At 54.3% G+C, this 58,933-nt stretch overlaps 2 protein-coding genes across 2 annotated transcripts; one reads left to right on the forward strand and one right to left on the reverse strand.

Moving 5' to 3' along the window:
• The first annotated feature begins 11,577 nt into the window (after positions 1-11,577).
• On the forward strand, positions 11,578-46,724 carry ADGRA2 (adhesion G protein-coupled receptor A2). Its single transcript, XM_049631408.1, has 19 exons — positions 11,578-12,029; positions 24,248-24,319; positions 34,569-34,640; positions 34,897-34,968; positions 35,124-35,195; positions 35,482-35,645; positions 36,071-36,284; positions 36,795-36,959; positions 37,565-37,763; positions 38,272-38,421; positions 38,547-38,708; positions 39,490-39,714; positions 39,911-40,127; positions 41,029-41,237; positions 41,920-42,047; positions 42,359-42,482; positions 42,943-43,088; positions 43,602-43,691; positions 43,922-46,724. The coding sequence occupies exons 1-19, from the start codon at positions 11,767-11,769 to the stop codon at positions 45,186-45,188; spliced, it is 4,011 nt and encodes a 1,336-aa protein (XP_049487365.1). The 5' UTR covers positions 11,578-11,766; the 3' UTR covers positions 45,189-46,724.
• Positions 46,660-51,739, reverse strand: BRF2 (BRF2 RNA polymerase III transcription initiation factor subunit). The gene is made up of 4 exons (XM_049631412.1): positions 50,834-51,739; positions 49,835-49,894; positions 49,056-49,377; positions 46,660-48,133 (listed from the first exon to the last, which is right to left on the reverse strand). Exons 1-4 carry the CDS (start codon positions 50,985-50,987, stop codon positions 47,404-47,406), a joined length of 1,266 nt encoding a protein of 421 aa, XP_049487369.1. The 5' UTR covers positions 50,988-51,739; the 3' UTR covers positions 46,660-47,403.
• Between the last annotated feature and the right edge of the window lie 7,194 nt (positions 51,740-58,933).

Here is a 58,933-nt window from a genome sequence, read left to right on the forward strand (position 1 = left end):
CACCAGTCAAATTCCCTTCGGCCAAAGACTTAACCTCCTTGGTGACTCAGTTTCCTCATCTGTAAATAGCGGTGATATTAAACTTTTTTGAGAGAGAGAGAGAGCACTTAAGGTGGGGAGGGGGGGAGGCCTCGATCTCATGACTGTGAGATGATGACCTGAACCAAAATCAAGAGTTGGCCACTTACCCAGGTGCCCCAAGGTGATAGGAAGAATGACTGCCTCCTGGTGTTGTTGTGAAGTTTAAATGTGATTAAGGCATCAACGCAATCTTAGGGTCGTCAGTTCAAGCCCCACGTTGGGTGTAGAGACTAGCTAAACATAAAAAAATCAAGGACACGTATTTTTTAATGCGATCCAGCGTGTAAAACGCTGTATACAGAACCTGGCACATAGTAAAATCTCAGTAGACATTAGTGTCCCTGTGCTGGACCCAGCCGCTTGGGCTTTGCGGTCTGCCTGAATCTCCATGGAAAACCGGGGTGGAGTCCTGATGGACCCAGCAGATAAGGGCTGTCGGGAAAACTGTTGCCTTCCTTCATAAATGAAACATGATCCTCTAAGGCTGAGGAGGAAGGGAGACCGTCCAAGAGGCAACTAACTCCTGAGCGCCCGCAACCAGCTGCCCTCATGGGCATCTCAGTGAGTACATAAGGAAGCTGGACACAGGGAGGTTAAGAGGCCCCACTTCCCCTTAACAGGCTGCCCAATCCGGACACCCAAGCCTTCGCTTCCCTTCCCCATAGCTTTAAACCAAAGACCCAGCTAGGGACTGGGGCAGAAAAACAGCCAAATCAGCCCCGAGTGAAACCAAAACTAGATACTCTGGCTCACACACCCGGGGCACTGAGACTCCAGTGACACACCCAAACTCCCTGAGCGCAGTCCCCAGGAGGGAGGCCCAGGGAGGGGGCTCCTCCTTCGATGTCTCTCCCAACCTCCCCCTCCATGGCCACAGGCCTGCCAGGGCCCCAAGGCAGCCTGACAGGTCTTAGGGAATAGAGCCTCATCTCCTGCACGGAAGTCTGACCTTGACTGTCCAGGGGGGTGGGGTGGGGGAGAGGTTTAGGGTGCACAAAGTGGACAGGAAAGGAAAGGAGGAAGAAATGACACAGAGAGGGAAAGAAGCAGAGGGAGATAAGAGAGACAAAGGCCAAAGGGCCAGCCCAGAAATCCCCCATGGCCAGCAAGGCACCAAGAGGACAGCTGCTTCAGGGAATTGGGGTCCCATGCAGATTACAAACCCAACCTGCCAGGCTGAGGCTCAGCCATAGATGTGTGTTAATGAGGCTCCCCGCGACTGGAGGGGCTTCCCACACACTCCAAGTGGGCCAGAGGGACCTGCGGGGACAGGCCATGGTGCTGGGAGAGGGTAACAGTGACCCAGAGAACCAGGTTTGAAAATCTATGGAGAGCCACCAGCCTGAAGGCAGCTCCATCCGGTGGAGAGCTGTTGGGGGCGCTCCTGAAAGCTGAACCTGCAAAGCCACCCTCAGCCAGAGGAACGCCCCCCCCCCCCCCTCCCAGGGGACTAAAAACCTCCCTCAGTGGCTTCATCAACAAAGAGCATAGAACTAAAAGCAAACCGGGTGAAAGCCGCCTCCGGGGAGCTGGTTTGGGAGGGGACTGTTCCTTTTCATTACAAGCGCTTCCATGAGATTTCATATTTTAACCATCTGTGTGCATTACTTTGATAAAAATAATTTTTATAAATAGCGGTGAGGGCTGGAAGCAAGCTTAGCTCTAGACAAAGTCTGAGGTTTGCCTCAACCTTGGGCCCCCTGCCACATGCCTTGCAAAGGGAGAGCCCAGTCCTCAGCCTCACCAGCCCCCAGCTGGCCCTGTCCCCCTGCATGGGGGGACCCGAAATACCCCAGGCTTATCTGGATCTCTCCTCCCACCAGGAATAGCACATGCCAGCTTTCTCCACCAAGTAGCTTTTTGCGCCTCTTCAGTCTTCTTCAGTGCTGCGTGGGCTGAGAGGGACGCTGATGTGTGAGCCTGGGCCCTGGGTTGGGGAGGCCCTCACCCACCATGAGTGGGGGGGGGGGGATTGGGAGAGCCCGACTTCCCTCCCCGACCAGCTGCTCCACTGAGGGACTCTGTCATAGCACAGAAAGGAGTGAGGCCAAATGAGCCCTCTCCAGCCCCAACACGCAGCTGTCCTCACATGCACGCGTGCCCACACACGCATGTCGCTTAACCGCCGTTAAGTTGGTTAAGAGCAGTTCCAACGTCCTCATCTCTGAGACAATATAGTAGCCCCATAGGGGGCGACACTGAGGATTAAATGAAATACAGTTGACCCTTGCATAACATGGCGGTTGGGGGCACTGACCGCCCTGCACAGTCGAAAATCTGAATACAACTTTGGATTCCCCAAACACCTAACTACTAATAGCCTACAGTTGACCAGGTACCTTACTGGTAATATAAACAGTCAGTGAACACATGCTGTGCATGCTATACGTGCTATAGACTGTATTCTTACAATAAAGTATGCTAGAAGAAACAAAAGTTATTAAGAAAATCATAAGAAAGAGAAATGCATTTACAGTACTGTACTGTAAAAAAATCCACAGGGGCGTCTGAGTGGCCCAGTCGGTCAAGCCTCTGACTTCGGCTCAGGTCATGATCTCATGGTTCGTGGGACCGAGCCCTGCATTGGGTTCTGCTCTCACAGTGCAGATCCTGCTTGGGATTCTCTCGCTCCCTCTCTCTCTGCCCCTCCCCTGTTCTCTCTCTCTCTCAAAATAAATAAATAAACTGGGGCGCCTGGGTGGCTCAGCCGGTTAGGCGTCCGACTTCGGCTCAGGTCACCATCTCGTGGTTTGTGAGTTCAAGCCCCGCGTTGGGCTCTGTGCTGACAGCTCGGATTCTGCATCTCCCTCCTTCTCTCCGTCCCTCCTTAACTTATGCTCTGTCTCTCTCTCTCTCTTTCAAAAATAAATAAACATGAAAAAAAATTTAATAAATAAATAAGCTTAAAAAAAAAAAACACTTAACGAAAAGAAACAAAAAACAAAAACAAGAACCCACCCAGAAGTGTACCTACACAGTTCAAATCCACGTTGTTCAAGGATCAGCTGTAGCACACACGATGTGCTCAGCACCTTAGTGCCTCAGTAAATGTCACTCTTGTTCTCCTCTATGCTTGTTTTCCTACAACCTTGAAGCCTCACGTCCACACACCTTTGGAAAAATGCTGGCCCCATGCCACCTTCTCTCTCCCCTGCACGGCCACCTCCGCCCATCCCACCCCTACCCACACACACTCACACACTCTCCTTCTGGCCAGTGTTGCTTGCCTGCCTTCTGGCACCTGAATAGTCTGACCCCCACAGGGCTCAGGAAGAGGGGCGTCAGCCTGTGTCTGGCTTCATCCTCTCCACTGCCTCTGGGGAAAAAAAGGCGATGGGTGGAGCAGGTCCTCCAAGGGGGCCTAGAAGAAATGGGTCACAGACCCCAAGGAGCCATGAAACCATAGCTCCTGATGGGCTGGGCTGCCTCAGTCCACCAGAAAAAGCCCTCCCCCTCTGTGACCTGAGAAGGCTGTGAATCGAGAGCCTTCCTGAATCCTGATGCATCTGTAAGACCAGAGCTCTGAGGAGCCTGGAGCCTTCAGACGTGCCTCAGGGCTGGCCAGGGAGAGGAAGGAGGGAGGAGAGCCCTCGCCCCTCCATCACCGGCCCCCCATCACTCCCTCTAGCAACATGGGTCTGTCCTCGAGGGCACCAAGCTTTTTCCTGCCCGGGGTTAGGGAAGCTCCTGGCCTCCCTCTTTGCCTGGCTGATGCCTGTTTATTCTTCCGGGTCACCTTAGCCACTACTTCCTCAGCGAGGCCTTTCCTGGCCCCCAGTGGAAACTAAGGGCTCTCTGTCCCTCATCATTCTATCTAGCGGCCCCCTTCCTTTCACAGCCCATCACAATTCCTGATTATAGAGCCATTTGTGCCCTTATTTATTCAATCACAGCCTCTCCTACTAGGCTATCAACTCCATGGGGGCAGCAAGCACAGCTTTTTTTTTTTTTTTTTTTTTTTTTTTTTTTTTTTTTTTAACATTGTATCCCCAGCACCCAACACAGTGATGGGCCAAACTCTTGATTTTCTCCCCAGACTTTATCCTTCCTGATTCTTCTCCAGCTTAGTAAATGGTGGCTCCATTCTTCTCACAGCTCAACCCGAACGCCTAGGAGGTCAATCTTTTTCTTTTCTTTTAATTGAAGTGTAGTTGACGCACCATGTTATGTTACTCTCGGGTATGCACCACAGTGATCTGACGGTTTTACACATTACACGGGGCCCACCATGCTAAGTGTGGTCACCCCCTGCTAGGGGGCATTCCTGACAAATTTTCTCACACCCCACTTCCAGTGTGTCAGGGAATCCGGCTGGACTCGCTTTCCCCACATCCAGGATCCAACCTCTTTCTGCCTCCTTCACCGCCCACTTGGCCCAACGTGCCACAGCGTCTCCACCGGACAGGCCTCCTACCTAACTGGTCCCCTGCATCCCTGATTTGTCATCCCCCATGTGCCAGACAGACAGATTTAAAAGTCTAACTCAGGGGCACCTGGGTGGTTCAGTCAGTTAAGCATCTGACTTTTTTCAGCTCAAGTCACGATCGCATGCTTCGTGGGATCGAGCCCCGCGTCAGGCCCTGCACTGACAGCACGGACCCTGCTTGGGATTCTCCCTCTCCCTCTCCCTCTGCCCCTCCCCAACCCCACACGCTCTGTCTCAAAATAAATCAATAAACCAATAAATAAACAAACATTAAAAAAATAAAAGTCTGGGGCGCCTGGGTGGCTCAGTCGGTTAAGCAGCCGACTTCGGCTCAGGTCATGATTTCGTGGTCCATGAGTTCAAGCCCCACGTCGGGCTCTGTGCTGACCGCTCAGAGCCTGGAGCCTGTTTCAGATTCTGTGTCTCCCTCTCTCTCTGACCCTCCCCCGTTCATGCTCTGTCTCTCTCTGTCTCAAAAATAAATAAATGTTAAAATAAATAAATAAATAAATAAATAAATGTCTAATTCAGATGAGGTAACTCTCTTTTGTGAACTTTCTAGGCTTTTCTTCTCACTCAGAATAGAATTCAAAGTCTTTCCCAGGGTCTTCAATACCCTGGGTGAGGGGGACATGAGCTCAAAGGGCACTGTGACCACACCTCTTATTTCTCTTCCTCTGGCTTAGGCTGCTTCAAACACACTGGTCCCCAACTCTTCCGTGACTGAGCACGGGGAGTGCCCTCCCACCTTGCTGCCACTTGCTGTTCCCTGTGCATGGAACGCTCTGTCCCCCCAAATCCACGCGACCTGTTCCCCTGTTCCTTCTGAACTCTGCTCAGGGGTCACCTTGTCGGAGGGGTCTTCCTCATCATTCCTGATTGCCTTATGCTGCCTCATCTGACCCCCATCTATCAGGTTACACCTATTTACTTGTTATTTACATGTTATCTGTCCCCTCTGCTATGACGTTAGTGTCACCAGGCCACAGACTGTCTTTGGGTTTGCTGCTGTATTTTCAGTGCCAGAAACAATATCTGGCATACAGTAGCCACTCCATACGTGTTGCTTAAATAAATGACTAAGACTTCTGTCACGCTTTGTCGAACGAATGAAATAAATGTCTCTTCTGTCTGTTGGGCACGAAAACAGGCTGGAAATCCTAGAAATGAAAGAATTCCCTCTGCTGGGGCCCTCCATTCTAATGGAAGAGTCAAATATGTAAACGGTGAACTGTAAGAGAGGACAGAACTGAGTAGGTACCGTTTAGAAATGCAATTCAACTGAATAAATGTGTTCAATGACTCATGAACAGGGCAGCGCCCCATCCAGCAAGCAGACTGGGGCTCCTCAAAGCTGCACAAAATTGAAGGGGCTTATCGGCAGAAGGGAGTGGGAAAAGGAAGTTTCTAGCGAAGCCTGGAGGTCTCCTTCCTTTGGGAAAAAGCTGGGGTCTTTCACACAGGTTACCTCACTAGCGCTGACAAGGTTATGCCAGATTGACTGGTCAAAGGTCAGATTCCTGAGAGGCCTGAAACAGAAATCAGGCTGGGTATTAAGTCTTGGTTTGCTGATGTGGGGCTTAGCACAAGTGACTCCATCGTGGCTCTGGTGTTTCTTTTTCAACACGACCAGTTAGGAAAACAGCAGGAAGCCCCAGGGAAGGAGGATAGCTAACATTTACTGAGCACTTGGGGGTGCCAGGCTGGGTGTTCTCTGACATCCATCGACTCTCCCGTCGCAGAAACAGTGCAAACCCCACAGGGTGAGGGCTCAGTCTCCCCACTTCAGATGTCAGTTGGGAGTCTTGGGCTGCCCATACTTCCGACTGACTGGCTGTAAATCGGAGCTTCCCATGACCTCTTGTTCAGTTTCGGTAACTTGCTGGGATGGCTCACAGGACTCGGGGAGACACTTTACTTACCTTTGCTGGCTTATTTTTAAGGATGCAACTCGGGAACAGCCAAATGGAAGAGATGCATAGGACAAGGTACGGGGAGAGGAGGCGAAGTTCCCTTGTCCTCCCCAGATGTGTGGCCCTCCCAGCACCTTGCTGTGTTCACCAATCTGGAAGCATGAATCTCATTGTTGGCGGTTTTTTTTTAAGTTTATTTATTTATTTTGAGACAGAGAGAGAGTGCCAGTGGGAAAAGGATGGAGGGAGAGAAAGAGACAGAGAATCCCAAGCAGGCTCTGGGCCACCAGCACAGAGCCTGATGTGGGGCTTGAACTCATGAACCGTGAGATCATGACCTGAGCTGAGGTCAGACCCCTTAACTGACTGAGCCACCCAGACGCCCCTCATTGTTGAAGTCTTTATAGACCTCAATCTCCAGCACCCCTACCCCTTTCCCAGAGGCAGAGGCCGGTGGCACTGAAATTTCCAACCCTCTAACCACTAGTTCTCTCCGGTGACAGGCCCCATCTCCCATCAGGAGGCTACCTCAGATTTCCACCTTCAGTCAGCATTAGCAGAAACTCAGGTGTGATCCAAGAGGCTCCTTATGAATAAGGAAAGACACTCCTATCCCTGAGGAAATGCCGAGGGTTTCAGGGGCTCTGGGTCAGAAGCCAGGACGAAGTATATTTTTGGATTATACCACACGGGCATCATTTATACACAACTGACATCATCATTACAATGATGAGGGGGACACTATTTTTTATCCCCCATTTCGCAGATGGGAAAACTGAGGCCTAGGTAAATTAAGTGATTTGCCCAAAGTCACATGAGCCATAAAACAGAGAGCCAGGATTTGAATCCAGCTGCAGAGTCCATGATCTTAGCCACTGTTCTCAAAATGCAGGAGCCAGTCCATCATCTGAGAGAAGGCAAGTAGATTTTACTTTAAAGGGTGAGTCCAATCTGAATAGAGACAGAGATCATGACCACTTCCTGCGGGAGTACCCAAATCATACACAGGTCCCTAACGTGCGGTAACATCTGATCACCAATGGGAAGCCCTTGCAGGCCCAAGTATTTATCTGGGTGGCTTCTCCCAAGTCTTATCCATTCCTTCTGGTTGGGGCACGAGCATTTCCGTCTCACAAATACTCAGTGTGAATGTTCCATCAGGACAGGCAGCTCAGCCCAGTCCCCAGAGGAAGGTACAGGACAGGGAAGAGGGACAGAGAGCCCAGAGGACTGCCTGGCACAGCCCTCCTGGGAGGGAGGTGGGAGAATGGGGGTGTCACGGGCTCTGTGCCTTCATTGCATCTGTCTAAGCTGGTGGAGCCCTGGAGAAACGTGACATATAGACCCAATTATGGGCCATTATCTCATGTACTGTCGTCCTGGGTCTGTGTTGGGATCCTGCCGCTGAAAGGCCACAAGGCACAGAGGGAGTTAGAAAACCTAAGAATTCAAAGGTGAACATCCAGGAGGGGGTCCCCACACAATAGAGGTGAGGACAGAGTAGCACATGGAGCTGGGAACCCTAGCTCCTGCCGGCTCAGAGTCTACACGTGTTACGGTCTTTATTCACCTGTAACTCTCTTCTAGCTGAGCAGGGAGACCGCTTTGGACAGTTTCTGCCTTCCCTGACTCTGTCAGAATAGGAGTCCTGGGTCCACTACCAGCTATGGTGTGGGAGTGGACATCTACAGAGGTTCAGCTCTGAAAGGGCCAGGGAATCAAAACAAGAAAACCTCTTGATGATAAATTTCATATTAAAAAAAAAAAAAGAAAAGAAAGCAGAATTGAAAAAAAATGAGAAAAACTCACGGGAAGTAAAATGTGGGGGGAACTATTGAGAGCCCTTCTCCTCTCCAAAAATTATAGATCATGGTGGTTTAAAATTTGGACTCTGGAGCCCAGAGTGCCTGGGTTCAAACCCTATTTCTATCACTTACTAGCTTGTATCCTTTGGACTATTAAGGTGCCTCTTCACGCCTCAGTTCTCTGCTAAAACATCCTCACCGTGTTGGGAGGCCTAAAGGAGCTAATTCTTGTAAAATGTAGTCAACAAGCAGGGCACCTGGGTGGCTCAGTCAGTTAAGCGTCTGACTGCGGCTCAGGTCACGATCTCACAGCTTGTGAGTTCGAGTCCCACATTGGGCTCTGTGCTGACAGCTCAGAGACTGGAGCCTACTTTGGATTCTGTGTCCCCCCTCTCACTCTCTCTGCCCTCCCCTGCTCACACTGTTTCTGTCTCTCTTTCTCTCAAAAAATAAATAAACATTAAAGAAAAAAATTTTTAAATGTAGTCAACAAGTGCCTGGCACATAATAAGCACTCAGGAGATGTTAGGTGTCCTTTGTGCAGGTCCCCCTGTGGTGGCTCTGGTCTGCTCCAGTCTCTGATGGAGGGGACACTGACCGTCACCCCATCTTCCACTCACTGCTGCTCCAAATGGAGGGGCTGGTCTCCCGTGGGGTGACCCATGTCAAGAGGCCCCAGCTATCCCTTGACAAGGAGGACTGGATCAGCATCGAAGCTGGGGGCACAGAGAGGTTGGCTAGCAGCTAGAACCTAGCAAAGGCAAACTTCTTTTGAGAGCGACAGAGGAGATGTGAGCCCCAGACCCTTAGGGAATAATTATGGTTTAGTAGAGTCAGGTGGAGTCAGTCTCCCCTAAATGGGACTAAAACTTTTGGTAAGCTCCCTCTCTCTCTTGCTTCGGTAGGATCAATTCAGCCTCCTCTCTATTATCATGGTACCTTATCCCTATCCCATTGAAGAGTTCATCACACCATCCGGGTGTATTGAATTGGCCAAACTCCCTAGCCAGACTTCTGGAGATTGGGACTAAGTGTGAGTTCTCCCTCTGTCCCAAACAAACTTTGAAACAAAAAGATTTTCATGTAGGCCACTCATTCATCCCACCCTGCACCTCTGAGAACAGCTAAACCAGGAAGCATCCTGTGGGAAAAGCTTTGAGCGGTTCAGAGGAAAGAGCACCTGAAAAGCAGTCAGAGGGTAACTTCCCAGGCCTGGCCGTTTACTGCTCGTGACTCAGTTTCCTCATCCACACTTGTAAAATGGGAAAGTGACTCCTGCCCCCATTCACCTCCTCTGGGCGGGTATGGAAGTCAAACGTGATGCCAAGCAGGACAGGACAGCATTTTATAAATGTCCCCGTGAGGCACCTTGGTCCCACCTGTGGGGAAGCTCTGCCTCATTAAATGTCATGTGGCCTCTATACAGCCTCAGAGAGTTCATGTCACAGCGCAACTCCCGTCCAGACTTCTGTCTTCGTTTAGCAAAAGGAATTGACAAAAGAAGCTGTGTGACCCAGGCCAGAGCCCTCTCCTCCTCCTCTCTGAGAAGTTTTCCTTGCCTGGGAGCAGGAGAGTTGAATGGCAGACCGTGCCTGTGGCCGTGGCTCTATCTCGACCCTTCCAAAGGAATGCGGTCTCAGCCTGCCTGCCGCCCCGCGGAGGGCTCCTGCTGGGGAGTCGGTGCCCCTTCTCTCTTACTCCATTTGCAATCACTATTTATTTATCTTTGGAAGTTGAAGGAACCAGAGCCTGCGGCCTGGAGAGACTGGTGGAGCCAGAGAGGGAAAGTGAAGAAGCCAGTGTCTGGGCCCAGTGTCTGCCACTGGGGGCCAGGAAGAGAAGGCGCTTCCCCGCAGAGAGAGGTGGGAGACTGGATGAAAGGCCACAGTGCTGGAAAAGGTGCCACACACACCAACAAGGCCAAGAGCACAGAAGGAAGGCGGCAGATGGCGACCTTCTTAGGTGACACAGTAAAAGATGAGGAACAGGACTCCTGCCCATGGATCCCCCAACCCAGGCAGCCTGCTCCTCAGCAGCAAAGGGTCTATTAAGTGGCAGGTACGGCCACTTTGTGGAGAAACTGAGGGAGCAGACACACTGGACCGCACTTCCCTTTTCCTCTGATCCCAGCCCCATTCCCAGCTTGCATTACAGCGCATCTAAGACCCTTGGTCAAACTTTCATTTCCATCCCCAGTTGTCAAGGTCAGACGCTACCCAAAGCCCCCAGCCCTCTGCCTATGGAAACTGAGTGCCCCTCTCTCACTCACTCATTCAAATGCCACAGCTGACATTCATAAACTAGGGGGCAGGCAGAGCCCCATTTTGACCCCAGAGACTAGAGATACTCCAGGATATTAGAGGCTGTGTTCAAAGTCAAATAGAGCTGTCTAGAATGAGGCTCTCCTGACTCACAGTGCAGTGCTCTTTCCACACCCTGGTAGGTTCCCTGCTGTTTCTCTTCCCATTTCCCTCATTCCCACTGCCTCCCAAACACACACGCGTGCCCCCACCCCACACGCACACGCACACACACATAAGAGGCCAGATCTAGCCTGTTGCCTTGGCCTTTGACCCCTCCTTGGCTGAGTGACAAGCACCCCCCGCTGCGTGAGGTCACCGGCGTCAGAGGAGGGTCTGAGACTCCTAGGTCTGTGGGAGGGAGAGCCGGCTTCCAGACTAGCCCATCAGGTCAGGAGCCAAGCGAAGCTGAGTCTCAGCGACCCCAGGACGGTGAACGAAGTTCAATCACAATCCCAAACAGGCAGCACCAGGTATCTCCGGCCAAACCCGCAGGGCAATGAAAGACCCAGAACACGGGGGCGCGGGCTGGATGAGCTTGAGCCAGGGAGGGTTTTGTGGAAAGTGATGGTGGTTGACTCTGAGGTCCGAGATGGGGTGTGGAGAGGAAGAGTCCCGGCCCGGAGAAGAGGGGCGGGACGGAGAAAGTCTAGGTTCAGGGCGGGCTCGCGGGACAAACGGGGCCTCAAGCCGCCCGGCCCGCTCTCGCTCCCAGGAGGGCAGCGGCCTGGCTGCGTGTCGGGAGGCACTAGGGCCTCGCGGACGGGCGAGCCGGCGAGGGGAGGGCGCCCTCCGCGGAGGGCGGGCGGGGGCCGGCGGCGGCGGGAGCGGCGCCGCGCAGGAGCTGCCTCCATCCATGGCACGGAGAGGCGGCGGCGGCGGCGGCAGCAGGAGCCCGGCGCGATCCGCTAGGTCCCGGCCCGGCAAGAAGGGAGCAGGCGTCGCGGAGCGGTCCGGCCTCAGCCGGCCCGGGAGCACGGCGCAGAGCCTCGGGCCGCGCCGCCGGGGGCCGCCTGCGCCGCGCTGACAGCCGCGCCCGCGTCCTCCCCGCCGGGGCGCTCGCCGGACATGCCCCCGGGGCGCGGCGGCGGGGACCCCGGGGCTTGCCTCCGCCCAGGGCCCCCCGCCCCGCCCTCGGACGCCCCGGGCCCCCGCTGAGCACGCCTCCCGCAAGCCCGGGTCCCTGTGGCCGGCGCGCAGACGGGCCCCAGCGCTGTGGGTCCCCGCGGGGCGATGGGCTGATGGGCGCCGCGGGACGCAGGATGCGGGGGGCGCCAGCGCGCCTGCTGCTGCCACTGCTGCCGTGGCTACTGCTCCTGGCGCCCGAGACCCGGGGCGCGCCCGGCTGCCCCGTGCCCATCCGCAGCTGCAAATGCTCGGGGGAGCGGCCCAAGGGGCTAAGCGGCGGCGCCCCCAACCCGGCGCGTAGGAGGGTGGTGTGCGGCGGCGGGGACCTCCCGGAGCCTCCGGAGCCCGGCCTTCTGCCTAACGGCACCGTTACCCTGTGAGTACCCTACTCGGCCGGCCCGAGCGCCGACGAGGGCGAGAAGGAAGACAGGACGGGAGGGGCGGGAAGAGGGGGACGGGACGTTGCCGCCGCTTCAGAGACTTTAGGACAGGCCTGCGTCCAGGCTCCGTGAAGGGAGGCTTGGAGAAGTACGGGAAGGATTAGGGCTCCGGGGTGTGGAAGGAGGAGGGGACTTCGGGGGCGTCTGCGCCCCAGAGAGAGGGACAGCGGGCGCCCACTCACCTGCACAGGTGAGGGGAATGCGCCCTGGCGGGATGCCCACGCCCCTCGACTTTCCAGTCTGGGCTGGTGTTGCAGACTTCGGGGACCTGAGGTGGGTGGGCTGGGGGAAGAAGGCTCAGGAAAGATCGACCCGCGGCCCAAAAGGTGGCTGTGGTCGTCACCTCGGAGGACGCGTCCTCGGCCGGGCTGGAGGAATCTCCCGGGTTCACCCCGCGGGCCTGGCTCCTCCAGTGGGGGGCGCCCCACCCGCCCCACGAGCCTGCCAGCCCCGCTTCCAGACTGTCTCCGCGGGACAGGCGGGAGGGAGGGCTCGGCAAATCTGTCCTTGGGATTGCGGCGCTTCTGGCCTGGATGAGACCCCGGCGTCCCGGTCGCCCTCTGGCCCCTCTCCCTCCGCGCGCGTCGGTGAAGTGAGCTGTGCGCCGGGTGCTGCATCCCGCCCTCTCCTTTACCTCCCCTGGGTACAACACGACCTTTGGCCGTTAATCGATTGACTTCTTCGCTCCAAGACTGCGAAGAAAGAAACCTGGCTGAGGGGGAGGCGGCTGCCTCCCAGCCTCCTTCCGTCATCCTGTTTCCTTTCTCAGCCAGGGCCCTCCCGAGCTCTCACTTTGCTGGCTACGAGCGCGGCTCGAACCACCACCCGCCCCCAAGCCTCCTTGATGGGGGCCTGAAGCCCCCACAACCGCAGGAGAATTAGCGACCCCGACCCGCGGCAGCGATTTCCTGCCCTGACCACGTGCTCCCAGCTCCACGCACGCCGTGGAGTGGAGGGTCCGGCCCTAGCCGCGGCCCATGCCTTTCCTGTCCCGGACCTAACCTGCATGCGCTTCCCCTTTCCTGGCTTCCTGACCCCAGTGGCAACCGTCCCCCGCCGCCCCTTGCCCAGAGTTGGGGCTGGCTCACAGTCTATCCTGATTGTGTCCAGAACAATACAGTAATGCCTCTGGTTGGGTGAGTTCAGAGGCTGCCGGCTTCCTGACAGGACACGACTGGTCAGCCTCTGACGTTGGCCGCCTGGCCTGCATTTTCCCCAGCTGGGGTGTGTGTGTGTGTGTGTGTGTGCGCGCGCGCGCGCGCGCGCGTGCGCGGGCGTGTATGTGTGTGCATTGGGGGGAGTGGAGGCAATGTGTCCGCCGGCTCCCACGTCTCAGCAGCAGCCCTGGGATGTGGCCGTGGCCTGGGAAGGCAGCTGTGGCTGCTCTTTCCTGGTCTCTTTGATTGTCCAGTGGTGTTGAAGGGTCCAGACAGGCCTGGGCATTCCCTGGCCCACTCAGTTCTGGAGGAGAAAAATGCTTGCTGTGTGGAATGGTTGGGCGGGAGTCTGTGTGAGTCCCCGCTGAGCAATGATAACTCAGTTCAAGAGAGGACTCTGTGTGTCTGTGCATCTGTGCACTGGCTCTTGTGGCTGTGCTCACACACATATGGGGGACACCGTCGCTCTGTATGTCTGCTTGTTGGGATTAGGGAATCCTAACATACTGAAGGCAGAAAAAAGGGGGGGAAACATTAAAAGGTGGTTTTGCAGTACATCTTAGAATGATTTGGTAACTAATGCTTTCCAGCCATAGCTAATTCCCACCGACGCCACTGCAAGGAGTGAGTGAGTGGGCACAGACAACTCTTGGTGAGAATATATTGTGACAGGGCAGCAGCAAACGTGACTGCTAGCTCACCTTCCCATCGCAAACCATTCCCAGAGGAAGGGCCTCTTCTTTGTCCCAGGCCACTGACCTGGCTGGCTTAAGATACCTTCCATAGGAACAGCCCCTGAGCCTGGCTGGACATCCCCACAGTGATGGCAGGGCAGGCCCTAGAAGCCCCTGAGAGCCCACTGGCCCATCAGCCTAGAGTGCGACTGAATCCCAGCCATGGACATATTTCTTAGGCTCTCCCTCCAGGCCCCACATAATCCTGATCCTGGTTGCTGGGCAGGGATTCTCTTCTCAGGGTTCAGCCATACCCATCCCTTCCCAGCATGCCTCTTGAGGGAAGAAGAGAGACAGGGCTGGGAAGGGGCTTCAGCCTGGCAGCAAAGCATGATGCTAAGAGCTTGGAAAACTTCTCCACACCCTCCCGAACTCCTCCTCCTTACTTTTTTTGTTTCCTTTCACCTTTTTGCCTGTCACCTGGTACAAACAATAGGACTTAGGCTGATGTTTGTTGTTTTTTGGTTTTGGTTTTGTTTTTTTTTTAATGCATCATGGCTTTACCTCCCTCCTCCCCTGTTTCCCTCCAGAATGGGCCACCAGGTTCCAGTCCCCCTCACACCCCACCCTGCTCAAGGGGACCCGGGACTCCCCCTTGGGAAACCTGGTAGACACCAGTGCTGGGATTACTCAGGCAAAGAAAGCGCTAGATCAGGTGCCTGTGTGCAAGGAGCCTCCCGTCTCTGCTCAGAGAGAGCTTGTAGGCAGTTCTGAGGCAATTCCATGAACAGCCCTATTTACCTCACTGAAAACCCTTCCACCTCCACCCCTATTATCTTAACTTCTGCCTTCTGTTTTTCTAGACCGTGTGCCCCCTCTCCCCACCCTTTGCTCTTTTCCCTTCTAATGGATTTTCATGCACAGTTTTCCAGGAAAGCAGAACTCTTGGCTCCCTTCCTGATCCATCGGTCCCACCCCTCAGCTCAGTCCACAGGACAGCCATGGGCACCGAGGCTCCTGTCCGGAGCAGGAGCCTTTATGGCTCTCCCCCAAGGGGGAAGGTCTCATGGGGGGTGTGGTGGGTGACTTGTTTTGGGGAGAGCCTGGGAGAGAGATGAGGAGCCCTGTGAACCCCCCACCCATTCCTGGGCAGCAGCTGATGGGCCTGCCCTCTGCTTGGCAGCTCTGGGAGTGAGAGGGAGGGGGAAGGGGTAATAAGGAATTCTAGGAAAGGACTGATAACAGATAACTCCAGAAGGAAATCTCCTGCGAGGACCTTGCAGGACATCGGAGCAGCCCCTCAGAGGATTCCAGCCACCACATAAATTCCTAGACCGTCTGCACTGAAAAGGCCCTTGCAGATCAGCAAATCCAGCCCTGCATCTCCCATCTTACAGGCTGAGCAAACTGAGGCCAGGATTAGCTGGTTGGGCTGCTTTCCATTCCTCTCAGGTGAGGGACTCAGTGCTCACCTGGCTGGATTTGGGACCCAGCGGACACAAAAGCTGCTTTCAAAAACCCAGTTCCTTCCCAGCAGAACCTTGGCCCTTTTGACCTGGGAACATTCCAAGGCTGGGTGCGGAGGGGGCAGGTGCGGTACTGGTCACTCCGGACTCTCCCAGAACCCACACACCCCCTCCGCACCGCCAGCCGAGCCTCGCCTCCCGTTTCTGGGGCAGGGGGCGGCCCACCACGTCAAAAACCCGCATGGAAGAGAAGGGGCATTTGCCATTCAGACGCACCTAATGGTGGCTGGGTCCTTTTGCTGTGGGTTTGGTGGTCTTTAGGAGCAGCATGGGGGAAGGGGAGGCCCCTTCACAGCCCTTGCGCTTGCTCCAGTCTCAGGAAAGTGGTTCTCGAACACAGATCTCCCTCTGAAGCCCCAGCTCTGGACGGGGCCCTCCCCCCAGTGCCCCTCACCCCAGCCACCAAGATCCAGTTGGGGGAGTTTGGGGCAAAGTGTGCCAACGGCCAGTGCGCAGAGCCTGAGGGGAGTGGAAAGATGTTGGCTGGAGGGGCGGGCCCTCGCCAGCTTCCCCACCCCCTTCTCTTCCACCCTCTTTCCCCCATATGGTTCTCATAAGGTCTGGGCTCAGAGACAGCAGCCAGAGGAAGTGGCTGTGTACAGAGAGCTTTTGTGAGGGAGAGGAGGGGGAGGGGGAGAGAGCAGAGAGAAAGAAGGAAAGAAAAGAGGGAAGAGGCTGGGGGCCGAAGGTGGGAGGAGGCTACAAGACTCCCAACACACTACCTTCCCCTCCTGATGCAGGGTCTCAGCTGCACCAAGCCCGTGTGGGCTTCTGACCCCGCCTGTGTGAAATCAGGGGCCCAGAAGAAATCCAAGTTGCCCCCTGACTTTCCAACTACCTGCCCGGAGAAGCTGGAGGCAGCTAGCCCCTCCCTGGAGATCTTGGGGACTCTTGCTCTTAGGGCTCTTAGGGCTCTTGCTCTTAGGGTCCCTGCTCACATCTCAGGGCAAGCACTGGGCAGAGACCAGAGCCCTCTGGGGTTTACTGGTTGAGTCCTCATTGCGCCAATGAGACTGGAGAGGCCACCGCACTGAGCTCCAAAGACAACCCCTATAATTCAGCATCCCAGTGGTTCCAGGACCCAGAATGGGTAATTTGGCCTGAACTACTCAGAACATGTGCATGAACCCAGCTACTCCTGATCCCCAAGGAGGTCCCTTCCTGCTGACTACCATGGATCATCCTTCTGTGCTGGGGGATGGGGTGGTGGGCAATCCCCAGTCCTGGGGGTGAGTCTGAGAATTTCCCCCAAGGGCACAGGCAAACCAGTGTAATTTGAACCTGACCATAAATTGACCCTGAAATTGGGGGTCATGTTTTTAAAGGGAGAGAGTTTCCAAGTTTATGCCACATGAGAATCACTGGGATAAGAACCCTTTCTTGAGGGAGAAAAAGTTCCAGCCACCTCTGAGCTGATCCTTCCATTTAGTGGGCTCTCCTCACCGAAGCCCAGAGAGGGGAGGTGAGTTCCCCAAAGCCACACAGCCTGAACCAGTACGCCTCACTCCCTCTAAGGTATAGACCCCCCCCCCCCCCCCCCCCGCCCCACTACTCCCTGGGATCAGACAGAGAGCAGGGGAGAAGAGGGGAGGGAAATGGCCCTGGGCTGAGGAACTAGAAGGCAAGTCCGGTAACTGCTAGGAAGGGGCTGCTTGGAGGGGCTGTTTATTTTCATTCCCCCAGCCCAGCCGCTCTGTTCTATTTAGAGCTCAGATACTGACAGGACAAAGCTGCCTCCTCCCCTTCCTCCCTCCTCTGGCGGGCCCCCATCCTTCCCAAACTCCAGAACATTCCTTTGCTTTTAGGACTGGTGATGGGGGTGGGGGGAGCAGAGAAACTGTGGAGTGTAGCAAAGTCAGGCAACCTCCCAGGACCCAGCTTCTCCAGCCCTTTGAGTGGGGAGAGGCGGGATGGAGGAGCAAAGGGGTGTGCAAGATGGATGGGGCCAGGTGAGGGGCAGGGGAACCAATCTGTCACAGAGGAGCAGGGAACGGGGTGGAGAGAAGACTGAGGAGGGAGTTACAGCCTGACCATGAGGGGCCAGACATCTCCCAGCTGGAAAGAGAAGGAAGGTCCGAGAGCTGCACCCCCACCCACCCACCCAGGGCTCTTTGCCTGCTGGGAACCGTGTGGTGAGGCAGAAACTTCAGACTTCAGGCTCTAGGAGACACAGTATTCAGGATGGGAAAAACCATCAAATATAATGAGTGGGAGTCTTCTGTCCAAACCCTTCTTTTACTGAGAAGAAACCCCCAGAGAGGGGCTGACCTGCCCAAGATGACACAGCTCGGAGCCAGACCCAGGGTTCCTGCTCTCAGCCTCTTCCCATAGTGACAAATCAGAGACCGCATACCCCCCGGGGACAGGGCAGAGGAGATAATACTAATCCACTTCCTCCAAACGGACACATGAGCCAGGGTTAAGGGGTAGATAATAGCCTAGCAAATACCTGTGTGCTTAGGGGACCTCTGTACAGAATCACTGCAGAGTATTTGAAATCAGATGGACCCAGGGAAAGTGGTGTCTAAAGCATGCTTCCTGGTGTTTCTCTCCCTCGCTTGCACCACGCACAGCTTCAGGACGATGCCACCCCTGTGGGGGTGGGTGATGTCTCAGGAGGGCTATACTGTGGAGCCAGCTTAGCTTGGAGAGGGATGGGAGCTGTCTCCAAGCTGTCAGGAGTGAGCTCTGCCCAGACGGAGCGGTAGGGGGCGGGGCGGGGCGGGGGTGGGGGAGGGGAGTGGAGGAAGGAGGAAACCGGGGTTCAGTGTGAACTCTGTCCATCCACCACCCCCACATTCCCTGGAGCTCTGCCTCTCCGGATACCCATCCATTCATTCAGCCACCGCCTGCTGTTGACCAGCCCGGCGCCCGTGCCAGGAGGCGAGAGACCCGGTCTCTGACCTCAGGGGCCTTACAGTCTCATCATGGAGACTGGATACCGGCTCACAAAAGCAGGACAGGATTGGGGCCTCAGGGCTCCCAAGGAAAACTTCAGGGGTAGAAAGATTAAAGGACAAATTTGTACTTGGGTAAAAATGACTGATTTCAGATTGATCCTTTCAGGTTTATTTGTCTTTGAAAAGCATTTGAAAAGAAATCCATTTTCTTCACCCAAAACCATGCCCCCTCCCACCCCTACCCCAGGCTGAGATTTTAGGCCGTTTGAAGAAGCACTTAAGGTGGACTGGGAGTAACTTCCCAGTTTCTTCAAATCCAGGGACACACACACACAAACATTGCATCCTGTCTGACACATGGCCCTCCACCTTTCGTGAATGGAGGATTGTAGACGCAGTGTCTCATTGATGTTTGTAGTGCTATTGTGTTACACGGGGCTGAGCCCACAATGGGCGTTAGTGTAGATTTGAAGAATAAATGAATGAATGCCTAGGTGTGAATGATTATAGCAGACTCGATTCCATGGGCTCAAGCTAGGGTGTTGGGGCCCCCAGACCCCCATCAAGGCACACGGACCACCCAACCACAAAGACCTGTAGCACTTCTTCTCCAGTCAGTCCTCCCCATCTCAGCCCCAATTTCTTGGTCGTGCCTGCTCCCCACCAGGATAGGGTGCCCTTGTACAGAGGGTAGGTTAGAGAAAAGGAGACTAGAAGGCCCCACACATAGGAGCCATTCCAAGACTATCTTCTTTCCCAGCCTTGACCTCAGGCCCTTGCCTGGACAGTTCAGCTTCAAGGCTGAGATCAGAGACCATATCCAGACACAACCCCCTACAGCCCGAGGAAGCAATTCCTACCTAGGTCTCCTTCCAGTCAGGCCTCCAGCCAAGGGAGGGGATGGCAGGGAATTTCAGGAGCACTGTATGTCTCCTCCAACATGTAAGTCCCCTGCAATCAGGCTGCATGGACATGAAGGGCAGCCCTGAAGAGAAGGGAAAGGAGGGGAAGCCACAGGAGGGCAGCCTTTCGTCTGAGGGTATGTGTCAAGGCAGGGCCTGTGGACCAGAGACAGTGTCACTTTTAGAGACCCTATTGTCATATCAGGCATACTGAAATGCACCCACGGCCTGCGAGGAACATAACAATCACTGCTAATCGACATAGTAGGACATTCGGTTGTTATTTAGTTAAGGGTTTGTTAATGTCAATTTTGCTTTTTATAGCATTTATATTTCAGAGGCAGTGATTATTTTTTCGTTTTCAGACATCTTTGTGGGCCCTGGAAGTGCTCAGAGGCCTTGGGCACTGTGCCCGCAGAAGGAGCTGGGAGTCTGGTTCCACTTGACCGTTCAGAGTGGCTGTGGGCCTGAGATCCCTCACTGACGGCGTCCCTAAGACACTGCCAAGATGCCAGCAACAGATGTTGGAGACAGGTCCTCCTGAGCCCTGAGGGCCTTGAGGATGGTCTGAATTACAGGCTCAGACTCCCTGGAGGGCACAGATTCCCCAAGTGTCCAGACGTGTGGTCCTCACACGGTGGAGGAGGGGGGTATGACATGTATGACTCTTCCTGCATCTGAGAGAACAATTTGGTTCAGGCATGTGTTGGCCCCATGTCCCACGGAGTGGTGCCCACATGACCCCTACGGGGTCATCTCTGATGTTGGGCTGGGATCTGGTGAGTTCCTGTGGCTGCCCAAAGGCCACAGGGCCTCTCTGTAGACGCCAGCCACTCGCTCCCTTGGCCTCCAGCCTCGTTAGCGGTAACTCTGCTTGCTCCTCTTCCCTAAAATAGGACCCTGGCTGGGAGAGAGTTCTGGAATAGACTCAGTATGCCCCCTCTCCTTGGCCAGATTTCAGACCCTAGGGTAAGAGAACAGGGGACTCCAGGGACCGGCCCCCCTTCCTGGGACTATGTGACGATGTCGGAGTGGTAGACGGGGAGGGAGGGAAGAAAAGCTGGAGAGGCCGGGTTGGGTGAGCCAGAGGTCCATGCAGCGGGGCAAGCGTGGTTGGGAAGGAGATCCACCTGGCAGGCTCCCTGTGCTGTTGCAGGGCGAGGGGTTGGGGCAGGCTGAGGAAGTATCTGTCCCAGTAGGGGTGGCAGGGTGGTTAAGATGGGCCCAAGCTGGCACTGTGTCTGTGAGGCTGGATGGAACCATGGACCAAGGCTCCCGATCCTTCCCTGCCTGATTGCCGGGGCCGCCTGGCCTGTTTTTGTCCCCTTGAGACAGCCTAGCGTGGTGGGAACATTCTTCTTCCCGTTGGAAGAGGCTGTGCATGTCTTCTTCAACCCCTACTAACTGCCAGCTTCCTACTTGCCCAAGACAACACTAGACCCAAGCACTTTCTGTCCCAAATCACTGCCCTCTCCACCCCACCAGACTCACAAAGGGCACCTCCTGAGAACTGAACCAACAAGCACAGCCGAAGCCATTTTCTGGATAATCTGGATCCAAAGCAAAATTTCCTCAGCCCCATCTAGGTTGTAAAGACCAAAAGATCCAATTCTGGGTATTTGGGGACTTGGATCATACAGATATCTGCCTGAAGTTTGTCCAAGAACTAGAAATATGGCAAGAAGGAGACCCATGCGAGGAGAAGGGTGAACCACTGTTTGCCTGGTGTCCCTGCTTTCATGAATGGCTTATAGAGAGTGGGTATGGGGGAGATCAGGGACATGTTCTCTGCTACAAGAAAAGTATCTCATTTCAAGACAGCATTTGCACCGGGCTAGTCAAACCGGAAGCGTGGGCTGCAGCTGACCCCCCCCCGCCCCCGCACCTCCCCAGCACAACAGGGGCTGTCTCAGAGAGAGGGGGCCCTGCCAGAGAGGGATAGGACACCAAGAGATGAGTTGGTCCTTTTCTGGGCCATAGGCTCATCCTCACCTGACTCTGGGCTGGTCCCCAATCCTTTGCTCTGCCCCCCCCCCCCCCCCCCCCGCCCCCCACACAATTTCCTCAGTATCTCTCAAGCAACCCAGACTTCCTCCTGGGGAGGTGCTGGCCACAAGGAAACTGGATAAGGGTTAAGCCACTAGCCACATGTGGTTCCTGAGCACCTGTAAGGTGGCTGGTCTGAATTGAGATATGCTGGAACAGTAGAATACTCGCAGATTCCAAAGTCTGAGTACCAAAAACAGAAAAAAGGAAAACGTCTCATTACTAATTTTGTATATCGATCGCATGTTGAAATGCTAACATTTTAATACTTTGAGTTAAATAATATATTATTAGAATTAATTTTTAAACTTAAAAAAAATGTGGCTACTAGAACATTTGAAATTACGTATGCAGCTCACACTATACTTCTATTGACCAGCTCTGGGTTAAAGAATTTGGGGTATGCAAAAGGTGTTCAAAGGTTAAAGGCTGAAGAGTCTGAAGAATGTGGGGTGCACCCCAACGCCACCTTTAGACCTGTCTAGACAGGATTCTCAAATTAGGATCCCAGGTCTTAATCTCAGGGGATTGGGAGTTGGAAGACTTTTTTTTTTTTAATTTTCTGTTCAATGATATTTAAACAAAATTCTTTTGCAGATAATTTTGAGATAATTATTAGAAGGTATTTTCATAGTGTAAGATTTTCATTTCCAAAGTCAATATTTCTCAAACTAGAATCCTCAGACATATTCTCAGGAAAGAAGATATTTTTTCCTCCCTTTACCAGGTCTCTGCTCAAGTTTGAGAAATAATGTTCTCGGGCTTCCCCCTTCATGAACAGGCTTGTGATAATTCAGGAGCCCTGTTTCTCTCTCCTACCATACCCTCTCCCTCCTCCTCCCCCTCCCCTGTACCCTCAGCCTTATCAGCATCCCATTCCCCACAAACCCAAGGAGGGGGCAGTCCCTGGGGGACACCCTTGGGGTTGGGGGGGGGAGGTTGAAACCTATGCCCTTTCTCCACTATTCTTCCTGACACTTCTAAAAACACCGAGGGGTCCTCTCTCACCTTCTCTGACATTTAATGCAACCTCTAAACCTCAAACTCTGAGCATACGAAGGGAATGAACAAGAGATGAGGCGAGATGGGCTTTGATTTAAAAGTCACACCGTCAAGAGCCCGTCACCATGGAGGGAGCCCCTGCAGCCCCACCAGGGCCTAAATGAGACCATTAGAGACCCTAAGAACTGACAAGATTATTTATGATTTATAACCACCATGTGTAATGCGATTTAAAATAATCCTAATCAATCAGGGGCACCTGGGTGGCTCAGTTGGTTAAGTGTCTGACTCTTGGTTTCAGCTCTGGTCATGATCTCTTGGTTTCTGCGTTCAAGCCCCACATCAGGCTCTATGCTGACAGTGCGGAGCCTGCTTGGGATTCTCTCTCTCCCTCTCTCTCTGCCCCTCCCCTGCTCACTCTCTCTCTCTCTCAAAATAAATAAGTAAACTTTTTAAAGTTTTAAAATCATCCTAATCCATAAAATGAGAATAAAGGGGTCAATGTGAGTTCTAATTATTCATATAATGACAACTGTGATGTACTTTTTGAAATGTCAAGGGTGTGTGTGTGTGTGTGTGTGTGTGTGTGAGCCCTTTGGAAACCCAGCATCCCCTCCCCCGCAACGCTTTCACACAGTCACTATTCAGGCCCTGCTAGGAAGTGTCACTGTTGAAAGGACCCTTAGTTGGGGACCAGAAGGGTGGGAGGGGTCTATCTGGAGAGCAGGGAAGGGAGGGAGCCCCCTTCCACTCTAGCCTCCATCTTGGCAGTTGTCTGTCCTCCATGAGCCTCTTGAAGGTGGAGTATTGGAATGTCAGCTGTCTGGGGCCATCTCACACTTGTCTTGATATATTCACCTACCCACTTCCAGTAAGCTTGTGGGCAGAACTCTTGACAGCTGCTAGCATGCCTTGTCCCCACCCCCGTCCCCCAAGATCTCTTTTACTGTCCATCCCAGAGGCTGCCCACTCGAGAGAAGATTCCAGACCTACAACTCTGGCCTTTCCATGTCCACCAATAGGAGCAAAGAAGTGAAACCCTTTGTTTCAGCCCAGAGCAGGCAAGAGTTTGGGCTGAGAGGCTCATTAAAGCGTTTTAATAAGCAATTAACTCAAAGGATGAGCCCTTTGGCTGGTCTGGAACTTCCTCCTCCCAGGGAGGGAGTCTGGCAGAGAAAGGCTAAGTGGGTGGGCAGAGTGGGTTTAGTCAGTAGCTTGGGGCCCCTCTCCTCCCCCTCTAAATACAAATAAATAAACAGAACTCAGAGTGGGCAGAGGCAAAGGCCAAGGCCCGGGCTTCCACCAGGCACAGGGCTCTATCGGTTTTCTGTCGAGGCCGAAGCCAGGCTTAGGGAGGCAAGGGTACGCAGTCCCTCTGAACTGGGGGCCTTCGAGGGCTGGGAACAGTCCCCTCCTGTGAAGTCCTCGGCTCACAGAGTGTTGCCCAATGATGGGCAGCTCCTCCCACCTGCCTCCATACCTACTGGACCTCCTGTTCCACCTGCCAGAGCCCTGACCCAATTCAGACCATTCCCCTTACCACTCTCCTCGGGGTATGGGGCTGAAGACCTGAGAAAGAGCCCTGGAGGGCAGGAGGAGGGCGCTGCGGCTTGGGCAGTGGTTCTAAGGTGTAAAGGGGCCATCGCAACTCGACACCTGTTCAGCCCACTTACATAGAGTCCTGAGTCAGATGCAGGCCATGGCAGGGAACCCAGGGCAGGTGAATATCTAATTTGGGGCTCAGTGGGCTAACCAATCTGCTTGAACCATTCACTGGCTCTTTCCTAGAGGGGGTGGGGCTACTGTCTTGCACCATTTACAAGAAAGGGGGCACCATTTACACAGAAAGCAACATGGTTGTAGTGGTGAAACCGCATCCCCGCTCCAGCCACACTTTCTGGCTTGTAACAGCACGTTCTCCTGTCTGTGTTCTCTCTGTTCCTTCAGGCTCTTGAGCAACAACAAGATTACTGGGCTGCGGAATGGATCCTTCCTGGGACTGTCCCTGCTGGAGAAGCTGTAAGTGTTGGGGCAAAGTGGGGCGGAGGTGGGGGATAACAGTCATGGGCAAAAAGTCAGTCCAGGCAGGAGGGGGAACACTGGGTGCTGAGGGACTTCTCAACCCTAGGACCTGCTGGCTAAGCAGGGCCCAGAGTCAGACCCGCGAGACTTGACCACTAGGTGAAGGGTATAGAGAGAGACCGGCTCCTTCAACCAGTGACGGCAGCGAGAAGTAGGGAAGCCTCGCTGGTTTAGGCAAGGATGGGGCTAAGGGAAGTTCATTAACGCTCTTTAATGAGCAATTAGCTGTGAGGGCTGAGCCCCTTAGCTGGCCAGATGCCATCTCCCCCATCCAGCTGGGGGCCCAGCATAAAGGGCTGAGGAGGATTTAGTGTGACTGGGGCCTCTTTCCTTGTCTCCCCCCAGCCAAACAAACCAACAGACAAAGCCCCAAGGGGCTAGTGCCTGGGCCGAGGGTGGGAAAGTGGATTACATCCAGAAGGCCCCCACCCGCACTGCCCCGGTCTGGAGCTGCGTCCTGCCCTATAGGCCCAGGCAGGCTGGCCTTGGACTCAGGACTGCAAGGACCCCACTGGCCAGGAAGAACTTTTTTAACAGAGTTGGGGACCTGACTCAGTCGAGGGCAAGCCACTTAACCTGCCAAACGAGCCCCTCTGTCAACTCCCTGTTCAGCTGACCAGCTCCAGGAACCATAGCCTGTACGACAGCTTTAGGTCCTGCCTCCCACAGGACATCTGGGCCCCCGTCCCTCCTGGAGCCCTATCCTTGCTTCTTTCTGCCCCTTCGGCACCCTCTCTCCTACCTCTGCTCCTACCCTGCTGGGCATTCCTAAATCCTTCAACAGGGCCCCTGCCCCTCTAGTACCATTTCACCCGACAGGCTTGGATCAGTGTGATGGGGGATACAGAAGAATCAGGGGGAAGCCTGCTCTCAAAGAGCCAGAGATTACAGTCTAGTGGAGACTATGACAATGCCACGTGTGTTAGAATTAAGGAGGTTGGGGTTTCCCTAATGCCCAAAGGAGGAACCTCACTGATCTGTGAGGGCTGGAAAATTCAAGGGCAATTGGGATGCAGTATCTACATGACATGGAGTTTAGATCGTTAACCATGACCATGATCTTATGAGATCATCTCTATTACCACCCACTTCACAGGGGAAGGGAAAGCCTCTCCTCCAAAGTCCCCAGGGCCATAAGGAAAGCTCAGAGGCCTGGCTGGGCTAGTAGGGGTGGAAGGAGCAAGCCCACGTTCCGGGTGGAAAGGCAGAGGACGTTCTCTCTGATCTGAGGCATGCTCGGGTGGGAGGGGGTCTCAGGATGTTGACTGTGCAAGCACACAGCTCCGTGACCAGGTCCCTCTACCATCTGCTCTGCAGCTCACAGGCAGGGTGGTCCAGACAAGGTAGAAAGGACTGCCACCAAGCTGCTATTAAAAAGTCTCCTTGGGTACGAACAAATAGGGAAAACTTTTACCTCCCACACGCAATTAAGCGTGCGGATGCTCGGATTCCTGCACTCAGCCCAGGCTTGGTCTTAGAGGGCTGGGGGGCCGGAAACCTCGTGCTCCTTCCAGGGATCTTTTGGAGGATGACAAACTAGAGCTGCCTCCAGCCCTTTGCCCTGCCCCCACCAGAGCTGACCACCGCCCAGAGCTGCTCTCCCTTCTTAGCTCCAGCGAGAGCTGCTCTGAGCCTCCCGTGGCCCCACTAAAGTCTTCCCATCTTTACCCTCTCACTTTATCAAAGACCCACAGGGGTCTCCCTGCTTCTCATCCTTCAGTCTCATGAGAGTAAATGTTCTGATAAAGAAAAAAGACAGTCCTTTCCTTCCCACCCATGCCACCACACTGAACCCCCCCCCCCCCCCCCCCCCAGCACCACGGACTCAGGTCACTGCACAGCAGGTGCTTTCAAAGCATGGGAAGCCATCAGAGAAAGAGAAAGATGAGAGTAGTCAAAGAATAATGACTGACTGCCACATCATGTGGTGTGGCAGGCGCACAGGGCAGGAGACAGATGAGAAGTCAGAATCCTGAGTGTGAGCCCTGCTTGGAGGTTAGGAATCATCCAAGGTCTTCATTCTAGAGCCCTGTTTGTGTGCTGAGCTCTGTTCTAGGCACTGGGAGTGAACACAGCAAACCAAGTGCCTGCCCTCATGGAACTTACCCTCAACTGATGGGACCCGGAAAACAGCAAATAAATGTACAAAGATATCAGGAAATGATAAGTACTACAAAGAAACCCAACGCAGGGTGAAGGGGGGAGAAAGCAATGGCAGAGGGGAAGCCTGCTACTTTATGTATCGAGGTCAAGGAGGGACTTGCTGACAAGGTGACTGAGCCCAAGACCTAAGGAAGGGAAGAATCTGGAGGGGAAGGCCCTACATCCACAGTATGCCTAGTGGGTCTGAGAAGCAGAAGAAGGACATGTTGGGGCTCCTGGGTGGCTCAGTCAGTTGAGCGCCAGACTTCAGCTCAGGTCATGATTTCAGTTTGTGAGTTTGAGCCCCACATTGGGCTCTGCTCTCAGTGCAAAGCTGGCTTCAAATCCTCTGTCTCCCTCTGTCTCGCTCTGTCTTGCTCTCTCTCTGCCCCTCCCCCACTCATCATTTTTTTCTCTCTCTCTCAAAAATAAACATAAAAAAAAGAAGAAGGACATGTTAATGGGGGGTAGTAGGAAATGAAGTCAGAGCGATGCAGGCGTGGGTGCCAGGTCTGGGACCTCAGTTTCCTCATCTGTAACAAAAGGGGGGACAGGGTGATTTGTAAGGCACATTATGGATTTTAAACTCTATGATCTTGGGGTGTGTGTGTGTGATACCCACAGGTGCTGCTTGAGAAAGAAAAAAAATCAAAGCGCCCAATGATGCAGCCAGGCTTTCCAGAAGAGGGGAGGCCTCTGGGCAGAGGGGTGTGCTGTGTTCAGTAGGTGCTCATGCTTCTCAAGGATAGAAGGCAGTGCAGGGGCCAGAGGAGCCCAGGATCTCCAGGCCAGCTGATCACTGCATCAGTCAGGTTCTCCAGAGAAATAGAACCAATAGGAGATGTGTGTGTGTGTGTGTGTGTGTGTGTGTGTGTGTGTGTGTATCTGTATAAAGAAATTATTTTAGGGGCGCCTGGGTGGCTCAGTCAGTTAAGCGTCTGACTTCAGCTCAGGTCACTATCTCTCGGTCCGTGAGTTCGAGCCCCACGTCGGGCTCTGGGCTGAGGGCTCAGAGCCTGGAGCCTGCTTCCGGATTCTGTGTCTCCCTCTCTCTCTGCCCCTCCCCCGTTCATGCTCTCTCTCTGTCTCAAGAATAAATAAACGTTAAAAAAATTTTAAAAAAATAAAAAAAGAAATTATTTTATTTTAGTTCTTTATAGAGAGATTTAATTTAAGGAAATGGTCTGTGTGATTGTGGTAACTGGCAAATCCAGAATCTGTAGGGCAGGCCAGCAGGCTGGAAAGTCAGGCAGGAGTTGATGCTTTAGTCTCGAGATGGAATTTCTTCTCCAGGAAACTTTTTTGCTAATCTTAAGCCCTTCAACTGATTGGATGAGGCCCACCCATATTGCCAAAAGTAATCTCCTTTAAAGTCAATTGATTTGTAGACTTTAGCCACATCTACAAAATACCTTCACAGCAACACCTCCATTCATGTTTGAGTAAGTTACAAGGTGCCATAGCCTGGCCACGTGAACACATAAAACTTAGTCTTCAAAAACCACTGTCCCACTATCCCAGGGATGGGGAGAGATCCTTGCCCCACTCCCAGAGATGCTAATGAATCAGGTTGGAAGGGGGCTGGGAATTTTTTACAAGGTATGCAGACGATTCTCATGCTCATCCGAGGTTGGGAACCAGTGGACCAGATGACCCCTAGACTGTGGGCCTATTCATCACAAATGAGATGCTGTGGCCTGGCGTGCAGTTGGTGCCAGGAAACACTGATCTCTCTGTGCTGGCAAGCTCAGACGTCCAGGCTTGGGCAGCTGAGTCCATGGCAGCCTAACATCCCAGAGCCTGTGAGCAGCAAGTCCCGTGGGAGGGTTGGGGCCTGGCCTAATAATGGAAATGGCAGGTCGAGGCTGCAAAAAATGCCATCATTGCCTCCTTGTGCTGAGCGCCCCTCTGGCCTTTGAAAATTGGTTAAGTATAAGCGTATGGGGGGAGTAGGCCTGGTTAATGCATAGCAGGACCTTGAGGCTGGGAGGAGTACAGAGAGAGCGCCGAGTGGGAACGTGCCTGAGATGATCTCAGGGGAGGACAGGTGCTCAAGAGAGCACCTGGGGTGAGAGGAGAGATGGAGGACACCCTTTGTGGGGCTCTGTCAGCCAAGAAAACCTGAAACAGAGTCCAGCAGAGCAGTTCATGGCCAAGGAGTGTACAGAGTCATCCAGATGGGTGTGAGAAACCTGTCTCTGAGCCCTCCCCTCTGTGTCCCAGCTCCCCTCGGCATGGACAAGCCTGTCCTTTGCAGAGGAAAGACTTCTGGGGTGGGGAGGTCTTGAAGGGCATAGAACTCCACTCTGGAGTAAGCGAGGTCTGGGATTGGATCCTGCCTCTACCATTTACTTTCCGGGTGTCTGTCCAAGCCTCGGGTTTCTCCCCTGGAAAAGGGCGGTGTGGGACTCCTGGACAGGCTGTTGTGGGGACAGCAAGGGCTGTCAGTAAATGGCCATTCTGTTCCCTTCTCGGAAGAGTGTGAAATTGCAAGATGTTATGTCGGCAGCCCCTCGTTGCATAGGATCTGCCCAGAGCGCCCCAGCCTTGGGTGGACAGTCAGGTAGCTGAAACGTGGGCGCCAGAAATACTCACGGATGGCCCGTTCCTCTGGTCCCTCGCATCTCTGCCCACATCCCCCACCACACGCATTCAACAGAGAGCAGGCCACCAGAAGACCTTTCAGGGCTCCGAGGGTGCCACGGTCACAGTGAGAAGCCCCCCAAACGGGGACCAAGTGGGCTACAGGACAGGCAGCCCCCAGAAGAGGCCAAGGGAGAGAGCCTGGGCATGCAGGCGAGTCAGTGGCTGTGTGTGGACACAAGCCCGTAGAGGCTTGTGCATGCCTGGAGGAGAGGGCCTGGTGAGGGGAGCCTGGTCAGCCCCAGGATGATTTGTCATTGCCTAATGAGATTAATGAGCCCCGGGGGCTGGTATGCAGCAGTGCCGGGCACTCATTAGAAGCAGATGCTCATGGGAACGATGGCAAGGAATGGGGGGTGGGGGGGATCTGGGGGTGGAGCGCTGCTCACCCGCCAGGTGGTTTCCATTAATCTGTGGGCGGGGCCAAGAGCAAGGCTGCCTGGCCCCGCCTTCTTCCCCTTCCCATCCCCACTCACACTGGGGAGGAATGCAGAAGAGAAGCTGCCGACTTGGGAGCCGCTGAGGGCTGGGAAGGGAGGCTTACGGGTTCGGGGACAGCCCTCTTGCTTGCTGTTGTAGCACCGATGCCTGGCATAGTGTACATGTTCGGTAAATACCTGTTGGATGACCCCAGAGACAAGAAGAGCCCCAGACCATCTAGGTTTCCCCAGCTGGATCCTCTCCCTGCCCTCCCCTAGACAGCCCCCATACCTGCGGGGCGGAGCGCGGGGGGAGGCCAGCCCCCACTTTCCAATGAACCCTGGAAGTCCTGGAGGGCCCGGGGAAAGCTGCTCTGCGGCCTCCGAACCTATAATTTGGTTTCTAAACCCACAGGCAGGGAGGTCTGTGGGGGCCAGAGGGAGCCAACTTGGGGCCGCCCCAACCCTGTCCAAACGCGGTACGCGCTCCCGCGCACACGTGCACGCTCTGTCGTGCACACCGGCTCTTTAACAGCTTTAGGGAGGTGTAATTAACATGCCGTGAAGTCCACCCACTGCAAGTGTGCGATCCGATGCTTTGTAGCATATTTACACAGTCGTGCAGTCACCACGACCTCACTTTAGAGCATTTTCATCGTCTCCAAAAAGCAACCTTGAATCATGAGCAGCCACTCCCCATTCCTCCTGCTATTTCCTAGCCCGAAGTAACCGCTCGTCTGCTTTCTGCCTCTATAGATGTGCCTATTCTGGACATTCCCTATCAATGGATTCATGTCATGTGTAATCCCTTATAGCTGGCTTCTTCCACTTAGCCTAACGTTTTCAGGGTTTATCCATATTATAGCATATATCAGCAGTTCATTCCTTTTTATGGCCTAATATTCTGTTGCGTGAATGTAGCACGAATGCCTTATCAGTTGATGGACACTTGGGATGTTCCCACTTTGGGCCGTCTTATGAATAATGCTGCTGCGACCATTTGCGTTCAGGTTTCTGTGAACTTCTCTTGGATATGCACCTGGGTTCTGTAGTTCCTCTGCCAAACTGGTTTTCACAGCGGCTTGCACCATTTTACACTGCCACCAATAATGCATAAGGGTTCTAGTCTTTCCACACCCTCATCAACACTTGCTGTTGCCTGTTTTTTGTATTATAGCCATCTCAGTGCATGTGAGGTGAGAGCTCATCATGGTTTTTCTTTGCATTTCCCTAATGACTAATGGTGCTGACCATCTTTCCATGCATTATTTAGTCATTTCTGTCTCCTCCTTGGAGAAATGTCTATGCAAATCCTTTGCCCATTTTTTTTCCCAGCAGGTTTGTCGTTTCATTATTGAGTTGGAAGAGTCCTTTATATATTTTATTTTTTTTTATTTTTTTTTAATTTTCTTAACATTTTTTATTATTTATTTTTGAGACAGAGAGAGACAGAGCATGAACAGGGGAGGGTCAGAGAGAGAGGGAGACACAGAATCTGAAACAGGCTCCAGGCTCTGAGCTGTCAGCACAGAGCCCGACGCGGGGCTCGAACTCACGGACTGTGAGATCAGGACCTGAGCCGAAGTCGGATGCTTAACCGACTGAGCCACCCAGGCGCCCCTATATATTTTAGATAAAGGTTCTTATCAGATATATTTTCTCTCATTTATATATTTATATATTCTAGATAGAAGGTCCTTATCAGATACAGATTTTCTCTCATTCCCTGGGTTGTCCTTCACTTTCTTGATGATGTCCTTTAGAGAGGAAAAGTTTTAAGTTTTTATGAAGTCCACTTTATTAATCTGCCCCTTTATTGCTGATGCTCACACACTCATTCTTACACACTCAGCTTCCTGAGCTCCAGCTTTCCCAAGAAGGGTAGAGGGTATGTTTTGCTCTCAGGAATCCCACCCCCGCCCCCCATGCCTGACTTCTGCCATCGGGTCCTTCTCCTCCAAATTGGCACAGGTACAGGGAGAAGGGTTTGCCTAGAGTCAAGGTAGCCTGCTCTGGGTTGGGCGAGGGGTGGTGGGGAGGGGAGGCTCCATCCATACACCACAACTTTCCCAGCCTACAAGACCTGGGCTCTGTGGAAGCAAGGAGAAAGTGAGAGATTCCACATCACAGAAACATCTGTTCATCCTCATGACCTCAGCTAAGAAATGAAGGGATCGGATTTAGACAATCCCGAACAGGGGGTTGTAACCTGGGTGCCACAAGCCCTCAGAATTCATACAGTGTTGGGTGTAGTGCATTTTTCTGAAGCAGGAGTCCATAGCCATCATCAGATTTTTAAAATGATGTGCTAAAGCGAGAAGCAACCTATAGGGACCTTGCTGGTCCAAAAAAAAAAAAAAAAAAAAATCCAAGTTCTATGATAGTATTTCCTCCTGCTGCTAGGGAGGGTACAGCCCCAGAGCCACACTTCCCCTGCCTTAGGGACCGTGACCCCATCAGCCCCATCAGTGAGCAGCCTCCGGCCTATGCTCCTCAGGAGAAGACTCAGGCCTGGCCTGCCTGGGCTCTGGAAAGGCTGCCTTGGTCACCCCTAAAGCCACTCTGTGGGTGTGAGGCAAGGGAAAAGGAGTGCCAGCGCCCGGGGGAAGCTCCCCTCTCAGCACCCCCCCCCCCCCCCCCGCGTGGTTCTGGGCTGCAGGAAACCCAGGGCAGGAAGGGGCTGGGGCCTGAGTGGCCGCCTTGCTCCCATCTGCAGAGCATCAGTGGGGCAGGCGGGGTGGGGGTTCTCAAGGGGGGCCGGGGAGGAAATGAGAATAAACACAGTGAGCAGAGAGGGAAGGGGCGGGGGGCTGCAGCCTCAGCCCCTTGGCAGCCCATGAAGGGAAGTGACACAATGAGGAATGTGTTTCCCTCTGCCCGTCCCCCGCGTGGGGGTGGGAGGCAGAGCCCTGAGAATGGCCAGACCCCAACAGGGGCCAGGGGGCACATGCTGGAACAGCACTGGAGGGGGTGCTGTGAGAGTAAGGAGCCAAAAGGGGGATGCCGGGCAGGAAGGGCAACCCAGACCAGGCGGGGCACCTTTCCTGTCCCTCTCCAGTGTCCATGCTGCGCGAGCATCTAGGGTCTGCATACTTGCACAGTCCCCACTGGGGCACTACCAGCATGCCTGGGTATGGAAGCCATCCCTTCTTGAGGAAGCTGGCCCCTTCTGCTGACTTTCCCTTCTTTCTCAAGGGACACGGGGTTATGGAGGCCACGTCCTCGGTATGAGAGGGAGCTCCAGTATGAGGACCCTTGGCCATGGGCGGGACTAAGCAGCGTGTTTTATTTCTCCTCTCTCTCTCTCTCTCTCTCTCTCTCTCTCTGGGTGTTTTTGTCCCCAGCTGGGACTGTCTGTGCGAAAACAGGCCCCCTGGTGGGATGGCACCCCCCCCCCTCCATCCTGGACACCCATTTCCTCTCCCAGAGCTGGGAGCGGCTAGTTAACCCCCTCGTGCCCATAATCCACAGATGTCCCTGAGACTTTGGCAGGCAGGGCCAAGTGCGCCCTGTGTCATTCTGGGCTGGAGGGTGGTGGGCCTTGGAAAGCAGGCTGGCCCCAGATATCTCTGTCAATCTCAACCTTCTTGCACAGGCCTTCTTGACAGGTTGATTACTCCAGGAATCCCCCACCCTTGCCCTCTGCCTCATAATCTACCTAGATGCCTGGGGTGGGGTGGGAATGCACAGAGAGCACCATGGAATGAAGGGAGCAAACAAGGAGGCAGCAGCCCCCAGCCCACGGTCCCAGGAGGGGGAGGCAGTCTGGCTGAGCAGGGAGGTTTCCTGGCACATTACTCCGTGAGGCTGCGCGCGTGCTGGGCGGGCTCAGGAAAGACTCCGGTGGTCCTTGAGTAGTTGGGTGAGTGGCCAGCTGGTGGTCTAGACACCAGTGGCTGTGCCCAGGAAGCAGAGGATGGGATGTAGCCAGTGGGCCAGTGCTCACTTTGGTCCTCAGTGGTCCCAGATAGCTGCCAGTCTGCCAGGTTTTGAGCTGGGACCAGGTAGGCACTGGTGGGTCCCCAGTGGGTAGGAACTGCCCCTTCAGCTCTACCCTGCCACCACCGGGGGAGGTGATAAAAGGGAGGGAGGGTTGGAGTGTGGCTGTGCGGTTGAGCTTGAGCAACCAGACCCTGGGACAGACAATTTGCTCCTCCCGGTGGGTGGCCTTTGGCCCCCGTGGAGCCCTGGAGGGCAGGGGGGGGGGGGGCGCACCACCTTCTTCTGTCTGGACCTGCTCGGGCTCAGCCCAGAGATGGTGTTTCCCTTGCCACTTTCCCTCAGTACTGTGGGCTCCTAGGAGACCATGGGGGGAAGGCAGGTGGACAAACCTTTACCCCCTCAGCCTTGCCTTCCTCACCTGAAGAATGAGGGATCGCTGGGCGGGGTGGGGGTGGGGACGGTAATGGTTGTGCCCTGGAATCAGAGACCCAGGTCAGCACCCATGAGGTCATCAGCTGCTTGACCCATTTCCACACCTGTCAAATGGAGAGATCAACATGGACAGGATGGCTATGAAAATACCTCCTCCAGTGCCACACTCCAGGAGATCTTACCTTTGGATAGCAATTTACAAAGACTTTCACATCCATTTTCAAGTGGTGCACACAGCAGCCCCTGTGAGATCCTGGGCAGCTCAGATTGGAGCGACCTGGAGCGAGGGCTCCCAGCTCCCAGTTCAGTGCCGGCTCCCCTCCTTGCTTCCACCGTGCGCTGCTTCTGTGTCCCAGGTGGCCCCACCCCATCTCTTGGCTTCCATATGCTTCCTGACACCTTTCTGACCAGCACCCCTTGACGGTTGCTGGGGTGGGCCGCGGAGACGCGTCTAAGGGGTGGGATCCTTCATCCAGCCTCCCAACCAGCGCTGAGGAGATTTAGAAGGAAATCTAGTTCTCGTCTGGTAAAAGTGAAACTTCTCCACCCCAGGGGAGCATGTGGCCCAGACAGGCAGAGGTGTGAGTACTCCCACTTGCCTCCCACAGGGACCTGAGGAACAATGTCATCAGCACGGTGCATCCCGGGGCCTTCCTGGGCCTGGGAGAGCTGAAGCGCTTGTAAGTGGCATGTCCTGCTCCCCTAGCCCTGGGGCCGGTCCCCTGGGTCCCTTCTCATTTCCCCACTCACAGCGCCCCTGTCCCCAACATGCTGTATTGCTGGGGCGGGGGGGCGCCGATGGAGGAGACACCTCAAGCCCATCTCCTTGTTCATCCTACTCCCCACACGAGCCCCGGCCACACACTTGTGTCCCCCACAAGTGGATCCACGTGTTGCTACGCAGCCAGCTTGCTGAGGCTGTGTGTGTCTCTCTAGAGATCTCTCCAACAACCGGATTGGCTGTCTCACCTCTGAGACCTTCCAGGGCCTCCCCAGGCTTCTCCGACTGTAAGTGAGGGGCAGTTAGTGGGGAGGAGGGGCCTGGGAGGAGGGAGGGCAGCACCAGACCCTCAGAGTCCCCTGTGTTCCCTTCACCCACTCCTCCCTCCTCTGGCTCAGGGAGACCCTGAGATCCGGGCTCACTGTTCCCTGCCCCCCTGCAGAAACATATCTGGAAACATCTTCTCCAGTCTGCAACCTGGGGTCTTTGATGAGCTGCCAGCCCTTAAGGTTGTGTGAGTATCTATTTCCAGCCCAAGGACTCAGACCTCTGCTTCCTTTCTCTGCCCAGGAAGGACACATGCAAGTATCATGACCACCGTGGCCAGCCTTATGCATAGGCGGGACAGGCAATGGCTGAAAGCATCATACCTGCCTTCCCACCATCGCCAGGCTGGTGGTGGCAAATGCATACCCAAATGTGCCCTTCCCAGCCTCAGTCTCCCTCCCAGGGCTCCAGCCCCGCCCCCTGAGCCCACGCCCCCTCCGCTCTACTCTGTGGCCCCTCTACCCATTCTGCAGGGATCTCGGCACTGAGTACCTGACCTGCGACTGCCGCCTGCGCTGGCTGCTGTCCTGGGCCCGGAATCGCTCCCTGCAGCTGTCGGAGCACACGCTCTGTGCCTACCCCGGTGCCCTCCATGCCCAGGCCCTGGGCGGCCTCCAGGAGGCCCAGCTGCGCTGCGGTAAGCACGCCCTCACCCTGCACCCTTGGCGCAGACGCGCTCCTGAAGGGCCCCACTGGCTCGAGGCTCCCCCTGCCTCTCGTTCTCCAGGGCATCCTCTCCCTCAGAACCCCCTGGGGGTCCTTCTCCATCAGCTGTTCCTAAACTTTCTTTGGGGCTGCTGCTTTGTGTTTGCACCTGGTCCCACCTCCTGGGGTGACAAATGTGCTGCCACAGGAGTGCTTTTCTTTGCTTGCCCCAAACCCTCCCGCCCCCCCCTTGTTCTCTTTTCTCCCGAGGCTTTCTCCTGCCCCCTCCCCCCCCCCCCCCAGCCACAGTGGGCTCCAGTGCAGCTCCACTCCTGGCTCTGCACACCACACCCCTGCCCCCGGCATCTCGCACACTGCTGCACGCGGGCCTCACTGCCCTGGTGTCCCCCCCGACAGAAGGGGCCCTGGAGCTGCACACGCACCACCTCATCCCGTCCCTGCGCCAAGTGGTCTTCCAGGGTGACCGACTGCCCTTCCAGTGCTCTGCCAGCTACCTGGGCGAAGACACCCGCATCCGCTGGTACCACAACCGGGCCCCCCTGGAGGGTGACGAGCAGGCGGGCATCCTCCTGGCCGAGAGCCTCATCCATGACTGCACCTTCATCACCAGGTACAGGCCCTGCTGCCACAGTACCCATCCCCCGCCCGCCCAATGCCCTGTGCCCAGATGTCCTTGGGAGTACATTCATGGGCGTTAAGAGTGTGCTTGTGTGTGTGCCTGGAAATCCAGGACTCACGGTCTGGATAGGGGAATACAGATTAAATGCCTGATAGAAAAAAAAAAAAAGGATCACATCTGACTTTTCTTTAGTGCCTTTACGATGTAAAAACTCTATTATCAGACTTAATCTCTCCAATAGACTTTCGAGAGAGGTATTATTATCTCCCTGATACACACAGGGAAATTGAAGCTCAGGAAAACAATATCTTAAGGCCGATGGGAATGAAAGGAGTATGTACTTGTATCCCTCGCTCAGTTAAAGGAAAAAGAACCCCGAAGCTCAAGCCCTGCACACTTAGGCCAGGGTGATGCGGGTGGACGGGGCCGGGGCGCTCAGGGAGAGTGGCACGGCCACCTGGAGCACCTCGCCGAGCCGGCCCTCCCCCTGCCCGCCTGCAGCGAGCTGACGGTGTCTCACATCGGCGTGTGGGCATCAGGGGAGTGGGAGTGCTCGGTGTCCACGGCCCAGGGCAACGCCAGCAAGAAGGTGGAGATCGTGGTGCTGGAGACCTCGGCCTCCTACTGCCCGGCTGAGCGAGTGGCCAACAACCGCGGGGACTTCAGGTGCGGCCGCCTCTGCTGCCCCAGAGGAACCCCCTCCCAGCCCCCACCCCCACTCCTGCGTCTGACAACACCGGTGACCAGGGTCTCCCCATCTGCTCTGAGATGCAGACAGCACTTTTGTCGTCCAGCTCCAAGTGCCACTGTCCCGCTGCTGTATTGACAGAGCCCTTGTCTTTTGGTATGAACTCCCCATCTGAGATGTGCTGTGCAGAACAGGAAGTTTGGGTGGATTTTTCTGTTTCTTTGGTTTGCTTCCTTACATTAACAGTACACAAAACTCTCACACAACAAACACGCCATAATATCCCAATGGCCCCCTCAGTTAGCGAGGGCGGGTCTGTTCTCGCCGTTGTACAGCTGAGAATACTCAGGGGCGCCAAGGCTAAGTGACTTGAACTCAGGGCTCCGACTCTGAACACACACAGAGTTAGAGAGAAGGTGGGGCTCGGGAGCCCCTGGAAGGCCAGTCCAAACCCTCGCTTCTGAAGCCTTCCCCCAGGTCCCAAGGGGCCCGAGCATCCAGGTTCTTGAGGGCAGGGGAAGGACCCTTGCTCTGAGGGAAGGAAGAGCCTGGGGCAACAGCACACTCCTGCTTCTACCCCCAGGTGGCCTCGAACCCTGGCCGGCATCACAGCCTACCAGTCCTGCCTACAGTACCCGTTCACCTCAGTGCCCCTGAGCAGGGGTGCCCCGGGCACCCGAGCCTCCCGCCGGTGTGACCGAGCTGGCCGCTGGGAGCCCGGGGACTACTCCCACTGTCTGTACACCAACGACATCACCCGCGTGCTCTACACCTTTGTGCTGGTGAGGCCAGGAGAGGAGAGGGGCAGGGGGCATCCCGTCTGCTCTGGGTCGGGAAACGGGAAGGGGAGAAGCCCGCTGGCCCCACGGGGCCTGGAGGCCCCCTCACGGCCACTCCGCCGCCCCTCCTCTCTGTGGGCGTGCGCGGTGAAGGGCTCTTGTTCTCTCTATTTTCTTCTTCCAGGCAATTCAGACCACCCCCTCCCAGGGCCACCCCGAGCATCTTTAGTCCCAAACACAGCAAGGACAGCCTTAAGGGGGAAAACAAGGACAGCGTGAGGTGGTCCCATCGTCCTTAGGCCAGTGGTGTTCGGAGTGGACAGCCTTGAGTCCTGAGTTCATTCCTTCCTTGTGCCTCCTATCTTGATTAGACCCAGCTGGTGGGCTAGACCCCTCTCCCCAGGCACCGGCACCCTGAGCATCAGCACAGACAAGGGGGCCCCCTAGGGGCAGTTCTCGGCGAGAAGGAGCAGAACTGGACGGTCTCCTTTCTCCCCCTCAATTCTCCCAGATGCCCATCAACGCCTCCAACGCGCTGACCCTGGCCCACCAGCTGCGGGTGTACACGGCTGAGGCGGCCAGCTTCTCAGACATGATGGATGTTGTCTATGTGGCTCAGATGATCCAAAAATTTTTGGGTTATGTCGACCAGATCAAAGAGGTGAGATTCAACCCGGCCTCTGGGGCCCCTGGAAACCACCCCCTCCCTTGCTCAAGCCTCTTGTGTCCCAGCCCCTGGGCCCCAAACCCGACTCCTGCCCTCAGTGACTCCCTGCCCCCTGCCAGCTGGTGGAGGTGATGGTGGACATGGCCAGCAACCTGATGCTGGTAGACGAGCACCTGCTGTGGCTGGCCCAGCGTGAAGACAAGGCCTGCAGCGGCATCGTGGGTGCCCTGGAGCGCATCGGGGGGGCTGCCCTCAGCCCCCATGCCCAGCACATCTCTGTGGTAATATGGGCCGGCTGGGAGGAAGCTCCTTGGGGAGCCTCGCACTGGGAGGGACCTTAGAATCAACGGGGGCCAACCCTCGCCAGCCAGGACGGACACACTCCTCTCTTCGGGCAGCAAGTCCTCCAAGTATGCACCTGCCGTGCGCCCAGCTAGCCAGAGCACGGAGCATGACTCAGTGGAGTGGAATTCAGTTCCGAGCTGTCAGGAGCAGTGCAAAGGAGAGGGGGCCAGTGAGAGGGAGAAGTTGTGCAAGACTTCACGGTGGGGAATGGAACCGTAGCACCAGCTCAAGGAACTAGAGGGGCTTGGGATCAGGGTGACAGCACTGTGATGGAACAAGGAGTGATGGAGACATCTGTCCCCTGAAAAGAGGGTGACATTGCCAGGGGTGGGTTGTGAACCCATTAGCAACCACAGGGGAGCAAGATGCTGTGCTAGGCACTTCCAGAGGTACAAGGAGGCTGGACGTGGACCCTGCTCCACGGTTTAGTTGGGGTGGCAGAACTAGTATCTGTTGAGAAGTGAGCAAGATACAAGGTAGGGTGTGAGTGGGAGGAAAGGTCTTAGGAGGAAGAAGGTGCCATCGCTAGGGGTAGGGGAGACTCGGCAGCAGACCTAAGACTGCCAAGCCTTGGGAAGATGGGAAGGAAGAATGCGTAGGGGGACACAGCCTGAGCAAACCCGCAGAGAGGGACCGTGTGGTCTCAGCAGGAAGCCAAGAGAGAGCCGCCAGATCTCAAATGGGGGGGGGGGGGAGTGACAAGTTCCCTGTCCCTAGAACTCAAGAAACGTGGCATTGGAGGCCTACCTCATCAAGCCACACAGCTACGTGGGGCTGACCTGCACAGCCTTCCAGAGAAGGGAGGCGGGAGTGCTGGGCATACGGCCCGGAAGCCCCGGCCAGAACCCCTCCCCGGAGCCAGAGCCCCTGGCCGATCAGCAGCTCCGCTTCCGCTGTACCACGGGGAGGCCCAGCATTTCTCTGTCGTCCTTCCACATCAAGGTGGGCACTGGGGGAGGCGTGTGGGGGCGGATGCTAAGAGGGGATGTGCCCAGATGCAGGTGCCTCGTGGGAGTGGGTGCTGTGAGTGGAAGCTGCTCCAGAAAAGGGGTAGAGGGGAGGGGGGAGGGGGTAACCGTTAGGCCTTGGAGTCCTAGGGGGTCCTAGATGTCTCTGAGGAACTCCGATGTCCCCCCAGAACAGCGTGGCCCTGGCCTCCATCCAGCTGCCGCCCAGTCTGTTCTCGTCCCTTCCGGCTGCCCTGGCTCCCCCTGTCCCCCCAGACTGCACCCTGCAACTGCTCGTCTTCCGAAACGGCCGCCTCTTCCGCAGCCACGGCAACACCTCACGTCCTGGAGCCCCTGGGCCTGGCAAGAGGCGTGGCGTGGCCACCCCTGTCATCTTTGCAGGAACCAGTAAGGCACTGAACTTCCCACACCTCTTCCTGCCCTTCCTTCACCCACAGCACCCCCTAAGAGCCTGGGGGAGTGGCAGAGGAGAGTGACCACACCCCATTTCCCAGGAGGATAGGGGACAGAGACATCCTGTAAAGGGCTTCTGGAGAAAAGCCTCAGGAAGACATTGGGATTTATATCCCAGATTTGTCAAATTGCAAGAGTTAAAAACACAGACCCTTGACCCACCTTGGCCTCCCTCCCTCCCTCCGACCTCCTAACCTGGTGCCAACTTTCCCTCTCCGGGTGCCCCCGCTCCCTCCATCCCCGAGTCCTCTCTTCACCTTTTGTTCCCTGAGTACAAGTACCTTCCACCTTCCTGTCCCTGACCCCAGCCCCAGAGTCCCCTCTTTTCAGGTAGGTCACCACCATTCATTCGGCACTTGGAACAGGCCACCTCCCAGTGCTTTATTTTTCTTAAAAAAAATTTTTTTTTAAGTTTATTTATTTATTCTGAGAGAGACAGAGACAGCGTGAGCAGGGGAGGGGCAGAGAGAGAGAGAGAGAGGGAACTCCACACAGGCTCCGCATTGCCAGCGCAGAGCCTGATGCGGGGCTCGAACCCAGGAAACCGCGAGATCACCACCTGAGCCGAAACTGAGAGTCAGATGCTTAACCGACTGAGCTACCCAGGCGCCCCCTGGTGCTTTATTTTGATCCATCCCTGTGTCACCCTGGTGAGACTGACCACCTGGAAGGCAGGGCCCGAACTGGCACCTAACCATGTCCCGAAGTCCGGCCGGCGCCTGGCCTGCGGGCGTTCAGTGCACGCTCGGGCTGTTCACTCGCTGCCACCTAGTTCCATACAGCCAGCCTCCCCGCAGCCCGGTTCCACCCGTGTGGACCTCCCTGTCTCCCACAGGTGGCTGTGGTGTGGGGAACCTGACCGAGCCAGTGGCCGTCTCGCTACGGCATTGGGCTGAAGGGGCCGAACCCATGGCAGCTCGATGGAGCCAGGACGGGCCGGGCGGCCCGGGGGCTTGGAGCCCCGAGGGCTGCCAGCTCCGCTCCAGCCAGCCCAACGTCAGCTCCCTGCACTGCCAGCACTTGGGCAACGTGGCCGTGCTCATGGTGAGTGCGACAGGGGCCCGGAGGCTGGGAGAACTCCGGGGAATGTGTGGGAGGTGAGAATGGGGGTGTTCGGATCACCTGGGGCCACAGAGAACTACAGAGAGGACAGCAGCCTTATGGGGCCTCGTAACTGTAGGACTCATGGGGATACGTCCCTCTGGCCTTCCCCACACCTTTTCATCTTTCAGGAGACAGGGAGGTTCTGCCTCCGCTCATCGAAAGAGATGGACCTGGAACTCCCCAGCCCCGGTGTTCACATCCTGCACTCTCTGAGACCCAGATTGTTAAAGTGGAAAAAAAAAAAAATCTGGGAACATTTCTCCTTTCTGGTCACCCCACTCCCTCACCACATTTTGCAGCCCGCTCTCCCAGATCAGCTGGATGATAGAAACTTCCAGCTCTTGCCTCATCCCTGATTTTCAGGCTGAGGCTCAGAAAAGCTCCCGGAAGGGCAAGAGACTAGGAGGGAGGAATAGGCAGGCAGTAGATGATTAACACTGCCTAAGACTGACTTCCTAAGAGCGGACTCGCAGCACTTACATCTTCACCTACCTGGACGGACTAGGGGCCAAAGCTGACAGGGCTTGGGGAAAGGAAAAGCGGCCTGGGGGGCTGGCCAGGACTCCGTGGGGTGGCCTCTACCCCTGGCTTCCTAATACGTCCTCTTTCCTACTCTTTCTAGGAGCTGAGTGCCTTCCCCAGGGAGGTAGGGGGCTCAGGGGCAGGGCTGCACCCTGTCGTGTATCCCTGCACCGCCCTGCTGCTGCTCTGCCTCTTCTCCACCATCATCACCTACATCCTCAACCACAGGTGGGAGCGCCCGCAGGAGGGCTGGGCGAGGAGGGAGGGCTGTGGATCTCACCAAGTACTGGCCAAGTGTTCCTTTCCCCAGTGGGGCCACATGACTTTCTTGGGCCCTTGCCTAGCATTTTATTTGCAGGGTCTAGAGCTGGAAAACACACCTTGGGGGTTAAGCCCTTCCTGCCCTGGGGCCTCTATCACACTCGCACACATGTATGCACATAGATATCTGCCTTTCCCTCTTGCTCTCTGAATTACCTTGAGACCCCATGGACCTGATCTTGGGCTGAGTGGCCCATTAATTACTGTTTTTGGGGCAGCTCCATCCACGTGTCCCGGAAGGGCTGGCACATGCTGCTGAACTTGTGCTTCCACATGGCCATGACCTCCGCCGTCTTTGCAGGAGGCATCACACTCACCAACTACCCGACGGTCTGCCAGGCAGTAAGCAGGAGAAGGGGCTGGAGCGGGGCGGGGGGCGCTCCTAGATGAGTGATGGCAGCCTAGGCACAGAGTCTGTGGGTGCAGGGGGAAAAGGGGACTCATGCTAACAGGCCCCAGCTCCACTGTTGTGTCCAACCTTGCTGGGGTCAGGGGCATGAGAGGAGGGGAGGTAAGAAGTAGAGAAACTATGAGATGGGTCTTCAAAGTGGAGAATGGGGTCTGCAAGGAGAGGTCAGGGACAAGCCAGAAAGCAAGAGCAGGGGTGTCAAGTCTCCGGAGTGGGAGAGAACCCCGGGCTGGAAGTTGAGAGGGTGACCATGGGGTCAGAACCTTGAGGAGGATCTGGGTAGAGCTGGGGATGGGAACCTGGGAGGAGCGGGAGAACGCTGCGCACGGAGGCTCTGGGGTGGCTCCAGTCGTAGCGGCCCCGTCCCCCAGCGTCAGTGGCCTCACCCTGCAGGTGGGTGTCACTCTGCACTACTCTTCACTGTCCACACTGCTCTGGATGGGTGTGAAGGCCCGCGTCCTCCACAAGGAGCTCACCTGGAGAGCGCCCCCTCCACAAGAAGGGGACTCTGCCCCGCCCGCTCCCCGTCCCATGCTCCGGTACATGCCTCGACTGTCAGCTTTGCAAGGGTGAAGGGTTCAGAGGCGGGTATAGAACACCAAGCTCTGTCCTCCCAGGGTGGATGCAGGGTGGGTCCAAGATCCTGGGAGATCACGCTCCAAAGAGAGAAGGCCCTAGGTGGCACCAGGTTGCCCAAGGCCATGGGGTGGGTGCACCCTTAGGGCTTTTCCCGCATGACAAAGCCAGGGAAAGAAGAGACTCCAAAGGGCATTGGACAGGGATCCTGGCCATGTGAGCAGCATCCTGATTTCTGCAGTGTTTAAGGTGAGAGAGCAATTCTAGCCTCTCTCCCTTAGAACAGTCTTGGCCAAGTCCCCTAGGAATCTACTGAACCTGCCCCGTAGGGGCCTTGCGTCCCAGGCAAAAAATTCTGACAGAATTTAAAGGGGAAGGAGGATGGGACAGAGACCCTGAGTCAAGGTTTCCGAGCACCTGGTTCCAATTCCCTTGGTTCCCCATCTCTCTGACCCCCAAACCCCATTCCTCCCTAGGTTCTATCTGATCGCTGGAGGGATCCCACTCATTATCTGTGGCATCACAGCTGCTGTCAACATCCACAACTACCGGGACCACAGCCCCTAGTGAGCGCCGCTGCCCACCCGCCCCAAACCCACCCACCCTGACACTGGACACCTTCTACTTCCTTGGCAGGGGCACCTGCCAGGCCCGCTCAGCCGGCGACCCACCCCAAACCCATGCATGTTGACTCAGCCAACCTCTGCTTTTCCACTCACCATGTCCTATCACCCCAGCCACCCAGCCACCTCAGATGTGCTCCCCCTCCTCATCCACTGCCTGTGTCTCCCCTCAGCTGCTGGCTGGTGTGGCGTCCAAGCCTAGGAGCCTTCTACATCCCGGTGGCTTTGATTCTGCTGATCACCTGGATCTATTTCCTGTGTGCAGGGCTGCGCTTAAGGGGTCCTCTGGCACAGAGCCCAAAGGGGGGCACCAGCAGGGTCTCCCTGGAGCCAGGGGAGGAGCTCAGGGCTTCCACCAGGCTCAGGAGCAGCGGCCCCTTCCTGAATGACTCAGGTTCCCTTCTGGCTACTGGGAGCGCGGGGGTGATGACACCCGGGCCCCCGGAGGATGGTGACGGCCTCTATTCTCCGGGAGTCCAACTGGGGGCGCTGGTGACCACGCATTTCCTGTACCTGGCCATGTGGGCCTGTGGGGCTCTGGCCGTGTCCCAGCGCTGGCTGCCCCGGGTGGTGTGCAGCTGCCTGTACGGGGTGGCAGCCTCCGCCCTGGGACTCTTCGTCTTCACCCACCACTGTGCCAGGCGCAGGGACGTCAGGGCCTCCTGGCGTGCCTGCTGCCCCCACGCCTCCGCCCCCGGCGCCTCACCCCGGGCCGTGCCCGCTGCCTCAGAGGACGGTTCCCCTGTGTTCGGAGAGGGGCCTCCCTCCCTCAAGTCCTCCCCGAGCGGCAGCAGCGGCCACGCGCCGCCCCTGGGCCCCTGCAAGCTCACCAACCTGCAGCTGGCCCAGAGTCAGGTGTGCGAGGCCGGGGTGGTGGCCCGCGGGGAAGGGGAGCCAGAGCCCACGGGCTCCCGGGGGAGCCTCGCGCCCCGCCACGCCAACAACTTGCACCACGGGCGCCGAGTGCACAAGAGTCGGGTCAAGGGGCACCGCGCGGGGGAGGCCGGCGCCAAGAACCGGCTCAAGGCGCTGCGCGGGGGCGCGGCGGCCGGGGCGCCGGAGCTGCTGTCCAGCGAGAGCGGCAGCCTGCACAACAGCCCGTCCGACAGCTACCCGGGCAGCAGCCGCAACAGCCCGGGCCTCCAGCTCGAGGGCGAGCCCATGCTCACGCCGTCGGAGGGCAGCGACACGAGTGCGGCGCCGCCCCCCGAGGCGGGCCGGCCAGGCCAGCGCCGCAGCGCCAGTCGCGACAACCTCAAGGGTGGCGGGGGCGGCGCGCTGGAGAGGGAGAGCAAGCGCCGCTCGTACCCGCTCAACGCGGCCAGTCTGAACGGCGCGCCCAAGGGGGCCAAGTACGACGACATCACCATGACGGGCACGGAGGCGGCCGGAGGCCCCTGCATGAAGACGGGGCTCTGGAAGAGCGAAACCACCGTCTAGGGCGGGGGTGGGCGACGCTGTAGGACAGGCTAGCCATGTGGCCCTGTCACCCAGGCTGCTGGGGGGGAGGGGGGGCGGGGCCTCAAAGACGTCAACCGGTACATCAACGGGTTTGAGGTAGAGGCGCCCATGGCTGCGGCTCGGCACACCAGCTTTAGTCCTGGAGGCTGGGGAAAACGACAGGGGGAGGCCTGCCACCGCCAAGAGGGCAGTCCCTCTGGGGTAGCGACAATCCCAGGACCACAGGCATGATACATTTCCGTCCCAGCCCAGGCTAGTTTTGGCAGTCAAATCTGTGCCGTCCAGGGTAGCAGGGGAGGTCCTGCCAGCCCGTGGAGTGGGAGACTGCCCCCCCCCCCAGAGCCCCCAGGTGGGCTCCTCCTTAGGTACTCCCCACAGCTTATCCACCGTGCCTCACTGATGGTCATCAGCCTGATCAGGAAGACTCAGATGACAGGAGCTTGAGAACAGCGTTCTCTCCTCACTGCCCTCGTCAGAAGTCAGCCCTCTGTGCCTAGATCCTAGGGCCTCTCCCCAACCCTGCTCTTGGCCAACCAGGGGGCCAGCCTAGCAGTTGAACCAGGTGACCAGGACCTATAGGTGCTGCTTTTAAGATAAACTATGCAAGAGAAGGTAGAACCGTATGAAAGCAGCTCTGGAGATGGGAGTTCTAGGGAAGGGGGTGGGAGCAGGTGGGAAGGTTGCACCATCAGGGACGGTGGGACACTTCCCACAGGAGTGGTCCACACACTACATGGCAGGGCTGTAGAGGGGGCGTCCCAGGACAAAGCCAAGGCCCTACACCTGAGAAGCTGACTCTGCCAGATGCCTGGGAAGGATCTGAGGGAAGTAGAGAGTCGTAGTGCTTAGATTTGGAGCTGAAGGCAGTCACGCCCTAAACCTGGCCCTATAAACAGTGCTCCGAAGAGAGGCTCTACCACAAGGCTGCAGGTAGTGTTGGGGAAGCACTTATTGTTCAGTTGCAAGCCCCACACCCCTAGTCTCAGCTTTCTAACACCATGGGGCTGAGGAAGAGACTTCCCTGCCTCCATGAGGCCGTATGGAAGGACCAGTCCAAGAACTGACCTCTAAGTCAGGTTAGGGAGAAACCTCCCAAACATCAAACTGGCTTCCTGCCTCACAGACTCCCAAGCTGAATCCCTCAAGGTATCAGGTAGGGTCCCTGCAGCTCACCCGGGCCCTGTGCCTTCACTACTTTTAAACACCAGCACCCATATTTTCCCCCAACCTAAAAAGTCACCACCAGCCTTTTACTAAAGGACCCAGTGAAGGTGGAGGGAAACCTGGGCCTGGTGAAGAACAGGAAAACAAGACCTGGTCTAGGTCCCCTCCCAGCGTCCATGTCACTGCAGCCTGATCACGAAGGCAAAAGACATAAGGGAGGGGAGAAAACCCACACACCTTGGGATGAATCCTGTTATTTATGCTTGCTGCACAGACAATATTAGACAAAAAGAAAAAAAAAAAAAGCTTCGTATTATTCTTCCACATATGCTGGCTGCCGTTTACATACCCTGCCAATGCCTTAGCACTGGAGAGCTTTTGCAATACGCTGGGGAAAAAAGGGAGGGAGGGGATGAAAAGTGCCAAAGAAAACATGTTTTTAAAAGCTTGAGTTTTATACAATAGAATGTTTTCTAGCAGATGCCTCTTGTTTTAATATATTAAAATTTTGCAAAGCCCTTGAGCTATAACCTTAGTCCACCCACGGTCCTTTTGTTATGAAGTGGAGGATTTCATGACCTCATACACAAGAACCCATCGATGCCTATAGATGGACACTGGGCCCACAGCTGCCCGGTTCCTGTCCTCTGGGGGTTGATACCATTCGAGATACCACCCGCTCCACACCAGCAGTGAGGGCCCATCATCAGGCCTGTAGCAGCAGCATTGTACCTGGTTCAAACCAGGAGGAAGCCTAACCTCCTCCAACCAGTCTAGGAGGGAAGCCATCCCACGTAATACAAACATGGGCCACTTCTCCAGCACCAAAGGACCGATTCTCTCCAAGCCAATCGTCCCTGCACTGCTCCCAACTTCTATTCCAGGACCCAGGGTCCAGGTAATTGCAGAGTCCCTTGGTTCCTTTAAACAAGAAAACACCTAAGGACTTACATATGCTGATTTCTCCAGATAGGACAGGATTATTATTAAGCTGCTGTCAGAATGTGGTGAGTGCTCCCCCGGATGTACATCAGGGAGGGTTAGAAACACTCCTGGCAGCCTGTCTTGCAGCTTGAGCTTTTTCAAAGTCCTTAATTTCCTGAGGGGTACGCAAATACTGCTCTATTTCACTATCAGATATGTTCTCATCTCCGGTGACTGTGGAGACTGGGGGTGGGGGGCAGATCCGCTTTGGGGGCTTCAACATGCAAGGTGGGAGGAGAGGGGTGGGACTAGCTGGCCGCTTCCCCTCAGGCAAATCTAAGGAACTACTCGCCACCTCCTCTTTTCCCTGCTCTGGCCCCTGACACCATTCCCGCAGCTCCTTCTCCCCAGCTTCCATCTCTGCCGTTCCATCGCGAAAGGCCTTGCGGACCAACGTGTGGCGGTGCTGAAGAAGGTCACCGATGTGCTTCACCACAGAGCGCTTGTCGAGCTTCAGAACCTGCAGCCAGGCCAGCCGCTCGGCCATCCGCAGCAGCACGGAGAGCAGCTCCTGCAAGCGGGAGGAAGCAGGGTAGGGCAGGTCCACGTTCGCCAGTTTACAGAAACGGGCCAGGGAACACGTCAGCCGATTCGAAGGCTGCAGCGACTGCCATGCCAGAAAAGTAGCAGCAGTGATGACAGGCAAGGGATGCCGCCCAGTCACCAGCCACGTCTCATCCGCCAGCTCCACCAGCTGCAATGTTCGCGACAGCATCTTCTCTTTGTCTTCCACGTATTTGGGTGGCACAGACGGGGAGGCTTGGAACAGTCTGAAGCTGAAATGACCAAAAGGAGAGTCTGGTCTCGATGCCCATGGGGGAGGGGACTGCTCTTCCCAAGTGAAGAAAAGCAGTCCACTCCAGGTGGGCTGTTCTGTCCTCTTGGAACAAATACTCAAACTTGCTGGCAGTGGGTTTATACAGGTGCTGAGAGAAGACAGGCTGTGTCTCCCACCCGTGAGGTGAAGGGCAGGAGCATGCAGGGGGGAAGCTAATGTGTCAGCGACCCTGTCGGCCAGTATTCTCCGTACTTTACACATGCTCTCCTATCATCCACTCTACACCCCATTATGTGCATTTATAGTTAAAAATCTGGCCCAGAGTCATCCAGCTAGGAAGTAACCAGGCAAACCCAACACAACTTGACACTGGTAGCCTGTGCCTTCTACTCTATTTTCAGAAAAGAAAAAAAGAAAAGAAAAGAAAAGAGAAGAGAAGAGAAGAGAAGAGAAGAGAAGAGAAGAGAAAAGAGAAGAACGTGGCTCCTAAAAAAAATAAAATGAAAAAAAAAAAGCAGTAGCTTCCACCACTGGCCCAGTCACTAACATCTTGTCACCTCCACTTGCAGGTGATCCTGCTGAGGCAGGGCGGTCACACACAGCCAAGCAGGCCACGCACAACGTGAGAGCCGCAACTCAGCGGCCCGGTGACAAGGCTGATACCTGCGCTGCCTATATCAGGCATCAGGATGCAATAAAGGCAAAGGGATTCGGAAATGCCAAACAGTTTAGAAATGTGAAATGGAATCAGCTTTATCGCCAAGTACTAGGAAGAGAGACTACAAGAGCACAAGGGAGGGAGAACATAGATCTTCCTCCCAAATCCCTTTAGATGCGCTTTGGTGAAAAAGTGACAGAAAGGTAAAAAGATTGAGGGCTAAGGGTCCATCCCGTCCCGGGGGTTCCCGGTAGGCAGGTACCTGCTACAGTACGTCTTCACCAGGTCTGCCAAGCACAGCGAGGGCACATCCAGCCCCAGGAGCTTCACTATCTGCATGTAGGTGCCAGAAAACACATCCAAATCTGCATACAACAGGGCGCAGACGGTTCCCATGGTTAGGGGCCAGTTATGCTGTCGGCAGGTAATCAAGACACAGCACCCAACTAGCACCTCCTTCTTTTGCAGCCTGGCAGCACGGATGCCAGAGTGCCGGTACGCCTGCTGGTAGTAGGCAACTGCTGTGTCCTCAAATGTTGATGGCAACTGCAGGACTCGACAGAGGTCTCTCACTCGGCGGAGACCTAAGAAAGCCCACAGCCAGAGTCAGAGGGGTCAAAGGCACTACTGAGTGGCTCCTAGCAACTTCTGCTACACTTGCCTCCCATACCAGTTGCACAAATGATGTACTTTTCTACAATGACAGAAGTGACACTTGGTGAGGTCATTCTAAAGAGACAAAGAAATCTGGGGAAAGAAGTCACGTTTCAACCCACCACTCTTCAGGGGCTGGTGTGATTCAGAGCCAAGCCAAAGTGTGATCTGGGATGCTTAAATCAATCTTTAACATACCCCGACAAACCCACACTGTATACTGAATTGCCACCTCTCTTAGGCCATCTCCATTCTTTATTTCGGACTACCATTCTCTTCTACTCTACCTTACATAGCAATGCTGAAATCAGGAAAAGCAAGAGGATGCGCTGGACCATCAGAAGAATTTTCTTTAAGGCCACTGTATCATAAAAGGTTGAGTCTCACCTCGTTGCTGGCTGCGGCTAACTTGATCGTTTTCCCCTGTGCTTCGGGAATATGTTACTTCTGTAAGATAAGGGACAACAAATAGCTTTGTTTAGCCTTTATTCACCAGACCCCTGGCCTCCCACCACACAAAACCAGGGAGAATTCATATCATTAGGCTCTGCTCCCTGTCTCATGAAGGTGCCCATTTTTGCACATTAAAAGTCCATCTGGTTTTCTACATTCACAAGCAGTACCAAATACAGAGACTAAGGGGTGCCTGGGTGGCTCAGTCGGTTAAGCGGCCGACTTCAGCTCAGATCATGATCTCACAGTCTGTGAGTTCGAGCCCCGCCGTCAGGCTCTGTGCTGACAGCTCAGAGCCTGGAGCCTGTTTCAGATTCTGTGTCTCCCTCTCTCTGACCCTCCCCCGTTCATTCTCTGTCTCTCTCTGTCTCAAAAATAAATAAACGTTAAAAAAAAATTTAAAAAAATACAGAGACTGAGGAAGGTTAAGACTGCACTAAAGTGGCTTCAAGAGTTCCAAATTTGCAGCCATCCCTCCTGTATATCCAATCCACGCAATTTTCTTGACTGCTGATTTTGAGGGCTGCACTGGTCAGGGACTCAGAAAGAAAGAAAAAAAAAAAAAAAAAAGATGTGTTTGTCAATTACGGCTAAAGGCTCCTTCGGGCTCATACTTTTTCCGCACTTGTAAAGAATTCCATCCGTCCATCACACCCAAACTAGATAAATTGAGTGAAACTCTGTTTCTCTGTTTCATTTGGTCGACGTTTATGAGACCTAATACATGCCAGATACCGTACCAGGTGCTAGAAAAACGCAGAGGAATGGCCGCCCCTGCCCTCCTGCAGCGCTCGTTCACTTTAGGTCACTTTCTCCCGTAGTTAAGTGTACACGTGACAACAAGAGGGCGTGAGAGGAATAAGAGGAATCTGATGTCAATCCCTCCACCACCCCAGCCTATACCCGCGGCCCTGGAAAGGCCGGCACAAATACCTCGGAGGTTGCCCTCGTCGCTGAAGGTGGTAGTAAGGACTCCCTCGGTGACGACGCAGCCACAGTCTGAGCACACCAGCTGGCTCTGCGAATAGTGAGAGTCTTCCACGAGCTCAGTGGAGCCGCAATCGGGGCAGTGGCCTCCGCCCGGCATGTCACAACCCAGAGTCTCGGAACCTTTCAGGTATCTACTCGCACGTCCGCAACAGCAACAGCGCGGAAGCCGGTACTAGGAGGGGAGCCTTCTAAGCGCTGCACCTTTCTCTTCCGGCCAGAGCAAACGCGGTTTACGTAGGCAGTTCTGTACGCCGGCCGAGCGCCACTTCCGGTCCGGGTCTCTGCGGGCTCGGGTAGAAACGTGAGCTAGGAGAGAAGGTTCCTGGTGTGGACCGCGTCTTCGCCTTGCCTTCCCCCGGCGTCTGAGGTCGGTTTGAAGTGGGCCAGACCGGGGCGGGGGAGTTGAATTTAGGTGAGATTTCTTCTCACGTGGACACACATAACAGACAAGAAATTGTGGCCATTCCCAAACAAGTCTAACTCCTGAAATGCTGGGGGAATCGTAGATTCTCTGTTACTCTTTGGTAACAAATGTTGATTTTGGCCATAGTACAAAGTATGGTGAGAAAGCAGGAAATTATGTTCTACTCTCCAGAGTGGCTTTCCCAGGCAAGTTGTTTCCTGTCTATGCAGTCTATTTTTCTCAACGATAGAATGAGGGAATTGAATTAAAATCCAGAGTGACAAGGGGCGCCTGGGTGGCTCAGTCGTTGAAGCGTCCAACTTCAGCTCAGGTCGTGATCTCACAATTCATGACTTCAGGCTCCCCCTCGGGCTCTGTGCTGACAGCTCAGAGCTTGGAGCCTGCTTCAGATTCTGTGTCTCCCTCTCTCTCTGCCCTTCCCCCCTCCAAGCGTTTGCGCGCTCTCTCTCTCACTCTCTCTCAAAAATAAATAAACATTAAAAAAAATTTTTTTTAAATCCAGAGTGGCAAACTCAAATGCTTTCAGAGACTAGGCAAGGAATATCCAAGGGAGTTGATAGTGAAAGAATATGGAGTGATGAGGCTTTGGACAAACTGGAGGGTTCAAGCAGATGTAGATGTTTTAAAACTGAGCTTAAGCTGAGCTTTAAGATATTCCAAGATTCTGCTACAAAGTTCCTAGCTTGCTATAGTATAACTCAGAGAATCTTGAACAAAATTGTGCCTCTAGTGATACTATCACAGAAACCAAGCTTACAAATTTAAAATTATGTATGTTATGTTTGAATATAAATTAAAAGTCGCCAAAAGAGTCATGTAATCACACTCGTTAAGAATAAAGATTTTAACGCCTGAAAGGTTTAATCCATTGTGTCTGAAAAATAAGAAAGTTTAGTTAAATGACAAGGAACACCAAAGTCTGTCCATATGACTCCAAGAAAGCAGATGGGAGTCATCACAGCACGTGCCTAAAGTGTGTGCGGGGAATCTATTTCTCGGGCTGACAATGGAGAATTAGGCTCCTGGCATCAGCAGATTTTAGGAGCTGTTCTGGGCTTAATTTCAACCTTACATTGGGGGTTGGGGACGGAAGGTAAGATCAGCACTTTTCCCTGAGAACAGAAAATGTTTGGACAGCTCCTGTGCAGAATGGATTGAGGAATACGGATGTTTTGTCAGCCCCTTAACAAATTGGGATACTCCCTTGAGAATAAGGTACAGGTTACAGGTTACAAGATAAGATACAACTGCCTTCCTTAGAAGACTAATAAATTCTGCGTCCTAGAACTGAAAAGATTTCAAAATTAAAAATGGCGCTTACTAACCTGAAGAGACAGACGACACAGTGACCATGTACCCAGAGAGACCTCAAAGGATTGGGGCCTCAAAAAAGAAAGGGATCTGAGGAGACAGGGCGGTAGGTTCTTTTGAAAGAGCTGTAATCAGTGGTCGGTACAGAGGACTCTCTCTATGCCTAATGAGACTGTGAGTTACCTGGACCACAGTGGGGAACAAGGGCATCTCTGACATAAAGATTGCATATTACCTGCAATCCAAGCATCAGCTTTCCCTGCTTCAAATGTTGCTTACCTTTAGTATAAATTGGGAAGGAGGTGCTGTGCCTTACAAGGATTGCCCGTTCAATGGAAGCCCCCCCGGCTCACAAGCGCCTCCCCCTCTGCTCACAGCTGTTCCCCTCCCTTACTACCGCACGACGGAATTTCCTGCACCTCGGATCTCTGTGGGCTAGCCGCATGCTCTCCCACTGACCAATCGTCAGTTGACCTGGGAGCACAGAGCAGCCAGACTTCCATTTTCTCCTTTTCCACACCAGTATCACGAGACCGTTCATGCACCTTGCTGAAGGGTGGAGGAACTTAAGGTGATTGTAACATAAATGAGAAGTATGTTTGTAAAATGGGAAATTTCCTAAGACTCTCCTCACAGTTCAAGAGGTAAGCATTTAGAGAACAACCAAACCAGGGGTGCCTGGGTGGCTCGGTCAGTCGAGCCTCTGACTCTTGATTTTGACTCCGGCCATAATCTCACGGTCATGATCTCACGGCAATGAGATGGAACCTGTGTCAGGCTCCCATACCCATGGAGCCTGCTTAAGACTCTCCCTCTCCCTCTGCCCCTCCCTGGCTCGCTCTATCTCTCTCAAGAGAAAATAATAATAATAACAACTAAATTTTAAAAAACAACCAAACCAAAATACCTTCAAAAGCTGTCACCCCCCTCTTTTCCAGTTTCTTTCCTTGATGTGCATACTTAAATATATCACCCCATCCCCAAAAGACTGCTTTCTCAGAGCATGCGGACCTCCTCTTTTTAGAGAAGTCCCACCTACTACCCCAGGACTGGATCACACTGGAGCATTCACCTCCTTCCCCCAACCCAAGATACAGTAATCCCCAACAGTTCATTCTCTTACGTTTGAATTACTCGCTCCAGCCCCACACCACAAGGGGGCTTCAACACAATAGCTCTGGGTGGGCACTGGCATTCAAAGTCTCCTCTAGACTTGCCCACTAGTGCGAGGTGTGTGATAAGGATTTACTTCTGGCTGTCCAGCAGATAAATTCTGAGACACACCGGCATGCTTGTGTGTGCACAAAACACCCCTCAGAGACATCCATTAGTTTTATTTTTTTTTTTAATTTTTTTAACGTTTATTTATTTTTGAGACAGAGAGAGACAGAGCATGAACGGGGGAGGGTCAGAGAGAGGGGGGGACACAGAATCTGAAACAGGCTTCAGGCTCTGAGCTGTCAGCACAGAGCCCGACGCGGGGCTTGAACTCACAAACCGTGAGATCATGACCTGAGCGGAAGTCTGCCGCTTAACCGACTGAGCCACCCAGGCGCCCCCAACCATTAGTTTTAGACACTACAGTTGACATCCCTACGGGGGTGGGGAAATATGTTCCCAAGAGCAACATAATTGCACCAGGAGTGGTTCTTTACATTACCCTACAGAACAGCATCAGACTCCTCCCACCCCCAATTTTGTGCAGATCTTGAACCTAACTACATTAAAAAAAAAAAAAGTGGGATTTTACTAGAGTCCTCTGCCCATGAAAGTCACCTTAAAATTCTTCTTTTCCCAACATTACTCTTAGTAAAATGGAAGAGCGGTGTTATGATCCTTCAACCAGCGCCTATAAGGGGTAGCGGAGTGAGTGATTCTCTTTTCCAGTCACAAGTGTGTGATACCCCAAGGTACCACAAGGCCCCCAGACAGGCTGGGAGGTAGGCAGAACCCAGACCAGAAGATGGCGCTCTCTAGTAAGACTTGAAAGTCCAGGGGCGCCTGGCTGACTCGGTCGGCAACTCTTGGGGTCCTGAGTTTGGGCCCCCCACTGGGGGGTAGATTGTACTTAAGATTTACAAAAACCAATTTTAAGGCTTGTAAGTCTGGGGTTCTCCACTCTCTGAGGAAGAAGTACATTTATTTGCCTTTCTCTGGAAATTAGGACCGACACAACCTCCTAGTGCCCTTCCTGCTGTTATAGACTCTTCTAAGAGTTACCGTCATTCAGTGATAGTGATGATCTGTTTACCAGATGCTCCTCAAACCCCTCTCCCCCATGCCACCACCACCACCCCCACCCCAGCCTCTGAAACTGGAACCATGTTTCTTGTCTCTGTATAACCAGTGCCCACGTGGTGCCTGGCACACGGGCTTCTGGAATGCAGAGCGCCCAGAACGTGTGGATTTGAGTAGAAAGCTACTGGGGAGGGGAGGCTGTTGGAAAGGCTGCCCCAACCATGGTCCAGGTGTGAAATACAGACCTCAAGTCACAGTTCTTTCCAGAGAGGAGAGGGGAAAGGAAGACACTGCTGCTGTGGGGGCTGAAGGAAATTCCCACGCGTCCTCCTTCAGTTAGATGTGTGTATTCTACATAGTTGTTTGCCCGTCTAGCTCTCCCTCTGATTGCAAGTCTTTGTGGGAATATGTGGCTTTGTCGTCCCGGTGTCCAGGGGCCACCTTCTATACTGAGGGCTGGCATTCAGTGAGGAGCTAGTCCACTCCTATGAACACCTGTCCCAGGTGGGCCTGTAAGAAGCAACAGCTTCTAAGACTAAACTTCTCTGAGACAAGACGATTCTAATTTAGAACAAATCACCAGGGAGAGCTGGGCTGCCTCTGCTCCTTAATCTTGGCCTCACCCCTGGGCTCCTCCCAGCTCACTGGACCGAAAGGAAACCTTATCACTCTGAGCCAGTTTCACTCCGAGCCCTGAGGACACGCTCTCCTGTCACACTAAGTCTGGCAGGTGGCTCGGGCTGAGGAGTCTTTCTGACTGGATTGCCTTCCCATCACCTCAGCTCTTTGGTGGGAACTCAATCTTCTCTACCGCTATGGCCTACAGCACGAACTACCTAAATCCTGGTGCCAGCTAACTCCCCTTGCTCATATCCGCCTTCTCCTTTTGCATTGTTCATGCCATCCCCATTATACACATCGCCTTTCCTGGGCTGAGGATTAATGTGTTCCATTTCTTGAACTCCGAGGAACAAAGGCATCCGATAACTCTAAGAAGGTGGTCCCAGGCCACCATTCGCTGCACAGACTGAGAGCATGAATACCAGTCAGCTTACTTACCTGGAACATCCCTCCTCAGGGAGGCTGTGGCTTAGCTGGCCTCATCTTGAGAGGGAATCGAGTCATACTGTTTCCCCGCCTGGGCCAGTCCTCCAGGATCCCAAGAGAATTACAACATGATCTCCTTGACTCCCAAAGTGATCCTAGACTAGGGGTTAGCAAACTCTGTAAAGGGCCAGATAGCAAATATTTAGGTTTGGCAGATGGTAAGGTCTCTGTTACAACCCCTCAAGTCTGCTTTTATAACGTGGAAACAGCCATAGACAATTATGGGAACAAATGAGTATGGCTGTATTCCAGTAAAACTTTGTGGACACTGACATTTGAATTTCATGTAATGTTCGTGTGTCATGAAATACTGTTATTTTAATTGTAAGAATTTCAGTATTCGGTGTGGTGCTGTTGACTATGCCCATCATTCTGTACATTAGATCTCCAGACTTATTCATTTTATGTTAAAAAAAAAAAAAGCAAAAATCATTCTTGCCTCTAGGGCCATATAAAAACAGGAAGCAGGCTGTATTTACTGACCCCTGTTCTAGACCTCCAGGTCAGACAGACAAGGAGTTCAAATCTGTTCTTTTTTTAATTTTTTTTTTTTTTGCTTTTTTTTAAAGTTTATTTATTTTTGAGAGACAGAGAGGGAAGGAGGGGCAGAGAGAGAGAATCCCAAGCAGGGTCGACACTGTCAGTGCAGAGCCCGTTGAGGGGCTCGATCTCACCGACCTGAGCTGAAATCAAGAGTTGGACACTCAACCAACTGAGCCACTCAGGTGGCCCGAAATCTGTTCTTAACTACTCACTGTGACACCCCAGGGGAACCAAAACTCTCCCCATGTCTAGGACTCTGTTTCCTCATCTGCATGATGGAGATATTATCTACCTTGATGAGAATTAGAAATAGTACCTGTCAGCGTGTAGTGACTAGTAAGAATACAAATGCTTAATGCAAAAATGCTGTTGCAGTCAAAGCTAGCCTGAAGGGCACTTGATAGGCAAGGACAACAGCTTTCTCTCTCCTCTGAGGGCTTATCAAGGGCACCAAGGGGACTATTTCCAGGGCTCAGATACAGGTTTCTGTGTAAACCTGTCGAGATCTGGGGGCTTTGGGACACGTTGGCTCACAGAGCTCAGGAAGCCTGTTTTGAATGTGAATCCGCCTTCCCCTGAGAGTGAGGGCACAGCCCCAGAGAGAACACCTGGAGAGAAGCCATGGGAACGGGATCCATTCGCTGGTGGACGTTGGGTTCCAGCAGCCTGTGCTGCTGATGTCTGGGCCCTGGTTAAAGCGTCAGAACCACACCCGGTAAATGACTGCTTTCCACGGGCAGCGGAGGGGCAGGGTGCTTCCCCAGCAAGCGTTTATTCTGGCCCAGAGGCGGCCGATGATAAGCGGAGCCGGAAGTGACCTGGATGGTATCCGCGGCCACCACAGTTCTTCCGTGTGCGTGTGTGTTTCAGGGGGCGCGGGGGAGGGGGGCGGAGGGGGGGTTAGTTAGCTGGGCACGTTCTCCCCCAGGATCACTATCTGTCCTGGTTGCAGAACAGTATCCAAAGGCACGCAGAAATGTTCAAAGCAGTCCGTACTTACTGCACTGCCTGCTCCCATCTTCATTTTAAAGTGTATCTGGGGCGCCTGGGTGGCTCAGTAGGTTAAGCGTCCAACGTCCGCTCAGGTCATGATCTTGCAGCCTGTGAGCGCAAGCCCCGTGTCGGGCTCTGTGCTGACAGCTCGGAGCCTGGAGCCTGCTTCAGATTCTGTGTCTCCCTCTCTCTGCCCCTCCCCCCCTTCTCTCTCTTGCTGTCTCAAAAATAAACATTTTTTTTAAGTTAATAAATTGTATCTAGATAATTAAGACACCAGGTTGCAACAGGAGTCTAGTGCATACTGTAAGAGCTGGACCATGGTGATCACTTCCTAATGTATATAAAATGTCACGTCACTAGTTGTACACCTGAAGCAAATACAATATTGTAGGTCAACTACACCTCAATTAAGGAAAGGAAAAAAAAAAAAAGAAACTCCAAATTAAATTTCTTTTTTTTGAAAGTCATGCTGCCATTTTATTTTTATTTTTTTAATATATGAAATTTATTGTCAAATTGGTTTCCATACAATACCCAGTGCTCATCCCAAAAGATGCCCTCTTCAATACCCATCACAAATTAAATTTCTTAAAAAAATAAAGTGTATCTATTTCTATAAGAGGGAAAATGCCAGGACAAAGAATCAAAATAACAGTGTTTAGTTACCTCCTGGTAGCGAGGAGCTTAGGATTTCTTTTGTTCTGGGCGTAAGCATGTATGACATTACTTAGAAAAATCTACAAGCCAAGTGAGTGGACAAGGGAGTGTAGGGGAGAGGAAAAGACACCACTCCTTCAGAGGGAGAACAGGAGAGGGCTTTTCACCAACTGGGAAGCCAAGGTGAGAACCTGAAGCCGCCTGACAGACGCCCAAGCTCCCAGGGTCCAGGGGGGCTTGACTTCCTTCAGCTCAGAATCCTGGATTTGGGAAAGTTCACTCTTTATGCTGTTCATATACCTTACAATCGTTCTCTGTATTTTCCTGGTTGTTGTTGTTATGTTTGTTTGTTTTTTGTTATTAGCAGCTAAGCTAAGAAGACTTCAGAGAAAGGAGAGAGTTGTGTCCCTCCGAGGCCCGGAGTTTGAAAGACACAGCAGCCTGCCCCTGAGGGCTGGGTCTGGCGGCCACAGCGGGGGGCCAGAACCAACTGCAAAACAAAAAGTGAAGGACCTCAGAGGGAAAAGTTAGGGTCATTTGCATAAAGAAACTTTCTTTCCCTAAGACTCTCCTTCCAGAGGGTTTTGTTTCCTTTTGTTTTTCTTAAATTGAACCTGGAGAGCTGTGTTTTAAGAGAAGTTGCTTTCATATCACTTTACATGGCGGCCCCACCACTGACTAGTTGGGGTAACCAGGGAGGCCTTCAGGGCCGCCCCCCCCATCCCACCCGGAGGGGCTTCACAGGGCAGTACCTGTACCAGGCCCAC

Source organism: Panthera uncia, chromosome B1 (genome assembly GCF_023721935.1).
Source record: "Panthera uncia isolate 11264 chromosome B1, Puncia_PCG_1.0, whole genome shotgun sequence".
NCBI classification, from domain to species: Eukaryota; Metazoa; Chordata; class Mammalia; order Carnivora; family Felidae; genus Panthera; species Panthera uncia.

What these genes read in the sequence shown, in the direction of transcription:
- ADGRA2 (XM_049631408.1), top strand. Translation starts at nt 11,767, where the DNA reads ATGGGCGCCGCGGGACGCAGGATGCGGGGGGCGCCAGCGCGCCTGCTG. An exon ending in ATGTCGACCAGATCAAAGAG is followed by an intron (nt 38,422 to 38,546) that starts GTGAGATTCAAC and finishes GCCCCCTGCCAG; the next exon opens with CTGGTGGAGGTGATGGTGGA. An exon ending in TGTCATCTTTGCAGGAACCA is followed by an intron (nt 40,128 to 41,028) that starts GTAAGGCACTGA and finishes TGTCTCCCACAG; the next exon opens with GTGGCTGTGGTGTGGGGAAC.
- BRF2 (XM_049631412.1), bottom strand. Translation starts at nt 50,987, where the DNA reads ATGCCGGGCGGAGGCCACTGCCCCGATTGCGGCTCCACTGAGCTCGTG. An exon ending in TAGCCGCAGCCAGCAACGAG is followed by an intron (nt 49,378 to 49,834) that starts GTGAGACTCAAC and finishes GGGCTTTCTTAG; the next exon opens with GTCTCCGCCGAGTGAGAGAC. An exon ending in GTGAAGACGTACTGTAGCAG is followed by an intron (nt 48,134 to 49,055) that starts GTACCTGCCTAC and finishes TGGTCATTTCAG; the next exon opens with CTTCAGACTGTTCCAAGCCT.